This window comes from Hakea prostrata, chromosome 7 (assembly GCF_041222555.1).
Source record: "Hakea prostrata isolate BN-2017 chromosome 7, UWA_Hpros_2, whole genome shotgun sequence".
NCBI lineage: Eukaryota > Viridiplantae > Streptophyta > Magnoliopsida > Proteales > Proteaceae > Hakea > Hakea prostrata.
In genome coordinates, this window is record NC_142606.1 from 64,288,288 (window position 1) to 64,360,376 (window position 72,089).

The 72,089-nt window shown below is 38.4% G+C and overlaps 2 protein-coding genes and 1 pseudogene across 4 annotated transcripts; all 3 read right to left on the reverse strand.

Moving 5' to 3' along the window:
- Nucleotides 1-1,741: 1,741 nt before the first annotated feature.
- LOC149011681 (DEAD-box ATP-dependent RNA helicase 47A-like) lies at nt 1,742-12,581 on the reverse strand. Of its 3 annotated transcripts, XM_089161491.1 has the most exons (5): nt 12,446-12,581; nt 11,467-11,537; nt 11,286-11,331; nt 9,288-9,352; nt 1,742-3,959 (listed from the first exon to the last, which is right to left on the reverse strand). In XM_089161491.1, the coding sequence occupies exon 5, from the start codon at nt 3,906-3,908 to the stop codon at nt 2,247-2,249; it is 1,662 nt and encodes a 553-aa protein (XP_089017617.1). In that variant the 5' UTR covers nt 3,909-3,959; nt 9,288-9,352; nt 11,286-11,331; nt 11,467-11,537; nt 12,446-12,581; the 3' UTR covers nt 1,742-2,246. The 3 variants fall into 3 exon arrangements, with proteins under 3 accessions (XP_089017617.1, XP_089017615.1, XP_089017616.1); XM_089161489.1 differs by lacking the exon at nt 9,288-9,352; XM_089161490.1 differs by lacking the exons at nt 9,288-9,352; nt 12,446-12,581 and adding an exon at nt 11,677-12,419.
- Nucleotides 12,582-13,508: 927 nt separating this feature from the next.
- Nucleotides 13,509-14,567, reverse strand: LOC149011682 (uncharacterized; annotated as a pseudogene).
- A 13,635-nt stretch (nt 14,568-28,202) lies between these two features.
- Nucleotides 28,203-29,193, reverse strand: LOC149011683 (Polyketide cyclase/dehydrase and lipid transport superfamily protein). The gene has a single exon (XM_089163131.1). It carries the CDS (start codon nt 29,083-29,085, stop codon nt 28,537-28,539), a length of 549 nt encoding a protein of 182 aa, XP_089019257.1. The 5' UTR covers nt 29,086-29,193; the 3' UTR covers nt 28,203-28,536.
- Nucleotides 29,194-72,089: the final 42,896 nt, after the last annotated feature.

The window sequence follows — 72,089 nt, forward strand, 5'->3', positions numbered from 1 at the left end:
ACATCTTTCCTTTATTTGGTGGTTTTATTTTAGAAAAGAAAAGTCACATCTTTCTTTTATTCAGTAGTTTATTTTTAAAAAGGAAAAGTGAATTTAAAATTAATTTTTTCTATAGTTAATTAAGGATAATATTATAACTTGACAAAAAGTAAATAAGTAAAAAAGTAATTACATGATTATTTTTTAGATTTTGAAAAAATATATAGATACCACATCATCAGTAAACTAACCGGGAGCTTAACAGTAAGGGGCATTAGTAATTGTAGACAAAGTTAAAGGTTGGATTAGTAATTTTAAAAAATACACAGAATAAAGTAATAATAAAATCAAAATACAACTGACAACAATAATTACCTCTATAACTTTTGATCAATTGGGCTTGTTTGACTTGATAATTCTTTTCTTAGAATAGATTAACTCTTTTTTATGATATATCAAATAAACATTACTCTGTTGTATTCTTCTAAAAGTTAAAGATACTAAATCAGTAGGTATTCGAAATTAACAATGAGATGACATCCTCTACATCCAACCCAACAGCTTATTTGTCACTAGCACTGTCACCTCACTTTTCATAACTTTCTTCATAGCGGTTTACCTGACAAATCCGCCAAAATAACCATAGAACTTCTATGGCCTTCATCACACACACAGAGGAGCCTTTAACTTCAATTTCTTCCATTTCTTCCAGTTTCTCATAATCTTAATATTAAAATATTTCACTCCTTGTCTAGAAGAATGGAACTTAAGGAAGTTAATGAATATTATTCATTTGTTTTTCTCAGTTAAACTACCATGTTAGAATACTTTATTCTGTTAACCAGATAATGATTTGGATTCAACCTGTTAATGACTTCATTCACGTTAAATGAATTATGCAGCCAAGTTGTAATACACAATACGTGACTATTGAACATGAATTAGTTACTAATTGTCAAATGGTGTACCTTGTTCCATTGGACCGGGTTGAACCATTGAAACCTTCAATGCTGCTTCTTTTTTCTTCTTTCTTTTTATTTTTATTTTTTTATTTTTTTATCATTGAAGAATTAAGACATGTATTTTAGGAGATGTAAGTGGTCCAATCAGCCATTTCCTGGCCTCTGATTTACTTAAAAATAGATATGGAATCAAAGTGGTTGATGTGGTAGGAAATGCTATTTGGAGGGCTCGTAGTATGCCTCTCTCTAGATTGCAAGGAATTGAGTCCATAGGATAAATGGAGTGCTTTTACTTCATGATTCTGTGTTTCATTGTGCACTTCATGCTTGTCTGTGCCACATTATTGATATATCCCCAATGGAGTACCTTTAAGTGTAGTACTTGTTCTATGGGTTGATAAATACCCATTGCAGTTTATATATGGAGTTATCTTTCTTGATCCTACACATCAAACACAGCCTAAGTACATGGAAAATGGGCTCAAATGACCCTTTGGTTTTTCAAGAACTAAGCAGACTTGAAAAACATTCACACATGTTAAGTACCATGACCCCTTGAATAAATACCCATGCAAAACAAATACATAGTGAAACTTCCAAGCTCAACTTAATTAATCCTAACCACAGTGGACTAGCATCCTCATATTCATGAAGAAAAGCCCCAACACTCCCCCCCTCCAAACCCCTTTTTTTCCTCCCCCAACAACAGCAACCAAAAAACAAAACCAAGATACTTAGTCTACACATCCAAAATTAAATAATAAATAAATAAATAAAAAACTCTGAAGAAGTATGAAGTAACAATAAAATGTGAACCTACTTGAATTGAACTGGCCCATTCAGTAATATAATGCCATGTACAAGTGAGAAATAAAAATCATAGTGTGTAGATTCCACCTGTGATACCTATGAATATGCATTTATACATAGGGTAAGCAACAGGTTTTTGCAATAGACACCATTCATTCGATGGGGCAACCACCATAAAATGAGTACACTAGTAGTACTGAAAAACTTGTTACAGTTTCTGGTTTCCACTGATGCATTGGAGTACTGAAAACCCTTCTAAATTGATGTATACTCCACAAACACTCAAAAAGTACATTTTTCTTCAAAAAGCAAGCTATAACAACCAAGAGAGGAATACGGACCTTGCTTCATCAGAAATGAGTCAGCCAAATATATTCCTTCAAGACAATGAGCTTGCGCCACAGAGGAGATTTAGACCTTGAGTATGAGCTGAGAGTAGTCTTTGCCAACCTAAATAAATTTTGAGAAGGAATCATGAAACATCTCGTTAAAGAATTACTTCTTCAAAGTATCTTCTTCTCTTTTGGAGATAACAAGCTTGCCCTCTGTAAATTCACAAGCATAAATTGGAGCACCAAGCTGCCTTTCCAGTTTCTTCACAACAAATACCTCCGGCTCCTCGCATAATGTTACAACATTTCCCTTTCGACCAAGTCGACCTGTCCGGCCAGCCCGATGTGCATAATGGACTAAATCAGTGGGCAGATCCAGATTAACCACGAGATCACATTCTGCCACATCCAACCCTCTTGCTGACAGCTCATTTGTCACTAGCACTCTCACCTCACCATTCTTAAATTTCTTCAAAGTGGTTGACCTGGCAAGCTTGCCGAGATCACCATGGAGCTCTTCAGCCTTCATTCCACGAGCCTCTAGCTTGAAAACAGAATCTTTGAGCTGTCTCGTGTGATTCCTGAAAACAATGACAGACTTGGCATCAAGTGCATGCACACATCTCCTCAGGGTATCAACCTTATGCTGTGACTTTGATACACAATAATAGTGCTTCAGGCCTGGTGGTAAGCTCTCCACTGCTCCTTCAGTTACAGTGTTTGTTGTGGAACTGGAAGTAGGTCCAGAGAAAGGAAGAGGTCCAGAAGCAGCAACAGACTCAAGTGGGACAACATTTTTGGCACGGACAAGAAGAGTATCCCTTCCCCAGCTTGTGGCTGCTCGTATCACTGAAAAGGGCACTGTGGCAGATACCATAATGGTCTGACGCCCAGCTTGCTTAGATATCGAGCTCAGGCCACTGGATGGTTCTGGCTTGGATCTCCTACCCACATGTTCCAATATCCTATGCATGTCCTCGCGGAAACTAAAGGAAAGGAGCTCATCAACTTCATCCAAGACAAGAAAACGGCAACCATGGGTATGCAGCTTTCCAGCCGCACTGATCTCTGCAATTCGTCCAGGTGTTCCAACAACTATTGTAGGCTTATTTTTCTTCAGAGCTTCTTCCTGTCTTGATCTGTTTGCACCACCAACCAGCTGCTGAACTGCCCTCTTGTCTTCAGGTCCCAACAGTTTCTCAAATTCTCTCACAATTTGCATGCCTAGTTCCCTGGAAGGTGCCACAACTACTGCTTCAATACCAGATCTCTTAACAGGTTCATCTTCGTAACCAGACTTCCTCTTCAGTGGACCAACTTCTGAGAGTATGGGTAGGAGATATGCTAATGTCTTTCCTGAACCCGTGTATGACTGAATTATGACATCATGATTCTTTGAAATGGTAGGAATTGCCATGGACTGAACATCAGTCGGAACAGTAAGTCCAACCTTCTCTAACCTTTCAATCACCAATGGCGACAAACCTAACATGGAAAATGACTTGGCAGCAAAGGGAGCACCTTCAATTTCAAGTGGATTTCTCACTCTGACATCTTTCTTTACACTGTTTCTAATTGCCTTTACTTGACTCTTATAGGCTTGAAGACTAGTTTCCTCAAGTTTGGTGGTCTCATCTTTCTTTGCTGCCTCCATTTCACACTTAAATCCAAGGCTTGCAAGAGTGAGGGGGCCATTGTCATGATCAAGCCGTCTGCAGAGCCTCAGACTAGTGTGAATCCTGGCTGTCCTTGAGATGCCCAATAATTTGTTCAATGGTAGAGAATCTCCAACAAGGAGTAACCGCCTTGATACCAACATGGACATTTCTCACAGTTTCTCGCAATTAGTAGTTACATAACATGTTTACAAGAGTTCCTACATGTAACAAGAGAAAGTCAGCGGCTAAAAGTATACACTCACATCTAGCAAATCTAGCAAAGTGAAGAGATTCCACCTCAAACTGCCAAACAAGTTCCAAAAGGATAGGAGATGACATGCCTTGGAAGGTAATGAAAATAGAAAGTGCTATAACTTTAAGTCTGATTAAAGAAATCAGTCTGGTTCTGAGAATGTCATTTTCTCACAAAGTACATTTTCACTTTTATTTAGAGTCCCATGGCTATGGAGGAAGTGGGAAATGATCATCTCTAATGAGGTGAATATTTTTCTATAGAAGTTCTAAATTTTTTTTTAAAACAAAATCTTTGCTAATAACCTTTTGATATCTTGAGGGTGACAGATTACTGATAGGTTCATCCTGTGAAAGGAGCTTGAATAAGTAAGACAATTTTAAGCTTATCTTTTCTACCCTTTCCTTTCACTACGGCTATTTGGAGCCCATTGTTACATAGGGATAAGGAATCTTGGACATGTTGAGAGACCCTTCTTGTATGATTAATCTTGCTTATGTTTGGGTATCAATAATTCAAAATCATTACAGAGCAGCTCTTCAGCAATATTGAGGGAAATCCATAAGCAGAGAATTTGTGGGGTTCTAGAGGGTGTCAAGCTCCTATTGATCAACTGGTCATCAGAAATTGGAGACACAAGTTTTTGGGTCAGGTTGGGTTGATCTTTTGGAGTTATCTCCAAGAAGGATTGTTGCTCCTTTCATACGTGTTGCTGCTTCATCTAAGTAGGTTTGGGGTATGTCGCTGTGTTCCGGCCACCTCTTGGCAACATAGGCTGATGGACAAGCCCTGGTCAAATTAATATGGGAGCATAATTTGAGGTATCAGAGGCTGTTGCCCCATGGCAAACAAGGTTTTAGAGTTGGGGTATGAAGTTTGAGACAGAGCTTTTTGGTTGTTTTGCTATAGCAGCATTGAGCATAGCATTTTTGCCCCTGAACCTTTGATGAATTCATCCATTCAGGATAACTTCAGTATCACAAAGAGATTTCCTAACTTTGGTGGAGAGGCAGTGATGTGAACACAAAGACCCCACCTGGCCAAAACCCTAAGTGGGGCCCTTAGGATGGATCCAATAAGCCTCCATACATTGGTCGAACCCTCTAAGAGGGGTATTTTGGAGTTAATTTACTTCTGAATTTTAATTTGGGATATATTTCAGTATTTCATTGAGTCAATTTGAGTCTCGATAAGGTTTGTTTGGAGTATCCTATTTTGGGTTGAGTTGTTTTAAAAAGAGTTCTAAGTCGGTTGCTTTAGTTTCAAGTTACTAATTAGCATGTGCTTAAAAGGATAACTTAAAGGTGTTAATGAGATTCCAATCTAAGGGTTGTAATCTCTTAGTAATTTGATTCCCCTTTGAAGTGTTGATACGAATCTAGTTCTATATATAATGGAACCTTATCAGTAAAGAGTTACCAATTTAAGTCAGAGTCTTTATTTTTAGGCTATAAATAGCCTCTTCATGTAAATTATTTTCAGACTTGATGAATAAGAAATTTGAGTTAACTACTTGAGTGTTAGCAAAGCAAGGCTGTCAAGGCGACCAAAGCGCTTGGGGTTCGGCCTAGGCGATTAGGCAACCAAAGCGGCGCCTAGGCAGCAAAAAGGCGACCAAAGCGGTTGGTAAAAATTTTTCAATACAACTACTTCCTATAATAAACTAAATAAACATTCAATAGTCATATTCATCCAAAAAAGAAAGCATTCAATAATCATAATTAGGAAAAATTATCCAAAAAAAGAACACAAACATAAGTTCATCTCATCAAGCATCTAACAATGACGATTTACTAACATGGCCCAACATGATAAATTAATAGATCTCATTATTCTGATTTCCAAGTCATTCATTGATTCTCGATGTTGAGTATGGCTCATGCTTCACATTTTGCTGGCCACGGGCACGAAGCTCTTATGTCACTTTGGGGCTCCAAGTTCCTTTGCAATTTGGGTCTCAATTCCAAAATGACTAGGCTATTAAATTTATATACGGCTTTGTAGAATAAATTTTGATTTAAAAAAAAAAAAAATTAAGAAAACAATATTATATACAAAATGTCAAAAAAGCGGCTGCTTTAGAGTCTAGACGGCAATAAGGTACACATGGCGACAAAGCAGTAATGCTTAGGCGAAAAAGCAGCAAAAAACAGCGCGTCAATTAAGCAGTTCAAAACAAGGCGGTTGAAAAACCGCCTAGGCGGACGCTTTTACAACACTGCAGCAAGGTTCCTAAGAGGGGGACCCTGCAGTTGTCTTTGAAGCTCTCAATTTCGATTCCAGCAATCGAACATTTTTCTTCAAGTGTAGAAGCATCGGACCAGAAACTCCAGCATCTATACAAGTGATCCAAGAGCCCCACCCCATTCCCAGCTCCCTTCTCTGTCTGCAGCCCTTCCCACCCTTCCCCCTCTGGCAAACTTAGAGGCCCCTGCCCCATCAACTGCAGCATCCCCAGCCCCCTCCCCTCTTGCCTAGCCCTAGAAACACCCCCAACTTCAGCGCAAATACCCCTAATCCCTTCCCCTCCTGGTTCAGCAAACCCCACCCCATCCCCTAGCAGCCATGTGCCTCCCCCCCCCCCCCCCCTTTCTCCCCTATTTCTGTAATTGCAGTAGTGCCCCCCCCCCAGGGTGGTTGGTTAAACCCTCCTCCATAGCCCCTCTTACCCCCTTTCCTCCTCTCCTAGGATCATACCTAACCCTAGAGCACAATCGTCCAAGTTATTTTCTCATTCAACCCACTTTCTAAGACCCAATTCTACCCTGGCCAAACATTTCACAACCCAAAATCCAGAATTCTGCAATTATCCCAAACCTTGATAACACTATATTAAATCTGAATTACCTTCTAAAACCCTAGAAGTTTCATCTCTCTTTGCTGGAATCTCCTGGGCAGCCACAAGTCTAGAGAAATTACAGCTTTACCCTTACCTAGATCCGTGGTTTCATCAGATAGTTTGCCAAAACTATTGTTTGTGAATGCCGATCTGATTGAACTGAGATTTAATGGAATTAGGCTTTTTGCATACATCCAACAAATTTGTTTGTTTGTTTGTTTGTTTTTTTTTTTTCTTTTTTTAATATAACTGCAAGCCTTTGCCTGTTATTGATTTGTTTATACCTGATAAGCATGCATTTACCATTATTTATTTGATTTAATTCCCCATACTTATTTAATTGAAGAGAGCTAATTGAGTATTTTTGTGTATTTTTCAGGAATAAGGTGATTTTGGATATTAGAGATAATATGGAATAAAGTTGGCAAATATATTAGATATTGGTGGATTTTAAATCGTGGCATTCAATCTTGCTGCTCAAGAAATCATGAAAAGTGAGATCTTAGCCAAATTGGAAATAGGTGGAGGTCTAAAGAACAAAATTGGTAATAAATCTGAAAATCGGGTAAACAGACCTACCTTCAGTATTTTGGGCATATCTCTCTCATATGAGCTTGGATTTCGGTGATTCAAGATGCTATGGAACGATATCGAAAATATCTACAACTTTCTAGTTTTGAGTTTTTCCAAAATCCGGACGAATAAAGGTCGAATCTACGGGTAAAGAGAGGGGATTCATTGTGTGCGGGAGACATAAAAGAGAAGCCAACCACAGAAAAGAGGAGAAGACGGCGAATGCGGCTCTCATCTCTCATTGCTGAAGAAGAAGACCACAACTCTCTCTCTCTCTCTCTCTCTCCCTATGTTTCATCTTTATTTTTCTTATGAACTTTGTGATAATGAGTAGCTAGTTCCTTTTTTTTGGGATGTAGATGAACCATGTTTATTTTATTAATTTGATTGTCCTATATCTTCTAGTTGATTGTGTTTGAGTTTGGCCAAAGATGTTTTATAGCTCAGCGAACTAAGCATGCCAAGCTTCGGCGAAGGACTATAGTCTTGCGAAGATAGGGCAATACCTAGGAAGACCATCCTTAATTTTCTTTGAAGTGTAGAGTTATATTGGTTAGGGAAAAGCATTGGGGATTCGAAATCCCAAAGATCTTCACATATTCATAATTAACGTTTTTGCATTAATTAGTAGATTTAGTTTAAATTTAGTTTTATTGACATCAATCTTAGTGACTTAGCCTTTTAGTTACCCATAGTTCAACCCCGTACTTTCTGCTTGCTAGATTAGTATAGGATTTTATTTTTGATTGGTTAGCAACACGATCAATACCTCCAGAAAGGGGTGTATTACAAAAGCAATGTCATGACAAACAAGGATCCAGTTAGTAACTCTATTTGAAGTCAGGCAAGTGTCCTGAAACACAGAGTCTAAAACCGGAGAAAGAATATTTCTATGTCATTCTCTTATGATAGTGACCCAACTAGTCAATGGAAATCACAGGCAACACCCTAGACCTTGGCAGCAGTCACTGATATTTATATTTCACATATTGATCTATCTGTAAAATAATGAAAGTAGTAGCTTATCGTATTTACTACAACTTTTTAGGAAATTAAGGAACTTTATATGGATATATTATGAGGCCCCTGGCCCAAGTCTACGCCAGGGAGAACTGACACGGGGGCAGTGTGCCAACCAACGAAGGAAATTAGTTTTTCTGTCAGTTACATGGTTGAACCAGAAGTCAGCAAGAGAGTTAGTTGTTTGTGATGTATTTGTCTGGGGGAAAGGGAGAGAGTGGGACATCAGAGAATAGTAGTGGGTTTTGGGGCAAGATAACTCACAGGGTAGTGTTACTTTCTGTAACACTAAGGTCTTTAGTTGCTGTTCTGTTCTGTTCTGGACTGAACTATTGCTTTCCGCAATCTAATTTAAATGAAAAACAAAGGGAGATTACATGCTGTAGTCGGGTTCCTACCATATATTATTTAAGGTCTTAACGCACCAAATCTCTAACAAAAATTTGAGAACTCCATAAACAGATACTCAAAACTCATGGGGAAATCAACTACAAATTTTACTTGTGACAACAAATTGCCTTTCAGTTCCAAAACCCAATTCCAAAAATGGATAGCTGTGTTACTGATAATAACAAACAGTAATGAACAAGTATGAACTCCAAATATAAACTAACAAGAGAACATTTCAACAATATCTAAATTAGGGAGGAACCTTTTTATTTCTACGACACAAGAATATAGAATTATTCAGCTTCCAGCGAATAGTGAAATAAATGACCAATAAAGGATTTGAAGACTTTCACAAATGCAATAAATCTCCGGTAGTATAAACAGGCTTCAAATAAAAAACCCTAAGTCAGATAAATGAATAATCAACAGAGAATAATAGTTCAAGATTGTGAAATCCATATAAGCACCAACCTTACGTCGTGACAAGTCTGAAACTTCCTCTAGAATCTGGAAGATATGGAGAGCTCAACAACAAACTGAGACAAAGGTGTTCCCTGAGTGAGTTGAAGGGATACTACACTAGTTTCGTTGAGATTGTATGTTAATATTTCTGTTTTTCCTATTTTTAACTAAGGCACAGTTTTTGTGTTTCAGTGTCTATTCCTGTCTCCGGGTCTTGAAATCATGCATTGTTATATTGGGGTATGAAACATTTCAGTTAAATAAAAAATAAATAAAAAGAGAGAGAGAAAGAGATTGCATGGGTAGCATTGAATAGAAACATTTCTAATATTACTAAAAGTTAAACAAAATGTGATTAACTCTATAAATTAATTTAAGTAGCAGAGGAATTTTCTAACTTATAATATCTGACAAACAGATGTTAGACTTCAACAATGAACGAAACTAAAATTCGAACAAAAAAGGAAGAGACACAAAGATAGAGCTCAGAACAACATGGTTATCCAGGCTTCCACCCAAAGGATGTGAGGAATCCAGCACAGTTCATAACCATAAATTCGCAAGCTCCATGCAGATGAAAAATGTAACCTACCATTTAATTGCAATGATCTGGCAGGTGGTTCAGGAGAATGGAAGTGGCTATGATAAAAATAATATATAGACTACTTACACTCAACAATTATACGCATAACCATTCCGAACATTAATCACATATAGAATAGATTGTCCACCAACTACTAAATATCAAGCCATCAAAAAGACCATTGAACTCAAAATTAACATCCTTCAATAGTTCCTGCAATCATCAAGAATCTCTACCTTTCATAACCACCTATTGAGCATTCTTCATCTACAGTCTATCATCCGTAAAACATAAACTTAAAATGGGTGAGCTTATGCACAGTGAAGTACCATGAACATCACATACTTACATACATATGCATAGATGAAAAAATAAAAATTAAAACAGCCACAAATGACAAGTCAGCATATCATAAATTAGTAGGACATGGCCACTAGTGAACTGCAGAGTGCATGTCAACTTGAGGAGTGTACCCGGCCTCATATTAGCTCTAAAAGAATGATAGGGAGATATTTATAGAGCAACCTACTCCATGTGTCCAAACACCTGCTCCAGAGGACCCAACGTTTATCAAGATACCTCCACTCCACCGTAGAGGACACAAAATTAATCAAAATGCATTGAAACAAACTCTAGATACATGCAGGCCCTCATCCAATAGATACCACCCAACTGAAAAGGGGCAGTAGTAATGGGGAAATTTTTTTTTTTTTTTTTTGGGGGGGGGGGGGGAATCCAGTTAATAAAAACATTATCATACTTATCATTATCTACATTCTTCGTCAGGTACTGCCTCATGTCCATTACATAGCATCACTACAAGTTCATTCTTGCAGAGTACAAAGACATCAAATAATCCATCATAATTTACTGATGCATCACTTCCCCTTCAATCATACATAAGCATTACAATAATCGAAACACAACAACCAGTATTAAGCATTCCTATCATCTAACATCGTTCATTATCATATAATTCATATTATGATTTTTGTGCTACTGAAACTCACTTGTGGATGGGAGAGGAAACTAGAGTGGGCAATACCAAATCAGTTGTCAGGATTATTTTACACCCCTTACCCTAAGGAGGGAAGATCATCTCAGGATTTATTGGCTTCATGTAACTGGGGGCAAAATGCTTTGTTGTTGACCAAGTTCTAGTCGTTCCCTTTAGGATCTGTTTTTATTGTGTTTAATCCTATTTTTAGTTTTCGGGCTTTCTTACGGTGCATTCTCCCATATCGCTCATTGCCTTTGTCCTGTATCTCTCATTGTCTTTTTTTCTGGATTACAAAATTTGTCACTGGTTAAGAAGAAATTTCTTAAAGCCAACTATTTAATTACAACAGAACACAGAGAAAGCATCATGAACTGAAGATAAAAATAAAAAATAAAAACACTGAAAGTACTGGAAACAGGATTACCCAGAAAGAAGGCCATCTGCAGAGAGCAAGCACTTGAGTCCTCTATCTGCAAGGAAAGAAGAAATCAACGGAAATAAATAAATCCACTTCTTTTATTGAAAACAAAATGCTCAAATAAATCAATAGCACATCGAACTCACTAAGGCAAAAACAGAAAAATTGTCTCAGAATAAAACCAAACCTTGATATAGCTAGGTTTTTGGTATAGATGTCATTTCTAAGAACGATGTTCTTTACTCCATAAGAACATATCTGCAGAAAATGCTAAACGGAGTTCAGTGACAATTGAAGAGAATATGAAAACAAAAAAAAATATGTTTTCTTCTCAATAAAATTGGTTAACCAGTGGTGTAAAATTTGAGCACAAAACACAGAAAAAGTGTAAACTCGCCAGCTAAACATTTTTGAGCTACAGAAGAGTAGAATCAATGGCTGTTCAACAGTTTCTTCTCGTTTATTGTTCCAGTGAAGAAACAATGATTTATTAGGGTTCTTATCAAGGTGCAACAGTTCGGCGAAATTCGCCCATATCGGTGGTGGGCGAAACGAAATCCACCACCGAAACCAATTTTCCGAATTTACAATATGTCGCCGGAATATCGCCAGAAAATCATCGATTTTCCAGCGATTCGGCGAAATACGAGCGAATATCGCTGGGACCGAATGTATCTTCTTCTACCACTCTCATTCTCTGTCTCTCTCTCTTGCAGTTGCAGAAGGGTTCGCTGGGACCGAACGTATCTTCTTCTACCGCTCTCATTCTCTGTCTCTCTCTTGCAGTTGCAGAAGGGTTCGATGTTCCTCCGTCTAAAACCCTAATCAACTCTACTAATATGGGCAGGTTTTCAACTCTCCTTGCGGAAACTAGAATGGAAGCCCTGTAAACCCTTAATTCATTGGAGAAAAAATTTCTTTTATAGGAAAATCACTCCCTTCTGCAGCCACTGATCCACTCATTCACTATAAAAGAAATGGCAATAAAAACTGTAGAATCTCCTTCCTCCATCTCTCGCTTCTCAATTCTCCACTGTTAAGGTGAGCGAAACCCAATTTCTGCAGCTCTGAGAAAGAAGAACAATGGAATGGATCGAGACTAACTTGTGCAGGTGGTTTATTGAGCATCCAAAACTGAGAGATTTCGAGTGGAAAGAAGGCCAAACCTGGGGCGCATCTCCTCAGTTTGTCGCCGCCACAGTCGTCACCCCCACTAATTTTGATGAAGGCGTAATCCTTATCCTCCTGACCGGCTGACTGCGAAATTTGAAGAAAGGGAGCACAGTAGATGGATTTTGTGGTTTTTCGTCATAAGGTTGCAGCCATGCAGGTGATATGGGTGGACTTTTATATGGAGTTCTATTTGTTGGATAATCTGAAATAATAGGATATTTTTTTTAAAACAATATTTTGATGCAGTAGTGGCTATCACACACCACTTACTAGGCAACGTTTGAGCTTTTGAGTTTGACCTATAAATGCATTAATTCTATGAACCATCAACATGAGTGCTAGCCCCACCCGAAGTCCAGTATAAGGCACAAAAAGAGATAACAACCCTATGCCTAGGACAAAGAGTACACAATTGTACAATGTAAGAAACAAAAGAGCAGAAAGGATTCAAACTTAAGACATCGGAATTATCAAACTACATGGGAGTGAGCTTGGACCACTAGACCACTACCCCTTTGGTATAGTAGTTTCCTCTTTCACATTTGGCCTCAAGCAAGGTTTAAAGTATCGGTATCGAGTATCGTATCGGTCAAATAATTTTAAGAGACGTATCGTCCTGTATCGAGTATTGTATCGCTTTGACTAATGTATTTTAGTGTAATTCAATGGAGAGATGCATCGAGATATATCATGTTGGTTGGGTCAAATATGGATATGTATTGGCTAGTATCACATGGTATCATGAGATACTTTAAACCTTGGCCTGAAGTATGATGATTTGCAATCTTTGCTGGCTGAACAGCTCATTCACCAAACAGAACACCCTATACTGACTCAATATCAAATCCATTTGTTTCTCACAGCGAAAATAGTCTCATCACCCCTCATGATATCTCTCTACTAATTAAGCTGATGAGGTGTGATTGAATAAAAATATTTTACACGATATTCAGTTAAATTTGTTACTTGATCTAGGGTACTCTCACTATGAGCTCCGGAATCTTGTCTGTTCTATTAAAAACCCATGGATCCACCCAAATGTTAGTGTTATCTGCATCATCCTTTTTGCTGATGCCTGAGCATAAAATTTGGAAGTGAACCCAAACTTCACTACTACTCTTTGTTTTCTGATAGCATGTTTACTACTATGGAGGCTGTGGATGCATCCAGCTCAATATTCCCCTTCTGATCAGCCATTTTATGAAGAAGTTGGATTACTTTCTCTGCCTCATTATTTTGCCAGAAACCACAAACATCAGGAGCGCTACCGTTCCCATCTGTACAAACAACTCATTTGCCTTGTTCAACTTTCCATCCTTGCAGAACCCATTTATTAATGTTACCACGTTAGGTTTCAAGCCATGTTGAAACAGCTCACATAATAACTCCCTTGCAACACCTGGCTTTCCTGCATTACACATTCCATTCAGGAGGGAGTTGTAGATCTTAATACTTGGTTTGAATTTCCTATCTTCCATAGCATGAAGCAGCTCCATTGCCTCAGAAAGGCGTTGGTTTTTACAAAGCCCATCCATTAAAATAGCATAATTGACTAAGTTGGGGCTTAGGTCTTGCTCGAGAATTTCATCAAACAATTTCTATGCATCCCTAACTTTCCACTTTCTTACAGAAACCAGTCAGTAATGTGTTGAACATGATGAATATGGGGTTAACCCTCTGATCATAAGGCATCTCACTAAAAAGACTCATGGCTTTCTCTAGCCTGCCACTCTTGCAGTACGCATTGATCAACACATTGTAGCTCACAACATCAGGCGCATCATCATTTCCTCGACTATTATTCACTGACCTAAACAACTGTTCCGCATCATAAAGTCTCCTTCCAAACAGAACCATCCATCAAGGTGCTGTAAGTTAAAGTACCATGCTTCACACCTCTATTCGCCATCAGCTGTAAATACTTACACGCTTTTGTTGTCTTCCCTTCCTTGAGAGAGCATCCATTAACACATTAAACGTTACTTCCTCTAGAGGTACCCCTTTATCTACCGTTTCATTAAAAAGCCTTGTGGGTTCTTCCTCCCATTTCCCCACATTGCATTAACCATAGATGAGAGAGCTGTAAATAATTACATCAAGCGTTGTTATACACATTGTGGTCCAAACCATTAAACCAGAACGAACCGTGCAAATGATAGCATTTGGTTTCGATCCGGTTTAGAGGGTTCGTCTAGTACTTCATGCCATGACACTTCTTGGAAAAATGCTGGCTTCGAAGAACACTTCTCTGTGAATGCCACGTGGCATATGAGACTTTTTGGATAACCTATCAGGCTCAGGCTCAGGATAACCCTGAGACCGGCGGGTGGGGTGTGACAGATCTGAGGGTGAGGACGATGATGAGGATAATGAGGTTCCAGCTGAGGCTCAGGCTCAGGATAGTGATGGTGAGGATGGTCTTCAGGGAGATGAGGAGGATACTGTTCAACCTCGACACTTTGAGGTTGGAGGTCCTTTGCACTAGACTTCTGAGGCTCCAAGTGTGGCTACTCAATTGTCGTCGACCACTTCCACACTAGAGAGGATAGAGACATACATATACACTATGGGGGATCAGCTCGATTAGAGGAGAAGTCTCAAGCTATGAGGGATCAACTTGATTCACAGAGACGATCACATAGATAGACAGTTCTAGGACCTTTTCCTTTTATGTTATCATAGATGTATTTACTTTTTCAGTCTTGTAAAAAAAAAATTTTAGAAATTAATAAAGTTCAGTTTGTTTCACTTATCTTATTGTACATTATGCATTTCCTTTATTGCATTAATATGTATGTTTGTTTAAAAACCATGGTTATTGTGTATTATTCAGACTTAGTGTATTATGCTTCATTATTTCAATTTTCTATTCTGATGTTCTCTATTATTCACTTTTAGGAAGATTCATTCACTTTTGGATTATGACTCAAGGATGCTCCATTATTGTGTAACGTGGTTATGATTGTCCGAAAACTTGGGGCTTTGATACCACTCTGTCACATTCCCCCAACTAGTACCCTAACTCCAATACCCGGAGGTGTGATCCACAAGTCTCATGGTCAAGTTTAGGGCGATCATATACCCACATTGCACAATAACACAATCACAAGCAATGAATAATTAATGTTCATGTCAAAGTATAATCAGAGTATAATTAGAGTGCGGAATAAAATGATACCAATTAAAGAACAACTATAGAGTATAGCGGAAAATAATTCTATAGGTCAAATGCGAAAGAGTAGATTAAAACTCTAAAGAAATTCTATAGTTAATACAACTGGATAAAATTATAAAGAATAAAGACTAAGGAGTCAAAATCAGTCTTCCATAGGCTCTTCGTCTTCTTCTTCTTCTTTAACTTGGGTTTATGCATCTGCATCTTCGAATCTGCATCTAACTCACGATCCCAACGGCGAATAAGACGATGTCTACTGCTATCAATAGGAGCCGTCAAAGTGGTCCATACTGGTGTACAGGTTGTACCACTGGTCACTAGCTTCTCCCATTGAGTCCGCAACTGTATCAAATAAGGAAGGGTCCTCTGTACTAGTGCACGGGATCTCTTCCAAACCTGCAAAGTTATCTAAAAACATATCCCCGAAGGGTGAGCTAAAAAGAACTCAGCAAAGTAATTCAATCACAATAAACAACTACAAGCAGCTCAAAAGCAAGCATGATGCAATGATATGAAACAATGAATGCAAGTATGCTTCTAACTGTATATATGATGGTCTCTAGTGGAAGACACCCATTAAGATAAAACACTATACTCCTCTGGGTATGTCTCATTCACTCTTTCCTCAAGGCTCTGAAAACACGTCTTTTGGGTTGTCCACGGTAATTGGGTCTTGCATCCATCTCCGACATTCCATGGCTGGGGTTTAGATCAACACTATCGCTCACCACCATTGGTATGAGTACTAGCGCGTGTCAGGGATATAACTAGCCCAATGCAAGTCATCTACTAAGTCACATCTACTCAGAGTCGGATACCTCTCTTCCGTGCCTAGGCAGTCCATTTCAGTATCTCCCTCCCTAGAGTCACCGTCTCCTTCTTGACTGAGTAGACTCTTAACCGTATTGGTCATCCACATATAATAAATGGGAAGCTCTCATGTCCTCTCAGGGGTTGGTTACCAATCTTGAGCGCCCATGAGCCCAGGCTTATTATGTGCAATCCTACCAATGAATTGCCCCTACAATGTAATTTACATCCTCTCACGGGTTGGTTACCGATCTTGAGAAATCCCCATTGCTGCCACTGGTCACTCGACCTCAATACCCCTTCCGATAAGGTTAGATATAATAGGGTTTCCCTAGCCAAACTCATATAGACCAAACCTAGGTATGTCATCCAGTAGTTGAGGAAAGCGCCAAAGGGCACCATAGGAAAGCATCTCATACCACCTCCAAAAGGGCATTCCCCAAGCCACAACCAAAACTTAGGCAATCACATTACATCATGATTCCATAAATATCACAATATAGTCCAACTCACAATCAATTCAGTCACATTCAATACAAGTATGTAAACCATATCATGAATAGCATATTATAATTACAGAAGTATAACAATATAAAAAAAGTATAACTACTGTAGCTAACACATGCATATAATCCTAACGTATTAAAGCATGTATTTGTGCAAATTGTGAGTGAACGTACTCACCTTATATTCAATTTCATAATCTTTGAGAAAGAGATCAAATGGCAAGTCCAAAATCACCAAAACAACCCTAAACAAACATGTAGAGAGTATGAGGAACAAACCCTAAAGATCGGAGACGAAATGGAGACAAAACAGACAAAACTTGTTGTTTGGGCTCCCTTCGGTCGCTCGGCCTTTGGCAGCCTGGGGTAACCAAAGCATAGTGTACGAACATAAAACTCTGAAATTGGTCGGAAACTCTTCGTTTGAAGTCCGAACACTCCGAAATTAATAAGAAAATTCTAAAATAACATACTAAAACTATCTATGATGATCTAAACATCTAAACATCAAATAAGGTCATCGGAACTGTGGATTCGCATAGAAAGACTATAATGAATGGGGATTCATTCTAGAGATAAGATGTGACACCCAGCCCAAATCTAGCCCGGAAACCCGATCTGTTTTGCGTGAAGTCGGGTTTTATTTAATGTTGACTTTGAAGTTTGACCGTGATTTCAGTTTTTCTATCTTTGAAAATCTTAGGAAGATGTCTTTGTGGGCCATCTCAGTAGAAGATATGGTGTTTGACCCAAAACCCATGGATATTGATGATGGTGTTTCCTTATGGAAACCTTATTTGATTTGGTGTTGAACTATTTATTTGTGAAGAAGAACTTTGTTGATGGACCTAAAGCTTAGTTGGACCTAGTTTGAAGACATCCCTCCATACTAGGTAAGTAGTATGATGTGTTGAAAGAAGCCCATCCAAAAATATTGAAGTTAGGCCCATTAAATCCCTATTTTTGAATAAGCTGTTCGGGCAGTGGCATTTTGGTAAATATCTGTTTTGAAGGTTTTCAAAAGCTTTATTTCTTTTAATTTCGTGGTAAACTATTCCCACCATGTTTCTAAACCTCTTGATAGTGTGGGATCGACCTTTGAACTTCCTCTTTGGCAACCAATCAACCAACAGGGTCAGTTTGGTCAGTTTGGTGAAACCCTAGTAACTCTTGAACTCTTTGTGCTATTTAAAAGGGGGAACTCCATGTGTTTCACTCTCAATCTGTTTCTAAGTCCTTGGAGAACGTGGGAAGATCCCTAGAACCTCTCCTTCGAAGCCAAGAAAGATCCTCAAGTATCTGTTCAGGTTTCTTCATCGGTTTCTCTTCTAAAAGGTTTGTATTCAATTCGCTTCTTCTTTAATTCATTCTTTCTTCTCTACTTCTGATCTTCTGATCATGAGAAGGGTATTACACTACTGTAATGACCTCTTCTTTAATTCTTTTAGCTCTAGAGTGAATCCCCCAATTCACTCTATGATCTTGAAGCCATATGGCGATGATCCTTGAATTTGATTCCACCAAAGCTCTTAATGATACTTTCCCTAATTTCCTACCTATCTTTATTATTGTGGGGAAGGTCTCATATTATTACCATGACCTTCCCTTGTGTCCTCATGATTGAGGAGTTGATCCTTGTTTTTCTTTGGAACAATTGGCAACCCTTCTATTTTCTATCAATTCATTGGACCCTCCCCAAAACCTTTCTTGATTGTAAATTCCTTGCCCTAAGGGTGAATCTTTATTCTCCTTAGTCTTTTCGTGGGATACACGGATTCTTGTTAGTAAATCCCTAATTGTATGATTTGAATTTGTTTCCCTTCACTTTAAATGAGAACCTTATTTTCTCTCATTAGTAGACCCTTCCTAATTCCATTCTTTATTTTGAAATACTAATGAGATATTCCTTTATCTATCTTGGGTTGTTTTTGTGAGAATTAATTATGGGTAACTCTCATGAGAGGTAACCAACTCTTATGAGAGGTAACCATATCTGAGACCCTATTGTTCTTTTATTTTTTTGGAAACTCCCCAACACCTTTTTCAGATTGTGCATTCTTTGTTTCTCTTTCCCATGGGTGAATCTTGATTCTTTGTTTCTCTTTCCCATGGGTGAATCTTGATTCTTTGTTTCTCTTTCCTTTGGGTGATATTTGTGTTAACCTAAACTTGATCACTATATTTTATTCATGATCCATGTTTAACCTAATTAGGATTTCTAATTATTCTTTCTTCGCTCTTATTCTTGATTGAGATCAGGAAAAAGATGATGCATCCTTGCAACCATCTATTCCATGATCTCATTCTATTCTTTGAGATCTATGATCATCATCATGATCTTAACCCTAGCCAATAGATTCTTGAAACCTTAACCCTAATCCTTTTATGATCTTTCTGGAAACCTCTTGTAACCTTCCATGTGCGGGAAACCTCATGGGTAATGTTTCTGTTAACATAAACTAGATTTCCTATGATTTCTTGTTATTTTCTTGATAACAATCATTCCCTCTCTTTCCGTGATCATAACCTTTTCATGAGCCTTATGTTATGATGAAACCCTAACCTCTTTGTTACAAACCTATTATGATTGATTTTTCGGACTATGATCTCCCCCATGTCTTCATTTGGGTTAGGTTGTACTTGGTCTTCAACCCCATGAGCAAAGCACCCTTGTATAGCAATATACTTGGGGGCGGTTACTAGTGGCGGTTGATTAAACCAAGCGACCGCCTTAAGCGACCGCCCGGTTCTGCTTGCGGGAAAATGCCCTATTTTGCCCCCTGTTCGTTATAAATAGCATCCCTCGCCCTATTAACGCATTATTATGTTCGGGATTGCTATTTTGGGCGATTAGGCGGCTGTGGAAACGTGCGGGATTCAGGTCTGAAGTGCTGTTAATGATATGAAACCTTTTCTCTTCTATTCTTGGTGATTCCTATTAAGGTAATGAATCTCCATCTTCTATTCTCTTCTTTTTAACCTCTGATTGATATGAACCCATCCCCATTTTGTTGGTGGTTACCCATTTGATTTGTTGTACTCCCTTTCCAATGTTCTTGATGAGATCCTGTCCAGAAACGAATCCCCGCATTTGTTTAATGGATAGATCCCATCAAGGGGAATGATTTGGGTAATAAATCTTTGTTAATTCTAGGGTTTCTTGTTACCCCCTTGTTCTAGACTTATTAAGCTTGAATTTCGGACTAAGATCATCCCAAAACGGATTGAAATCGGATGATAAAAAGTCTGATTTTCGGAGTTGGAAGCTATGCGAAACGGGCGGTCGCTTGTGGAGGTCGCTTAACTTAAGCAACCGCCACAAGCAACCGGCTGGTTTCCGAAGAATCGTGTAGGTTTGATTTTTGAATTGTTTTGACTCTTGACTCTTATACATTCTTGTAACCCTATGCCTAGGTGTTCTCTGTTTCAAATAAAAGTCTTATAATAGTTTTTGGATTGCAAGTTAGAGGACTTCTACTAAATTACAGGTAAGGACATGCATTCTTATTTATATGCAATTACATATACATGATGATTCTATTGTTCTATTTACTATTCTTTGATCATGTAACTTGCTGTAATTGTATAAAGCATGTGAATCTTATTGTACACTTGCTGTTTGTGGTATTCCTTGATGTACTTCATCTTTTATGATATTGCACAACTGTTCATGGTATGATAAAGAGTGTTGTAGTGTGATTGTGATGGAAGGGGTATTCCATTGGGATATCTTGGCTTGGGATATCGAAAGGGTGTGGAATGGGACACATGCCTGCTGATGTCTCCAAAGCACTATCATGATTACTTGATGACATACTTAGGGAGTCTAGAATTGCATGGCTAGGTACCCCACATGCTATTACCCTTTCGGCAGGGGAATTGAAGCCGGGTGACCCGTGACAATGGTGACGTGACTATGTTTCATCCAACAGCGGTAACCAGTCCGTGCGGAGACTCAGTGGTCTACTGTTGGTCATGTAATGGTAGGGTTGCATATGTTAGGGTTGGGCTCATGGACGTCCAAGGAGCGGACCGGGTGTCGCGAGGAGTCATGAGAGCATCCGCCCCAATAATATGTGGATGACCATAGGGTTAAGGAGTGGAGTCCAACAGAGGTAGCCAGTCCGTGAGGATTCACACTCCTAGGTTGCGAAGGATATTGAACCGAGTTGGTTGGTGCCATAGGGGAAGTATCTGGACTTCATATAGTATGTTACCATTATGACCTTGCATTGGATTAGAAACCCCGACATGCGCGCGGTACTCATTGCCAATGGTCGTGGTGAGAGAGTGTTGACTTAACCCCCGACCACGGTTTTGAGAGCCGGTGTGGACTTACCCCTTTGCCCAGGATCCCTACAGAGGTAACCAGTCCTTGCCGGATCAGAGTGATGAGACTTACCCAAAGGAGGGCTGGTGTATATCTTAAAGCATGTCAGCCATTAGAGACTTGCATAGTTAGATCTTAGTAGCATTCATATTTCTGCATACCATCCATATCATTTCATCTGTGCATTCGTGGATTGTATTGACATATATATGAGAATTGCTTGTTCCTTACTGAGTTCGTTGGAACTCATTCCTTTCATTGTATGTATTATATAAACTGTACAGGTGGTTGCACAATGTCGGAAGTTGGAGATGATTCATATGAAAGAGCTTTCTCGTATAAAGCTGATGTGAGACAGACAGTGGTACATGGACTTGCAGAGCATGAAGCCTCCTGAAGATAAAGATTATTTAGTTATTCTTTTTGCTTCCGCTGAACTCGATATTACATTTGATTCTTGATTCTTTCCTTTGATTATTTCTTGGATATTTATTGGAGTATTTGGACTCCTATAACCTGTTTATTAATTATTGCACTTTTCTTGCTCTTGATTATCTGTATTTGTATTTATTATTATTGATAGACTAAAACCATGGATCCTGTGACGGTTCACATCCGCGGGTTGTCGGGCGGTTAACCGGGCCTGGCGGGCGGGGTGTGACATAAGAAACCAGTAGATTATGCATAGAAAACAACTTAGGAATAGATCTAACATAGATTAGAATCAAATAACTCCAGTAAGAATTGATCATGGTCTTTATGCTAGGTAAAACATTGAAATCGCATCGTATTGTCTACGGAAAGAATAGAGTGGATGGGAATTCACTCTAAGACTATGAGAATCAGAGATTAGGTCATTATAGTATTGTAAGACCTTCCTCACAATCAAAACAAAGAGTAGAAAACAGAGAGAGAATAGAATCAAATACTAACCTTATAGAAGAATGGAAAAACTCGCTTGGATGCTTGGAATCAACTTTGGGCTTGAGGAGGAAGCTTTAGGGTTCGTCTCACGTTCTCCAATAGCTAAGAGGCAAAGTGGTACGAATTAGATCAAAGTTTGAATATATAGGGCACCAAAAACCTAATTTCCTCAAAATAGACAATTCTGTCCCTGGACTTGCTTTGATCGCTTGCCTTGGTTTCTTGGGGCGACCAAAGCAATCGACCAAGGCAGTGTCTTAGGTCAAATTGCTAAATTTTGGTTCCTGGAAGCCAAATCCACCAATTGGGTCTTCTTCCAACTTAAGAAAGGGTCTAACTTGATTGTGTAGGACCTTCCAAAAGTGTCAACACCGTGCTTAAAGTCCATTTCCCAAGTCCATCATCATTCAAGCTACATCTTCTCTCAAAGTCAATCAAGGTTTCTATAATGGGATCTTCACTATCAATCTCCATTGATTCTGGGTCAGAGCCAATGGGTTCAACAGAGAGGGTCCACAGCTGTCTTCTACCTTGACTTCGAGTCTTTGGACCTACAACATAGATTTTTGGATTAGGGTTTGTGAGGGATTTCACAGATGACAAGTAGTACTTCAGAGGAGGGGTTTTGTGGCCCTTAATGGGTTTGTCACTCTCATCGCTGGTTTGTGATTAGAAGGTGTGAATCATTGTGAGAGGAGTTGCATAGCAAAGCTTGAAGACAACAATAAAACTGGTGAAAATTGGAAGTAAAGTCATATACTTTGAAAAGATGAAGTGATGGGAAGGTATTTATTACCTTGGAGCACAAAACTATTCGTGTGGACGTGGCAAACCCCCACAGGTTCCTATTCAAATTTTAAATATGGACGATTGTGAAGATGAAGAGTTTTTGGTAGTTAACACATGAACTTTTGATTTCGAGACAACTAACATTCTTAGTGTTTGGTCATGAGGGGCAATGTTTGTTCCCAAAAAACCCCAACCGTTGTGAACTGAGTTTAAGGACAAATTAGATCAAATCAAAACATGGATTAAGGAGATTGGTTGAATGCTAGTCCAGGATGAGATCAATTTTGTCCATGCTGGTCAAAATCAAAGAAGGACAAGGTAGTAGCAAAAGTTAATGGCGGCTGCTCACTTCTTATGTTCGAATTTCTTTTCCAAATTATTTTGAATTAATCTAGAGTTAATTTAGGGTAATTATGGATACGTAGTTATATTTGTTCTTATAAATACTTGGTGTAATTCATTTCTAGACAACACTCAACAATGACAAAATGTTACACTTATCTTTTATCTTTCTAGAATAGATTTTTTTTCTTCTTTCCTAACCATAGTGGTAGTGTAGATGGTACAATGTTAGGTTTTTTATTAAAATCTATATTATCTATATTAAGTTTCAAAATTAGCTTTTGCATTTCTTTTATTTAATTGTTTTGTTAGTGTGTGGGACCCATGAGGTAAGGGTGGTAATGAGGCACCATAAGTAAAGGAGGCCCTTCATGACCTTGGTTATGAGGCTCTTCATGACATTGGTCATGGGTCTTAATGGTCTTGATCATGGTGGTGTGGTGGGGTTACTTGAAGGGTGGAATTTACTTCAATTCTAACTCTTGACCATCAATTCTCATTTTAACTTCATGACCATTCATGGCCATTACCATGAGTGGGGTTGAGGTTATTGAATGGATTAAATCCAATTCATTGCATTAAGAATTCTAAGGGGTGTAAGGTGAGGTTTGGGCCTATATAAACCCAACATTTCCTTGCATGTGGTGTGTAATTAAGACACTCCTCACTCTCACATTATTTGTGTTACAAAGTTAATTTCTTTCTTTGAGTTGTCTAAGTGTTGTGTTCTAGCTTTTGGCTCCTTGAAGGGACTAGAAGAACTACCTTATCTTCTAGTTGGAGGTTGCTTTGTCTTGGAGGTGGTGGTGCGAAGAATCCTTGGTAATAGGGTGCATCAATTACCTTAAAGACAACACTCAAGGTGTGACTTAACCACATTGATCGGTGGTTTGTTCGGTTGCAACATCAAGCTCTCCAGATTGGCTAAAGATCTTCATCTCTCAATTGTATTGCAATTTCATTTTTGTGTGTTTAAAGAATTTGTAATACAATTACCCCAACAAGTTTAAGGTAATTTATTCTGAAAGATCCAATGGCAAGTCTTGGAGATAGCGATTTCAACAAAGACGAAAACAACAACATTGAGGTTCTTGATGGAGTTAACACCGGAGGAGATCCTTCAAACAATACCGTTGAAGGCAAAATCAACAAACAAGGAGACAACACATTTGTTGGCATGGTAAGTTAGGTCATAGTAGTGTGAAATATATCACCAAACTATGCAAATTAGGGATGATCACCGAATAAGATGAAATCTCCCAAGGACAAGTGTAAACTTGTGTGGAGGCTAAGTTAACCAAAATGCCTCACAAGACTATGGATAGAAAGAGTGATCTCTTGGAATTGATCCATAGTGATTTAAGTGACTATAAGTCATATGAGTCAAGGAGATGAAACAATTATGTTATCATCTTCATAGATGATCATTCTAAATATAAATCAAAGGATGAGGCCAAAAAGGCATTTATATTGGCAAGAAGATTAAAAGACTTAGAACCGATAGAAGGACTGAGTATTTTATTCTTGATAAGTTTTGTGAGGAAAATGGAATTATCCATGAAAAGACCGCTTTTTACCAACCGGAATTAAATGAGGTAGCGGAAAGGAAAAATAGATCTCTTAAAGAGATGATGAACTCCATGTTGTTGAGTTCTAATGTACCACTTGATATGTGGGGGAAGCCATGTTGACATCTTGTTATCTTTAAAAAAAGAATAAGGTGTACAATGGTAGGAGGCATATATGCCTTAGACACAATCTTGTGCGACAGTACATAGATGAAGGAATGATAGCTATCGACTATGTGAAGTCAAAAAAGAATCAAGCTGACATGTTCACAAAGGCTATGTCTGTCAAATACTTGTGTATTGCATCTACAGGAATGGGGCTAATGCCTAATCCTCGGGTCACATGATGGATACCCTACCTATGTGAAGAGGCTAAATACCTGAATTAGGTTCAAGGGGTACAAATGAAGTCATGCGAAGACCGGTTCAGTACTACTATTTATAATTATTCCATTATAGGGTGTAGATGAAGGTAATAGTACTACCACAAGAGTAAGGTTGAGTGAAGCTCTTAATTAGTCTAATCCCAAGGAATGTAGGGGTGTGTTAGTTGTGGTGCACAACAGAGACTAACCTAAGTGGATGTAGGTGGTTTGGCCGCCGCCAATGAGAACTTATAGGCGAGTTCTTTAAACATTCATGAATCCAGGATATGGGACATGGCCGGTTCAAAAGTCCAATGTGTAGTGTAAAAGGTAGCTCCAAAAGTCAACATTTATGACATGGATGATGGGGCGGTCAGCTACACTAATGAGGAAAGGTTCAAGGAGTCTGACTCTACCCGTACTCTGTAGCGCGATTCATTAGACCTAGTGTAGGTTCAAGTCCGAAAGACACCTATAACGATGTGTCCTTTAGTGTCTAATAAAGTCACAACACGAGTCCTTTTTTGCAATTTTGAAACTTGTGGGGGATTGTTAGGTTTTTTATTAAAATCTATATTATCTATATTAAGTTTCAAAATTAGCTTTTGCATTTCTTTTATTTAATTGTTTTGTTAGTGTGTGGGACCCATGAGGTAAGGGTGGTAATGAGGCACCATGAGTAAAGGAGGCCCTTCATGACCTTGGTTATGAGGCTCTTCATGACATTGGTCATAGGTCTTAATGGTCTTGATCATGGTGGTGTGGTGGGGTTACTTGAAGGGTGGAATTTACTTCAATTCTAACTCTTGACCATCAATTCTCATTTTAACTTCATGACCATTCATGGCCATTACCATGAGTGGGTTGAGGTTATTGAATGGATTAAATCCAATTCATTGCATTAAGAATTCTAAGGGGTGTAAGGTGAGGTTTGGGCCTATATAAACCCAACCTTTCCTTGCATGTGGTGTGTAATTGAGACACTCCTCACTCTCACATTATTTGTGTTACAAAGTTAATTTCTTTCTTTGAGTTGTCTAAGTGTTGTGCTCTAGCTTTTGGCTCCTTGAAGGGACTAGAAGAACTACCTTATCTTCTAGTTGGAGGTTACTTTATCTTGGAGGTGGTGGTGCGAAGAACCCTTGGTAGTAGGGTGCATCAATTACCTTAAAGACAGCACTCAAGGTGTGACTCAACCTCATTGATCGGTGGTTTGTTCGGTTGTAACATCAAGCTCTTCAGATTGGCTAATGATCTTCATCTCTCAATTGTATTGCAATTTCATTTTTGTGCATTTGAAGAATTTGTAATACAATTACCCCAACATACAAGTTTGCCATCAAAGGAACCCCACAAGGTTTGGACGCTTTCTCCCAAAAAGCATCAAAGTCGTTGATACAATGAGGCGGAGAGAACCCACTTAACCTGATCAAATCCCTGGTTCAGTTGAAAACCCTATCACACTAGCACATTCCATAACCAAAGTTTGGGCAAACATTGTCTTTGGTAAATCAAAAGAGCTGGAGGTCTACTCATGCCATTTTTATTGTATACATGCTTTGCTTGTCTTTCACTTATCCTTCAACTCTTAAAGTTCTGCAACTTCCATTGAGGGCCCGCGTGATGGGGTAGATAGACAAAAGGGTATAATGGTAATATTATCCTTTTTAAGGGTAATATATTAGTGCCAGAACTAATGACTACTAGTAAGTCTCTTCGCAAATAAGACTTGACTTTTTCCAGGCAAGTGCATGTAAGTTCTTTTTGAAGTTTTTTATTTTTTTTTTTTCAGGTCAAAAAGAAGTTGGATGAAGATTCCTGTTTTTGAAAGAAAAAGAAAAAAAGATTCTTATGCTGCTCGGAGTGGTGGGATTGGAATCAAATTGTAATCATTTCATACCCAAAAAAAAAAAATAGTATTAAATAAATAAATGGCATCGGAATGATGAGATGAAATTCAAAGTAGATTAAAAAATAAATCAATAATAAGAAAATAAATTGCTGTTGTAAAGAAAATTTTATTGTTCCAATTTCCATGAGAGTGTGTTCCATGAGAGTGTTTTTCTCGTAGTTTCAGTCCATTGATATGTGACCCTCAGAAAAATTTTACATTGTAAACCAATGCCGGCATAAAGAAGTATATATTGGGATCCTCTATCCCTCGTGCCCCCTCACATTATTCATTACATATTTAGAAAATAAACTATCTATTGATAAAATAGAGCATACATTATTAGGAGGTACACCATTATTTTAAATATGTGATAGAAGAATAAGAAAGGAGTAGATTCCTTTGCTCGTGAGGATAGATGATCCAAACTTGCACATGGACAGATGTGCTTATCCCAAAACACACTAGAAAAAATAGAAAATAAAAATATAAAGAATTAGTCTCCAAGAAATCTACGTTCTTAAATTCAATGGCTTTTATATGAAAGTTAGATCATTACAATATAGAAAAGAAATTAGCCTCCACATCATAGTGACATATCAATTTTTACATATAAGTATGTATTTGGTAACGTTCTATTATGCAAGGAGACCATTCTTTTTATATGTCTCTATCATGAAAAACCGTGAGAAACCGTTTTTCTTTGAAAGTTAGAATATGATAAACATGTCTCGTATATATTTTCTTATTGAGCCCATAATCTAGAAAATTTTAGTTTAAAAAAAAAAGTATGGGATAAGCAATTTGCCAATAAGATTGATTTGCTGTATGGACTATTGTACCAAGATTTTGTATCCAAGTAAAACATGTTTTGCTTCAAACTAGTTTTTCCACTTAACCGTTCTTTAACAAGAGAAGAACATAAAATTTTGCTTTAGTACTACACAATTAATGTGCAACACTGAGCTACCTGCGGTCTAGATCTAAAGTAGTGGTCCATCGATCTTGACCACCCGTATTGTTTTTCTTGGATTTTATTAGGGTAGTTCAAAAAGTTAAAATAAAGTAAAATAAAATAAAATAAGAAAATAAAAATACTGAAGCAAAATGCGAAGAACATACCATAAATAAACTCCTAGCTAGTATCTGTTCTTTTGTTCTTTGAGAATAATAGAATGCCAAAACTATTCTCCTAGACCGTGTTCTCAAAGGCCTCCTAAGATTTTAGCAGTCGACAATCCCAAAGTTCAATTTCTCCATCTTCATGCGATAAACAATAGCAGCATCGATCCGTAGATGAACCCAGTTTTCTGAATCGCCATTTTATTCACTGCAAATTGTATCAAAACACAGCACAAACTAAAGCTTTAGTTGATGGGAATCATCAACACTGATAAACTAGAGTAGGACAGAGAGCTTCTTCCATTCTCTGTGCCATGCCTTGAAGGTAAGACTGCATATACGACAGAAACCCCTCGAAAGTCCAGCCATCAAACGGATCAGCAACGAATGACCATTCGATCTGGGACCCTTCATCGTCCCCCTTGGAGAATTGCAGAACTTTCATGGTGGCCATGTAAGATTTCATACCAACATTGTTTTCAGTGACTTCATAGCTCAGGCAACGTTCTACAGGGTCGATGGCCACGAGCTTTTCCTTGGCCCACAAGGTGGTGTCGATCTTCTTCTCTTCCGACTCCGATGACGGAGCTGCGGCGTCTGTTATTGTTTTGGCGCAGTAACGAATGCAGCCGGGCTGTCCAGAGATGCCCTCCAAGGCGATGCAGGTGTCGATGCTGGGGAGCCACTTGTGGATGTTGAAGAAGTCCTCCAGCAGAGGCCACACCTGCTCTGCCGCTGCACCTTTCAGGTCAGCAGAAACCTTGCCTTCCCATTTCAACTGTTGGGTCTGCGATGGTTCCTCTGTTTCCATCGCCGCGTTTGATTGTGATCTGCTGCTGCACAGAGGGAGAAGAACCTCGAATGTCCTCTAATGGGGCGGATTAGGAGAAAAGAAAATTTGCAACCACTGAAAACTGCTTGGTCCTTTAAAGATGATAAAGTGTAATTATTGCAATTACTGCTTATTAATTGAAATTCAATTTATCAGATTCCATTTTGGCTTTTAAAAAAGAGAACAGAGGAACAAAAACAGGGTAAGGGTGTCAATTGTATATCGAAACCGTTTAACCGTACTGTTCAAAATTTGGTAAGGTACGTACCGAAAACCGAATTTCTTTGGTACAATTCCGGTTTTAGGTACTCATACAGTCGGTATGTACCGAAACCATACCAAATTAAAGGATATAAATTGTAATTTTACAATTAAAAAACTTTACCTTTACCCTATCCCTAATTCTCTATTTCAGTTTTTCGTTTCATCATTTACTCCTCTTCTTAGATTTACTTGTTTTGTCTCTATTAATTAGATTTACTTGCTTTTATCTATGTTAATTTCAAATTATATCAATTGGTTGATCACAATTTCATTAGGATCTTAATAAACTAATAACAAAAGTGGCATAAGTTCATTCGTACAAAAATTATACCGTGCTTAAACCGTTTTCCAGTACCGATTTAATACCGAAGCCGTACCCAACCGTTTTTGTAAATACCGAAACCATACCATACCGTTTAAATTTAGTACAGTACAGTTCTAGTTTTCGGTATTCAAAGTTGGTACCCTACCGATTGACACCCTTAAAACAGGGGACTCTGTTGGAAAATGTGCCTGCTCGATTACTTGATTGAATGCACATCATGTGAATTTCATTAAATTTCAAACGTTCAAAATACCGTGAACACATTAATCAACTTAATTAACACAAAAACTATTTTCTTTAAGATGAATCAAACTATTTTTTAAATGGATGAAATTAAATAAAATTTATGTGGTGATGCGTCAAAAAATTAATCACTCTTCGGATTTTTGCAAAACAATGTCAGATGTAGCACTTAGTAGTCCGGAAGCCACCTCCGAAAGTTAAGTCAATAAGTGAATCACTACGCAAAGTCAATAAATCAGATGTAAGCCCAAGTAAATCACTACAGACTCTGGTTAGCTGTAGAGCTTAATTGAAAAAGGATAATGGAAGGAAATGATTCAAATATCTCTACTTTGTGTGATACTTTAATTTATATAGGGTTTACATTATTCTCGATCGTTAGATTCACTCATGACTCTCCTTTGTTGTTGTACGATCGTAGAGTTTTTTTCCTACTTGAAATTAGCGACCCTATTGACTATTAATATATACTTATCATGTGATCTGCATTTGAAGGGGCGCCAGATACACCACCACTTCTGACGCACTATTGATGCAAAAATATCCAATAACTTTCTATTAAATGAGAATCAATATTAAAAAATGTGGAGAGTCAACTTTCTTCTTTTTATAAATTAATGAAAAGAAGGCATAAAGAAAGAAAGGAATCAATTCCTTGGCAGGAAAATAGTAAACACGATAGTGGAGTTAAATATAATCATTATGCTTTTTTTTTTTTTTTATCATGAAGAAAGAATGTAATCATTATGTACCCCTCAATTCTAGTACCCCATTTTGAATATTGATCCACATTAATTGTCTTGGTGGACTTGGCATGCCTCTGTTATAATCAGAAGACTAGAGGCATAGTATAGACAGACCAATATCAGACAAAGAGAAACAAATATATAAAGTATACCTTATGTCATAATCACTTACTCGAATGTAGTAGAAGAAGCGAAGAAAAACCAGTACGAACTCGAACAAGGTGAGTTGAGATGTACGTATAGTACTTTTCCTTAAGGTATTTGAATGCCCCCTTTAATGCAGACTGTGTTTGACTTTGACGTTCTCACCTCCAAGATACAACAATTCTTTAGATCTGAAGGCTAGCACTCCAACAAATACTACTTGCTAAGGAGATACAAAGGTAGTATACAGCACAGGAATGAAGGAAAAACAAAATGGAATTTTTTCAACTTTAGAATACGAAATTTTTGTTTTTCACCAAAATCTGAGTGAGGCCTTTATTCAGAGCTTCTCCTCTATTTATAAGCTCGCATGGACAACTTCAGAGAGTTATATCTATACGTAAGGTCATCTTTGATTGTATGATCAGTTACGTCCCTACAACGAAACCCAAAACCGGGTTTTCTGGATCCACGACACACGTCCCAAGTCTCATTATAGACACTTAATATTATTTATATAATATTATAGTGCCCCATGGCCTGGTTAGACTAGGGTCTACGGACCACAACCGCAACCACGCCCGACTCGGTCCAGCTCGGTGCATGCGCGTGATCCACACTTAACTCTCTACCGGCATACACCCCACTTAGGAGCTATATATATATATATATATATATATATATATATAAACCATATAATCATTAGCTCCATCCGATGTGGGACTAAACATGTATGGTAAATTAAATTACCTAATATATATGCTGAATTGCCAAAAACCTTTGATTGGAATCTATACATCCAGAAGAGTCCTATAGAGTAAGAATTAAACAACAGTCCTAAAACAAAACCAGTACGAACTCGAACAAGGTGAGTTGAGATGTACGTATAGTACTTTTCCTTAAGGTATTTGAATGCCCCCTTTAATGCAGACTGTGTTTGACTTTGACGTTCTCACCTCCAAGATACAACAATTCTTTAGATCTGAAGGCTAGCACTCCAACAAATACTACTTGCTAAGGAGATACAAAGGTAGTATACAGCACAGGAATGAAGGAAAAACAAAATGGAATTTTTTCAACTTTAGAATACGAAATTTTTGTTTTTCACCAAAATCTGAGTGAGGCCTTTACTCAGAGCTTCTCCTCTATTTATAAGCTCGCATGGACAACTTCAGAGAGTTATATCTATACGTAAGGTCATCTTTGATTGTATGATCAGTTACGTCCCTACAACGAAACCCAAAACCGGGTTTTCTGGATCCACGACACACGTCCCAAGTCTCATCATAGACACTTAATATTATTTATATAATATTATAGTGCCCCATGGCCTGGTTAGACTAGGGTCTACGGACCACAACCGCAACCACGCCCGACTCGGTCCAGCTCGGTGCATGCGCGTGATCCACACTTAACTCTCTACCGGCATACACCCCACTTAGGAGCTTATATATATATATATATATATATATATATATATATATATATATATATATATATATATATATATATATATATATAAACCATATAATCATTAGCTCCATCCGATGTGGGACTAAACATGTATGGTAAATTAAATTACCTAATATATATGCTGAATTGCCAAAAACCTTTGATTGGAATCTATACATCCAGAAGAGTCCTATAGAGTAAGAATTAAACAACGGTCCTAAAACAAAACCAAGACGAACTCGAACAAGGTGAGTTGAGATGTACGTATAGTACTTTTCCTTAAGGTATTTGAATGCCCCCTTTAATGCAGACTGTGTTTGACTTTGACGTTCTCACCTCCAAGATACAACAATTCTTTAGATCTGAAGGCTAGCACTCCAACAAATACTACTTGCTAAGGAGATACAAAGGTAGTATACAGCACAGGAATGAAGGAAAAACAAAATGGAATTTTTTCAACTTTAGAATACGAAATTTTTGTTTTTCACCAAAATCTGAGTGAGGCCTTTATTCAGAGCTTCTCCTCTATTTATAAGCTCGCATGGACACCTTCAGAGAGTTATATCTATACGTAAGGTCATCTTTGATTGTATGATCAGTTACGTCCCTACAACGAAACCCAAAACCGGGTTTTCTGGATCCACGACACACGTCCCAAGTCTCATCATAGACACTTAATATTATTTATATAATATTATAGTGCCCCATGGCCTGGTTAGACTAGGGTCTACGGACCACAACCGCAACCACGCCCGACTCGGTCCAGCTCGGTGCATGCGCGTGATCCACACTTAACTCTCTACCGGCATACACCCCACTTAGGAGCTATATATATATATATATATATATATATAAACCATATAATCATTAGCTCCATCCGATGTGGGACTAAACATGTATGGTAAATTAAATTACCTAATATATATGCTGAATTGCCAAAAACCTTTGATTGGAATCTATACATCCAGAAGAGTCCTATAGAGTAAGAATTAAACAACAGTCCTAAAACAAAACTAGGGAGATAGAGTTTTAATGTTTTGAAACTTATCTAAATAGTATATTATATTATTATTTTATTTTAAAACAAAAATCCAACATGCTCAGAGCCTCAGCATTGAATTCCTTTTTAGTGGGAATGCATGGAGAGCCATGCACTATGGTATGACTTGGTTGACTCCTCGTGTCACACCCACCCAACTAGTACCTTAATCACGATATTCGGATGTTTGATACATAGTTTCAAAGATAAGTTTCGGACGATCATATATCCACATAACACAATATTATAATCAAGAGCAAAGAACAATCACTGTTTACTATTATTTAAGGAAAGAATTAAAGTTGTAACTCAAAAAGATTACAAAGAATCATCAGAGTACAGAAATAAAAGATACCAATCAAAGATTTAAAGTATGGAGTAAAGCATAAATAAACTCTATAATCAAAGTGGAAAAGTAGATCAAAACTTAATGTGTTACAACCAAATAAACTAAAGAAATGGAGAGGTCTAAGAATCAATCTAAGTCTAATCATACATCTCCGTAACTCAAATAAGGTGTGTCTAACTCGAAGACTTCCGTATCCAAATAGAAGCGCTCTAGCTCTAAAATGGGGCTAATCCTAGTACGCCCCATCGTCACATTGGAAGTCTTCACTTTTATGTTACGTAACAACCATCTTGCATGAAATATGAGTCACTCACTATGGCTTCGTAGCTCTGGCTCTTGCCGTCATCAGTATATACAACAAGGTCTAAGAAATATTATCCCCGAGGGGTTATCTCAAAAGAACTCAACAAGTAGTTCAATCACAAATAACAACTTCAAATAGTTTAGAACAAGCATGATGCAAATGATATGAGATAATGATGCAAATATGCTTTTAATTCTATACATGCAAGTCTCCAGTGGCAGACACACATTAAGATATAACACCATACTCCTCTAGGCAGTCTCAGTTACTCTCCCTCACGGCTCTTAAGTACGTCTTTTGGGTTCTCCGCAATAATTGGGTCAGAGCATCTCTCCGACATTCCATGGCTGGGGTTTAGGTCACCACTCTCTTATTCCACCATTGATCTAAGTACTGGCACGTGTCAGGGTTAAACCTAGCCCAATGCAAGTCATCTACTGAGTCATATCAATCTCGGAGTCGAACACTTCCCCTCCGTGCACTAGACAGTCCGTTCCAGTCTCATTACCTCCCTTCCATGTCTAGGCAATTCATTCTAGTATCTCCCTCTTTAGAGTCATCCTATCCTATGGCACCCAACCAATCAAACTACATACTCTTAACCCTATTGGTTATCCGCATATAATGAACGGGAAGCTCTCATGTCCTCTCACAGGTTACCTACTTGTCTTGAGTGCCCATGAGCCCAGGTTTATTATGTGCAACCCTACCAATAAATGACCCCCAATGATGTGATTATGTCATCTCATGGATCAGACACCAGTCTTGAGCTCCCATAATCTCCATTGTTGCCTTGGGTCACTCAGCATCAATACCCTCGCCGATGGGGTGAGATATGACGGAGTTTCCTAGCCAAACACATCTAGACAATACCTAAGTATGTCATCCAATAATCATGAAAGCGTCAAGGAGCAACATAGGAAAGTGTCCCATACAACCTCCACTGATGTCCCAAGACAAAAACACCAAGAGGGCATTCCCCATTCCATAATTATAACTTAGCCAAACACATCACAATATGATTGCATAAGATATCATATCAAGGTCCAATCACAATAGAATCATTTACAGTCATACAAGTATGCAAGTTAACATTATGAAACACATTATGAAATTACAAAAGTATGACAAATATGAATAAGTCTTATAACAATAGCTAACACATGCATACAAGCTCTACCAATATGGTGAATGTAAGCATGCCAATTGTGAGCGAACGTACTCACCTTATACTCAATTCGTAATCTCCAAAGAAAGGGGTCAAGGGTAAGTCCAAAGTCACCAAAGAAAGCCTAAACAAACAAGTATTGATCATAAGGAACAAACCCTAAAAGATCAGAGACAAAATGGAGTCAAAACAGAAGACGTTTTTGTCCTAGACACTCTTGGTTGCTTGGCTTGGTTGCTTAGGGCAACCAAGGTAGTCGACCAAGTAGACTGTGTATGGACATAATACCTATGTTTTGATCGAAAACTCCTTGTTTGGGTTCCAATCACTCCGAAATTAATAGAAAAATTCTAAAATAGTATATGGAGACTATCATAGAAAAAAATTCAAGGGAAACTCAAGTTTCGACCATGTGAAAATGGGAAACCTAGGTGGGAAACTGGAAAATTTCGAGGAAACTTAGGACTTTTTTGTGTAAGTTTCGACAAGTTTTAGGGAGTATTTTAGAGTGGGACTACATTCAAGCTAATTAGAGTATAAAGAACAAATTGACTGTATTTTGCTAAAAAAGTCTATGTAGATATGTCATTCAATGTACATAACATCAATGTAGAGTTGTCCAAGAAGTACATTAAACTTAACTACTCAAGTACATAACATTTAGTATATAATTTCTAACTTCAAAACATCAAATACAAAGTAACTAACAATAAAAGGAAAGTACAACTTAGTGCCAAGAGAAGTGCCTCGGTGGATCCATCCTGTGAATTGACTAGTACTACGCTTGTAACATCCTCTCCTCCAACCAACAAACATAAACATCCCATGACATTTTATGCCTATGGTTGTCAAGGTAATCAACAACTGCAACTTTATAAGTCTGGTCATCAACATGCCTAAGATAACCAGTTTGAGGAAATATGCAATTTGCATAGGGAAGTTCTGATGGGGGTATTTGTCGTGGTATTTGGGGAAACATGAAAGAAACAAAAAAATTGAAAATTTGGGAAAGCTATGAAACTTGCAAGAAAAGTCCCAGGTTTCTACGAAATTTCCTAGGTTTCCATGAAATTTCCCATGTTTCCCACGAAATTGGGGAATTTTTTCTCTCATGAACCAGCTGATCCAGCTGGGTTGAACTAGGTTTCAACAAAATTTTGATAGTTTCAATCGAAACTCGGGATATTTTTTTTTCGGTCCCTTAGTTTTTCGTTTCAAGGTTCCCAAAATGGGAAATTTCGGTCAAAATTTTGCAAGTTTCGATCTAATTTTGTCTATAGAGACTATCTATCATGATCTAACCATTAAACATGGTCATCGGAAAGAAGATCTAACAATTCACATAATAAGCCTAATTCACAGATTCTCACGGATAGACTAGAGTGAGTGGGGATTCACTCTAGAGATAAGAAATCAGTAGATCATGATTAGAAAACAACCTAGAAATATATCTAGCATAGATTAGAAGTTAAACAACTCATATAAGAATAAGATCATGAAGATTATGCTAGGTTAAACACCGAAATCACACCGTATTGCTCACAGAAGAAATAGAGTGAATGGGGGTTCACTCTAAGACTTTGAGGATGAAGAAGTAGGTCATTATAGTAGCATAAGAGCTTTCTCACAATCGAAACAATGAGTTGAAATATTAGAGAGAATAGATCTGGAGAGAATGAGATCGATTACTAACCTTGTAGAAAAGGATTCGATGGAGGAATCTCATGAATGCTTGGTGATCTTCCTTGGCCTTGAAGAGAGAGCTCTAGGGTTCTTCTCACGTTCTCCAATAGCTTAGAGGCAAAGTGGTATGAATTATATTGAAGTTTGTATATATAGAGCTCCGAAAAACCTAAATTTCCAAAAATACCCAATTCTGTCCTGAGGGAAGCCTTGGTCGCTTGGGGCGACCAAGGCAATCGACCAAGCAATGCCAGATGGTCAGAAACATACTTTTGGTCTCCAAAAGCCTCAGGCTTCACTTAGGTCCTTCATCAACTTAAGAAAGGGTCTTACCTGACTTTATAGGACCTCCCACGGGTGTCAACACTGCACTCAAAGTCCATCTCCCAAGTCCATCATCATTCAATTTACATCTCCTTCCAAATTCAATCAGGGTTTCCATACTAGGATCTTCATCATCAACCTCCATTGGTTATAGGTCAAATCCAATGGGTTCCAAAGGGATGGCCCATAGCTGTCTCCTACATTGACTTTGGGTCTTCAGACCTACAACATATATTTTCAAGTTAGGGTTTGTGAGGGATTTCACATCCTGCCACCCTTAAAAGATTTTTCTTCCTCAAAATTGAAAGCGTATATGGGTTTCCAAAGAGATGGGGATACTTCTCTTTCATCTTTTCATCCATGTCCCAAGAAGCTTCTTTAGGGGTATGATTCTTCCACGGATTTTCACCAAAGGTATGGTCCGATTCCACAACTGCTTGTCGTTCATGTCTAGGATCTCGGTTGGCTCTTCGTCATAGGAAAGATTAGCTCCAGGACCTTCAGGTTCTCGCTAAAGAAGATGTTCCGGATTCTCTACACACTGTCGTACCATTGATATGTGGAACACATCATGAAACTCCAGCTAAGGACGGAGGTAATGGTAATCAACTTGTCCAACTTTCTCAATAATCTCATAAGGGCCAATATACCAAGGAATAAGCTTTCCCTTGATATTAAATCTCATCACCCCCTTCATAGGTGATACCTTTAGATGAGCTTTCTCCCCCACTTGAAATTCTAGATCAGTACTTCTTTTGTCTCCATAAGATTTCTGTCTCGATGGCGCTGACTTGATCCTTTCTTTAATCATGTCCACCATCGCTTTTGTAGCTTCAATCATTTATGGACCCAAAATTCTTCTTTCACCGGTCTCAGTCCAATACAGTGGTGTTCTATAAGTTTTTCCATACAAAACCTTGAATGGAGCCATGCCTATTGTTGACTAGTAACTGTTATTGTAGCAAACTCAACCAAAGCTAGGTGTTCGTCCCAATTTCCTCCCATATCCACTATACAAGATCTAAGAATATCTTCCAAAATCTGAATTGTCCGCTCAAACTATCCATCTATCTGTGGATGATGAGCTATACTCAAGTTCAATTGAGTTCCCAAAGTTTTCTGCAAACTACTCCAAAATCTTGAAGTGAACCTAGGATCTCTGTCAGACACAATACTCACTGGAACTCCATGTAGACGTACTATATTATCCACATATAGCCTTTCTAGCTTATCCATAGTGTAAGTAATCTTCATAGGAATGAAATGGGCTGATTTAGTCAGTCTCTCAATGATTACCCATACAGTATCATTCCCTTTTCTAGTCTGGGGTAAGCTAGTAAAAAAAATCCATAGTGATGTATTCCCACTTCCAACTAGGAACAATAAGAGTCTGCAGAAGTCTAGATGGTGGTTCTCGAACTGCTTTCACACGCTGGCAAGTGTCACACTTGGCCACATAATCTTCTACGTCGTTCTTCAAACCAACCCACCAAAAATATTCTCTTGAGTCTCTATAAATCTTTGTACTTCCTGGATGCACAGTAAAAACTGACTGATGTGCTTCTTTCAATATTTCTTTCTTAATTTCTTCAATTCCTGGCACACACAATCTTCCTCTATAGGTTAATGCACTGTCAGTAGACATATAGAAATCAAGCTTTGCTTTAGGATTAGAAGAAATCTTCCCATTTTCTCCTTCGAATCCGGATCTAAATCTTGTAAGGCAATAATCCTATCCCTTAAGGTAGATCTCGTTGTCAAAGGGGCAAGTATTACTTCATATCCTTCTGGAATGATTTCCAGTCCCAACTCCAAAATAGAGAACAATAATGGTTTACTCAAAGCATTTAGATCCAATTCTTCTCGCTTACTTTTCTTGCTAAGAGTGTCAGCATCCACATTTTCTTTTCTAGGGTGATATTGGATATCACAATCATAGTCCTTTACCAGCTCCAACCATCTTTGTTGTCGCATATCTAACTCCTTCTGAGTGAAAAAGTACTTCAAACTCTTGTGGTCAGTGTAGATGGCAATTCTTTCTCCAAACAAGTAATGACACCAAACTTTTAGAGCAAACACTACTGCTGCTAACTCCAAATCATGAGTAGGGTAGTTTTGCTCATAGTCCTTCAATTGCCTTGAGGCATATGCCACTAATTTCCTATGTTGCATCAGAACGTAACCCAAAATCTTCGATGTGTCAGTGTAAACTATTAAACCACTAGAGTCATCTGGTATAGTCAACACTGAGGCACTTGTCAGTCTATCCTTCAGTTCTTGAAAGTTTTTCTCACACGCATCAGACCAAACAAACTTCTCCTCTTTTCTAGTAAGCTTAGTCATAGGAGCATCCAACTTGGAAAAGTTCTCAATAAATCTTTTGTAGAAACCTGCCATTCTGAGAAAACTTCTTATTTTAGTCACAATCCTTGGTCTATCTTAATCTGCAACTGCTTTAATTTTATCAGGATCGACACGTATTCCTTCAGCTGAAACCATAGGGCCTAGGAATACTACCTTCGATAACCAAAAGTCACAATTGCTAAACTTAGCAAAAAGTTGCTCTTCTCTCAATCTTTGCAAGGTGAAATGAAGATGCTTCACATGCTCCTCTTCGAATCATTCTTCGAATAGATCAAGATGTCGTCAATGAATACGATCACAAATTTATCTAGCACATCATGAAATACTCAGGTCATCAAGTCCATAAACAATGCAGGAGCATTTGTCAAACCAAAAGGCATGACCTTAAACTCATAGTGACCATACTGTGTTCTAAAAGTTGTCTTGCAGATATCACTAGGCTTCACCCTGAGATGATGATATAGATCTCAAATCTATCTTTGAGAACACTGCTGCACTTTTCAATTGATCAAAGAGATCATCAATTCTGGGCAGTGGGTATCTATTCTTGATGGTCAACTTGACAACTCCTGGTAATCAATGCATAGATGCATGCTACCATCTTTATTCTTCACAAACAAAACCGGAGCTTGCCAAGGTGACACACTTGGTTGAATAAATCCTTTTTCTAACAGCTCATTCAGCTGGTTCTGTAGTTCCTTCAATTTGGTAGGTGCCATTATATATGGAGCTTTTGATACCGGACCAGCTCCTGGAATCAACTCTCTGGTAAATTCTAGCTCTCTTTTCGGTAGCAAACCTAACAAGTCTTCGGGCAAAACATCCACGAAGTCATTCACCACCTTGACTTCGTCAAGCTTCTTCTCTTTCTTACTTTCACTTTCAAATGAAGCATCAAGTGATACACTTCCCATCAATGCATCTACTTGCATCATCATAGTCAAAGTCTTCTTGATAAATCTTCCTTGATCACCTTGAAATTCAAAAACTGAATTTCCTTCCACTTGAAATTGTACTCTTCTCGAAGAATAGAGGATAACCGCTTTATGTGCAGTTAGCCAATTTATTCCCAAAATTACGTCAAAGTCCTTCATGTTTAAGAGTACCAAATGGGCTTCTAAGTTTCTTCCACAAACCATAATTGGGCAAGCTTAAACTATTTGATCTAGCTGAACTATTGATCTAGTAGGTGTACTAATCATCAAGCATCTAGGTAACTTCTTTGATGTAGCAGTAGTTTTTCTTACAAATGCAGATGATATGAAAGAATGTGATGCACCAATATCAAATATAACAAAAGCAAGAACCAAAGCAACAAGTAGCGTACCTATCACAACATCAAAACTCATATTTTGCTCATTCCCACTAATGTTAAACACTTTCCTAGCAAGAGGGGCTTGCACTAGCATAGCTACACTTGCAGTAGTTGGTTGAGAATTTCTTCAAGGGCAAGTGCAGGCAATATATCCAATCTGTCTGCAAAGGAAACACATAGGATCCTTTAGTGTTGTAGTAGTAGTCATTTTCGTCAGAGGTATCTAATTCATAGGCCTAGGGTTTGCATAAACTAGCCTAGAGACTTGAGCATTCCCAACTGGTTTGTTCCCACTAATCTGATTTTGCTATCCAGTCTGGGTATTCCCAAAACTTTGTCCCACATTCCTAGGCTGAAATGTTGGGGGTAGGATAAGGTGTAGGTCTAGTAAACTTCTTGTTAGTCCTATCAACATAACTAGAATTCCTACTCTGTAGGGATCTCTGGAGATGATGATTGTCTCTTTTAGACTCTTCAACTTTCTTCGAACTCTGCATTATCTGAGCATAACTCTCAATAGGAAGGATAGTGAGATATGTCTTAATAGAGGATCTCAACCCTTTGGAGAACTTCTTTGCTTTCTCTCAATCTGCTTTTACCGACTTAGGAGCAAAGAAAAATAGCTCTTCAAACTTTTGATAATACTACTCCATGGAAAGGGGTCCTTGCACAAGGGCTATAAACTCAAACTCCTTTGCATCTCTCACAGACTCAAGGAAATAATTCTTACAAAATGCATCCTTAAAGATTTCCCAACTGATACCATCCATATGCAAAGCTTCCAGGATGGGCCGAGTTGTATCTCACCATGCATTTGCCTCATGCTAAAGTTTCTACTCGGTAAACAAAATCTTCTGTGCTTCAGTGCACTGCAAGTTCCTGAAGGCTTCTCTAATTCTCTCAGCCATTTATTAGGAAAAAGAGTATCCTTTGTCACTCTAGTAAAGTTCGGCAACTGAAGTTTCAAAAAACTCTCCATCAACTTGGAATGAGGTAAACTTGCATTCCTTCCAGTAAAAGGCACACTTGCAGCATTAGGGTTTGCTTGGGCAACAACACGAGTCTCATTGTACAAAGTCATGAACCTAGTCATTATTTGGTTGTATTGGCTGCTTTGCTATTGCATGATGTTTCCCATGATATTTGCAACATCCTGCAAATTGACAAATGGAGGAGCATCGGGCAGATTGCCAACAATTTGACCATTCAATGGTACCTAGTCACCAACACCACCTGGAGGTATTGCACCATTAGGTACACTCAAACATATGCATCCAAATCCAAACATGTAAAACACACTTATCTCAGCAGTATAGGCCATTAAAAATCCAAACATATGCATCCAAATCAAATTTCACTCAAAACTGGCCAAAATTCACAATTCTGTCATGCTTGGTCACTTGGGGTGACCAAAGCAAGTGACCAAAGGTCCCTGTGTGCGAAAAACTCTATTTAAAGGGCCCACAATGCTCATTTCAAAAACATTTCCAACTCTTCCAACTTCGAGTTAGGGCTTTGGAGAAACATTTTCCTTGTCTTCCCAAAGGTTTCTAAGGCTTCAAAGGGCTTCAACAACTCCATCTTACACTACTTTGATCATCACCCCAAGGTGAGTGATGATCAACCTCTCATATGGTTTAACCTCTTTGTGATTTTTTGTTTAAATCCATGAGATAGATGGTTATCTAGGTTAGAAACATGTCTAGGAACATTTTCTAACACATTCCATGCATTTTCCACTCAATGCCATGCTCCAATACTAAAATGTAACACGCTTTGCTCTCATTTTCACAAATTATCACATAATATGCCTAAATTTGAAATTTTCATTCAAATCACATAGGCAATAATTTTTTTTACTTCAACCACACCACACATATCTCATTTACTATGATTGAGGTGTACAAACCTTCCGTTCAACCAAAATCCAAATTTTTGAAAATTCCAAAACTTCACCCAAAAGAGGGTTTTTCCCAATTTTCCCTCTTGCTGAATTTTCTTGTAAAAACTAGGTTTTTTTTATTTTTATTTTTAATTATTTTTTTATGGATTTTCTCCAAATAAATCATCTTAACATCTTAATCCAATTAGTATACATATGCCAACATGTCCAAATCGCAATTTTCACCGAAATCAAAAGTTTCCGAAAAATTACCAAAATACCCTTCACTAAAAATAAGCCTATTGTACTTCCTTTACTAACTTCATGCATACTTTTCTTGTCTTCATATAATTTCACCATGCCTCGACGAGGAAGACGTGCAGACAAGAGTCAAGGACACATTCCTTGCCAGGTGGTCATTCGAGAGGATCTTTTCGACAGTCCAGAGGCCAAGTTCCTTTACGAGTACTACATCGGGGATCTACCTATCGAGTATGGTCGTCTAATAGCGATGGATGATTTCACAGTCTTCTGCATCCAGCAGCGGTTGGATGTCATGGAGTGGACACACCTCTTCATTGCAGACCTCCCAGTATATCTAGAGCTTGTCAGGTACTTCTATAGTAACCTGACTCACCGAATGGAGAGTGATAGCTGTGGAGGCACCAGATTGGTTATAGAGTCGCGGGTTTGAGAGACTGAGATCCAGTTCTCTACATGGGTGCTAGCTCACATCCTTAGCATACCCCATGATCTGAGTACTTGTTGGTGGATCCCGGTGGGCATCGACAACACGAAGGTTCTACTTTCGTCCGAGCTTCACGAAATTTGCTGGAGGCTCTGGGATGACATTCGTTGCCATAGACCTATGAGTGGCACGGACATGCTTCCTTCCTCTAGAGTCATAGCATGTAACATCAGACGAAACATTATACCAAAGGGCGGGCATCACGACATGGTCACAGTGATGGAGCAACTCGTGATCTACAACATCATTCAACACGTCATGATTGATCGAGCTGAGTATCTTAGGGTAAGGAACTTAGCTTTCGGTCAAATTCTCACCATCATCTTCTGACACTTCGACGTCAGCCCAGATGATATAGAGGAGCTTTGTCAGAATTTAGGAGAGGTCATTGGGTCTCGACTGATCGAGATGATGCATCTACAGGAGTTTGAGGGATCCGAGGATGAGAATGATGAGGCACAGGCAGTAGTCCTGGCTCTAGATGGGGATCAGGTACAAGATGAAGATCATTAGGTGCATGAGGAGGCACATGCAGATGAGAAGGGTACTATTCTGCCTCGACAATTTGAGGTTGGAGGTCCTCCATGTCCGACTTCCGAGGTACATATGTCTTTGATGACATCTATGATGACGAGGATGGAGGCACATATGTTTTCTATGGATGAGCGGTTGTCACGGTTAGAGGAGGAGTCTTGAGCTATTAGAGATCAGCGCAGATCACAGAGACGATCTCCAAGATAGGTAGTTCTAGGATGTCCTTTTATGTTATCACATATGTATTTATTTCCTTTTTAACTTGTAAAAGTTTTCTAAGAATTAATGAAGTTCAGTTTGTCTCACTTGTCTTATTGTACGTTATGCATTTCTTTTATTGCATTAAGATGTATATTTGTTTAACCATGGTTATTGTGTCTTATTCTGACTTGATGTATTATGCTTCATTAATACAAATTTCTATTTTGTTCTATTATTCACTTCTAAGAAGATTGAGTCACTTTTGGATTTATGACTCAAGGATGCTCCACTACTATGTTCTGTGGTTATGATTATCCAAGAACTTTGGGCTTTGATACCACTCTATCACATCCACCCAACCAGTACCCTAACCGTGATACCCGGATGTGTGATCCACAGCCCCAAAGATAAGTTCAGGGCGATCATATACCCACATAACACAATAAGATAATCAAGAGCAAAGAACAACCACTATTTACTATTATTTAAGGAATTAATTAAAGTTGTAACTCAAAAAGATTACAAAGAATTATCAGAGTGTGGAAATAAAAGATACCAATCAAAGATTTAAAGTATAGAGAAAAGCATAAATAAACTCTATAATCAAAGCGGAAAAGTAGATCAAAACTCTAAAGTATTACAACCAAATAAACTAAAGAAATGGAGGGGTCTAACACTCAATCTAAGTCTAATCATACACCTCCGTAAACTCAAATAAGGTATGTCTAAACTTGTACACTTCCATATCCAAATACAGGCACTCTAGCTCCAAAATGGGACTAATCCTAGCACACACTATCGTCACACTGGAAGTCTTCACCATTATGTTTGGAACAACCAATATCTTGCATGAAATACGAGTCACTCATCGTGGCCTCGTAGACCTAGCTCTCGCCGTCATCAGTACCTGCAACAAGGTATAAGAAACATTGTCCTCGAAGGGTGAGCTCAAAAGAGCTCTGCTAGTAGTTCAATCACAAGTAACAACTACAAACAGTTCAGAACAAGCATGATGTAAATGATATGAGACAATGATGCAAATATGCTTCCAACTCTATACATGCTAGTCTCTAGTGGCAGACACACATTCAAATATAACACCATACTCCTCTGGGCAGTCTTAGTCACTCTTCCTCAAGGCTCTTAAGCACGTCTTTTGGGTTCTCCCTAGTAATTGGGTTAGGGCATCCCTTCAACATTCCATGGTTGGGGTTTAGATCACCACTCTCTCACTACACCTTTGGACTGAGTACTGGCCCATGTCAGAGTTAAACTTAGCCCAATGCAAGTCATCTATTGAATCATATACATCTCGGAGTTGGATACTTTCCTTCTGTGCACTAGACAATCTGTTCTAGTCTCATACCTCCCTTCCGTGTCTAGGTAGTCCGTTCTAGTGTCTCCCTCTCTAGAGTCATTGTATCCTATGGCACCCAACCAATTAGATTATGGACTCTTAACCCTATTGGTCATCCACATATAATAAATCTCTCATGTCCTCTCATGGGTTACCTACCGGTCTTGAGCACCCATGAGCCTAAGTTTATTATGTGCAACCCTACCAATGAATGGCCCCCAACAATGTGATTATGTCCTATTAAAGATCGAATACCAATCTTGAGCGCCTATAATCCCTATTATTGCCATGGGTCACTCGGTATCAATACCCTCGCTGAGGGGCTGAGGTAATTATGGAATGGGGAATGGGGTGAGATAATAGGCCTAATTCACAGATTCTCACGAATAGACTAGAGTGAGTGGGGATTCACTCTAGAGATAAGAAATCAATAGATCATGATTAGAAAATGACCTAGGAATAGATCTAGCATAAATTAGAAGTTAAACAACTCACATATGAATAAAGTCATGAAGATTATGCTAGTTTAAACACCGAAATCACACCGTGTTGCTCACAGAAGGAATATAGTGAATGGGGGTTCACTCTAATACTATGAGGATGAAGAAGTAGGTCATTACAGTAGCATAAGACCTTCCTCATAATCACAACAATGAGTTGAAATAGTAGAGATAATAGATCTAGAGAGAATGAGATCGATTACTAACCTTCTAGAAAATGATTCAACGGAAGAGTCTCTCATGGATACTTGGGGATCTTCCTTAGCCTTGAAGAGATAGCTACAGGGTTCTTCTCACATTCTCTAGTAGCTTAGAGGCAAAGTGGTACGAATTAGATCGAAGTTTGTATGTATAGAGCTACGAAAACCTAAATTTCCAAAAATACCAAATTATGTCCCGAGGGAAGCCTTGGTCGCTTGGCTTGGTCGCTTGGGGCGACCAAGGCAATCGAACAAGCAATGCCAGATGGTCATAAACAAAATTTTGGTCTCCAAAAGCCTCAGGCTTCACTTGGATCCTTCACCAACTTAAGAAAGGGTTTTACCTGACTTTATAGGACCTTCCATGGGTGTCAACATTTCACTCAAAGTCCATCTCCCAAGTCCATCATCATTCAATTTACATCTCCTTCCAAAGTCAGTCAGAGTTTCCATACTAGGATCTTCATCGTCAACCTCCATTGGTTTTAGGTTAGATCCAATGGGTTCCAAAGGGATGGCCCACAGCTGTCTCCTCCCTTGACTTCAGGTCTTCGGACCTACAACATAGATTTATACGTTAGGGATTGTGAGGGATTTCACACCTCGATTGGAATACTATTCTATCTATATGTGATACGGCTTGGGATCATATAGGACCCACCCAACAACCTAAAGATGGTCGGTCCATGTTGTTAATGAATGGGTTAGCCACCAGGCAAGTTCGAATGGTAATGGTTCGACCCTAGAGAGAGTAAGAACCAATCGCCCAAATTGATAGTGTTTCATTCACAATCAACTTCTAAAAGTCTTCGGGATAACGTTCCTAGTTGAGTGAAAGAATCCTACCTTTTAGAATCCATATCGAACTCTACAACAAAAACTCTAGTCGGACTCTACAGTCATCATACATGTAACACAACCTAAAATCTATATAAAGGGGATAGAGGGTCAAGATAAGGTAAGTGAGTTATGAGATTATCTTCCCTAGCATTGACGTCTCTCTTTTCTTCTCCAACTCAACTTCTTGTTAACTTGACTGTCGGAGGCGTTACTCAACCAACACGGTTGAACATGTTTATGCAGGTTCACTTGTTCATGTGATCAAGCAAGATTTTTGTATCAACAATTTGCGTCGTCTGTGGGAAACTGATCAAAAAGCTATTATGCATACCAGATCAAGGATAGTTGGAGATGATTCGAGTGAAGGCGAACGAGAGATTAAAAAAGAGGCAAGTTAATCCTATTAATCTTGATGACAATGGAGATGGTCGACCACCATGGCGAAAGGAGGTAAGAACATCCCAACCCGACCATTCATCACGATCATCTTAGAGAAATCGTAAGAAAGGAAATGAAAATGTCGATGAGAAATCCCAACCATCACGAGAGCTAGGTAGTGTCTAAGGACCCTCCCCCAGGTGACAATTTTGAATATCGAGGAAGTAGCTCTCATCCAACCAATGATCCACAAGAAGGGGACAACGGAGTTCCGGCCAAGCACGCTGATTATGTAAACAAGTGGTTTGAAGAACTTGATGAGAAGTTGAAAAAGCTAAAAGATTTGGGCATGGATGCTTAATATTCCGTCATGAAAGAAGATCCTTTTGTCTAAGCAATTTCAAAAGCAGAGATGCCAAAGAATTTCAAGTGCTTGACCTTCACAATGTTCGACAGCACAAGATGCGCAAGACATCACATCATGCACTATAAGTTTGTCATGTCCTCATACAGACATAGTGAAGCAGCCATGTGCAAAATCATTCTTGCTTCATTGATTGGAGCCGCAATTGATTGGTTTTTGGGACTCCAAAATGGTACAATTGAAAATTTTTACCGTTTTGGTCGGGTATTCTTGTTGCACTTCCAAAGTGGAGTAAGTACAAAGAAAAGACAGGACGCTTTGTTCTCCGTCAATCAAAGTTATCTTCGAATATTTAACAATCTGACTATCCAGATAGAGATTTAGATGAGAAGATAGCCTTTCATGCACTTTATCGAGGGCTCAATCATGAAGGACTCCTAGAATATCTCTTGTTACATATGCCAAAGACATATGCAGGTTTACTTAAATGATGACATAAGTAGGATGAGATATCAGAAACCACAGAGTTCCAAAAGAAGGAGCCGACCACATAAATAAAAGCAAATAAGGAGAGATTTCAGCAAAGTAGGAATCCGACCACAATTAGGAGGAAAGGTGGTCGAGCGGAATTGGCAAAGTAGCCTGAGGGAGCATGGACCTCCCTAAACACTAGAAGATCAGAAATTCTGATGCAAGTCAAAGACCAAAGACTAGTTAAATGACTGAACAAGCTCAATCCTTACCAAAAGATCATGATAGAAGCAAGTACTCTGAATTCCACAAATATCATGGTCATTGGACTAATGATTGTAGGTAGTTGAAAATAGAGATTGAAAGTTAATCTCACAAGGGAAATTGAAAAAGTATGTTCGAGCAAAGCAAAGAGCTCTTCAACCATCTAATGGAGACAGGAAGAGAGCAAGGTCAACCAGTAGAGAATGGCATCAAAGCCCTAGAAGAAGTTGACCTAGGAATGGAGACAACAATAGAAAGTGATCTCTGATTTTTACAGTGTTCGGTGGCCCAACAGAAGAGTCAACCTGATAGATAAGAGGAAGGCTTGATATGTAGGGAGTGTTGAACTCGAAAGATCAGACATGAAGGTAGTATTAGAACCAATTACCTTTTCTTCTATAGATATGCAAGGTGTAAAGACACCCCATGATGATGCTCTTGTGATAAAAGTCACTTTAGTCAGAACCGAAGTCCACAAAGTCTTAGTAGATACTTGTTCTTCGGTGGACATATTATCTCTCGAAGCTTTCAAGAAACTAAAATTAAGTGAAAACATTCTCATCCCATGCGGAGCTCAGTTATACGGATTCACAAGATCTTCCACCTGAGCAGAAGGAACCATCAGGTTAGACCTTCAAATCGGTAAACATCCATGGGACAAGGTCGTCCAGTCAAACTTTATGGTTTGTTCAGGATTTGTCGGCATATAACATCATTCTAGGTTAACCAACTCTCTATGCTCTAGAGGCAGTAGTGTCAACATTACATATGAAGTTGAAGTTCCCAACCAAGAATGGTATTGTAGATTGCAGTGCCGACCAAAAGTCTAGTCAACAGAGTTATATTAATTGCGATAATCTAATAACTAGGATTTGAACTTTGCAAGATGTATCGGTTAGTTTCTTTATCTGTCTCAAAATTTCCAAGGCTTATAATGTATAGCTTCTAATATCCTTGTTTACTGCTTCTAATGTACAACTTTTGTAAAATTCTGAAGGACCTGAAATTTGACCATGTCATTGAATCAATTTATTATTTCAGTTTCTCATCATTTTAGGTTACCTTACTAGTTTAGGATTCAGTTAGTCCTTTCCTTCTCAGTGATTTTTTTTTTCTTGTTTGTAACTTAAAGGGGGGAAATCATTGAACATGAGTGTAGAAAAGAAATTGCATCTTTTCCTTCCATCTATGTTTGAAGCTCTCTCTCTCTCTCTCTCTCTCTCTGATCAAGATTCCTTGTTTTTTTTATCAATGATCCCCTTGTGTCAATGTGGATTGGTGTTTGATCAAATCAAACCACATTGTTGTTTGCAACCTGAGTGTTGTATTATGTTGTTCTTATTGTTCCATGTATTCATTCATTAACCTATAAATCTTCTATTTTCTTGCAACTACAAAACTACTCTCTAGGTCATATATAACACATTCCTTTTGAGATTAACCAAACCAGATGCCGAAATATATGGATGAAATTTGAGTAAATCAGAAAAAACCTCATTTACTTCCCAATTAGTTCTGACCCATACTTAATTTCCTTTATCTCTTAACCATAAGAGGTTTAACTTGGTCATTTACTATCAATGGTTGTCTTTCCCAGGTGGCCATCTTTGAACAGCCAAGTAATCCTATTTTGTGAAATTCAAACTAACTTTGTGTTTTTATTTATTTGTTTTTTTTTTGGTGGGAAAAGAAAACCTTTATTTGTTTAACTGAAATCCTCGAGGGATCTTACACATTAGAGAGTCAAAGAGTAAAACCCAAGTAAAAAAAAGGGGGTGGGGAGAAATGGTACATGAACCAATCCTGTGAGTGGGCCGCTGATTTAGCAAGTTCATCTACTGCATAATTGGCTTCACGAGGGATGTAAGAGAAGGAACATTCTGTAAAGGACTTTGCCAGCCTACAGATATCAGAAATTAGGTGTGAGATTTTCCAACTTCCACAAGAGTCTGGATGCTGAAGGGTAAGAACAAGCGATTGGTTATCACCCTCCACTTGTATATGTGTGATCTGGAAGTCGAGAGCGAGGCTAAGACCTCGTTGAACTGCTTGTGCCTCGGTGGTAAGAGAGTCCTCACAACCCTTTCCTTGTCCAAAAGAAAAAACCACCTAATGATAAGAGTGACGAACTAGACCACCAATCCCTGAGCGTGGTGGATTAATAAAGGAGGAGCCATCCACATTTAGTTTGATCCTGCGCGGAGGTGGAGGTTCCCACCTGATGAGTGGTATATGTTTGCTAGGGGGTAAAGAGGGGGGATAGGGGTGAACTCATGAATCGCATGTTGTAAACGCAACATGACATCGTGAAGCTTTGGGGGGGGGGGAGGTGGAAGAGGGTTAATCGTATTATAATATCCCCAAAGAGCCCAAAAGGCGATAAGGGTGTGAAAGTGTTGCTGTCTATGAGGGGAAGAGCCAGCGGATTGGGTGGCAAGGGCTTGAAGTTGGAGGTCAAAAGGGCATGTGGGATCCCATCAGTGAAGGTTAAGAGAATGTTAGAGGTGGTTGCTGAATGGACACATTATAAAGAGGTGATGTGCCGAAAAGGTGTGATGGCCACAAAATCAACAATGGAGCTGTACATGATAGCCTCTTTGATGGAGCAGATCTGCCGTAGGTAGTTTCCCCAAAACAATTTTCCATAGGAAAAAAAAAATTCTAGGAGGTAGGGGGAGATGCCAAAGTTGAAGCCAGTTAAGGTTAGGTATAGGGGAGGGGGCAGGGCGAGGAAGTTGCCAACCGGTAAGCCGAACTAACAGTGAACTTACCTGAGGAAGTGGGCTGCCAAATGAATCGATCATCCTATGGGAAGTGGGGGATTAGGATGTTGAGAATGTTGATTGCTATGTCAGTAGGCCACCAATCAAATGCCTTATCCCAATACCAAGAAGCTATTGCAGAATTGATGAATGCTGAGACCTTCATGGGGAGAGAGGCTACTGGAAAGCAACCCATATCTAGGGGTTGATTCGCTACCCAATTGAGATTCCAAGGACTAGCTTGTGAACCATCCCCAATTTGTAGAAAGAGACTGTGGCGTAAAAGATCCCTAGCTTTGAGCAGCGATTTCCATCCCCATGAAGCATAAGGGGGGGGGGGGGGAGGGAGCATCTAGGAAGGTGCCATTCTTGAAATACTTGTATTTCATCAATCTACCCCATAGCGATGTAGAGGGGTTAAGTAATTCCCATGCCTTCCAAGTCAGAAGAGTGAGGTTAAAAGCAGTACTTTTTTGAGGTTGAGGCCACCTTCTCTAGTCGAGCGACAAATGTGATCCCATGATATGGTGTGTACATGCCCTTGTGTACCATTGGACCAGAAAAAATCCCGAGAAAGCTTGTCAAGTGTATATGTGGTCAAGGCAGGGAGTTGGAAGCGTGACATAAAATGGGTGGGCATGGTATCTAAAGTGGATTGGATAAGGACCTTTTTCCCCGCATAGGATAGGTAATTAGCTCGCCAGTGTTGAAGTCGGTTATTGACCCTAGAAAGCAATGAAATGTAGTGCTTCTTCTTAAGCTTACCTGAAATGAGAGGAATGCCAAGATATATGTCCAGCTTCGTAGTGGAGGTGATGTGGAAGTGTGAGGAAAGCATACACTTCATGGTCGAGGAGGTACTTGGGCTATAATGTGCACGTGTTTTTATTTTATTTTTATGTTGAGCTGCTGTCCTGAGTAAAGACAATATTCTTCTAGAAGCCGATGGAAAGTCCGAGCCTCTGCTTTGGTGGCTTGACCAAACATAATTAAATCATCAGCAAAGGCAAGGTGTGATAGACGCTCACCTCCTCGAGATAGCTGTATGCCACGGAGCTTTTTGCTTTGAAGGGCAATCTCTTAGATCTTCACTCTCAAGATGCTTCTATTATTCACCTATATCCAACTTTTTCAAATTTGTAGTAGGATTTGTATTGAAATTGATAACCTTTGCTGCCCAATGTGATATGGAACAAACAATCAGAATCCCTTTTTTGAGAATAAGCAAAATATTTAGTAGGTTTTTAATTTGAACTCATCCTAAAAAGGTTTATTCATTACGAAGAAACATATATCTCCTTCTATTGTGATCATTACCAAGAAACATATATCTCATTCCTTAAATTGAACCAAGTACATCATTTAAGTCATTGTTTACAATGAACCAACTACAACAATACATCCATTACAAATACATCCCATGATTCAAAAACTCAAGATAAAAAAACACATACTATCTATTGGTACCATATATGGCCACATTATATTACAACAAACATCATAGCCAAACCTATACCTAGATTCTTCAGTAAGGATTGATCATTCTTCAGTAAGGCTTGGTTATTCTTGATTGAGGCTTGCTCATTCTTCATTAACATTACATCATTCTCTAGCTGATTGACTCTTCTCTTCAATAGCTTAAATTTATCTTCTTCTTCTCCTCCAATAGTGGCTTGGTCATTCTTGATTGAGGCTTGCTCATTCTTCATTAATAGTACATCCTTCTCTACCTATTTGACTCTTCTCTTGAATAGCTTAAATTTATCTTCTTCTTCTCCTCCAGTAGTTGGAAGCACATCACTCGGTGTGCAACCTTGCCCAGTTGGATAACAGTACCTAAAAAACACGCAACAATGTGGAAAATTTTCACATGATTGATATAGCCTATCGGGAGGCTTAGCTGACTCTGAAATTCTCACAGTTGCTTTCCTCCCACATTTGCAATTGGTGTTGTTAAAATTTAGATAGTCATCCCATACGATCATCGATGCTGGAAATTGACATCCTATACAATACATATACAAATTAAAAAATTAGTCAGGGATTGGGTGGTGGTAGTTTTGGGGGTGTGAGTGTTTGTTGTTGAATGCAGGGAGCTGGGGTGGGGGTATTGGGTGCTGGGTGTAGGTGCTAGGGTAGAGTTGTTGGGTGTTGGGGTGTGGGTGCTAGGATAGTGGTGTTGGGTGCTGAGTGAAGGTGCTAAATGTTGGGGTGTGGGGTGGAGTGTGTGTGGGTGCTAAGGTAGAGGTGCTAGGTGGGTGTCGGGGTGGGAGGGCGTGTTTGATGGGCTTACGTTGGGAGAGAGCCTTGCGTGGGGCCATGTACGCGTAGTGTGCTTATGCGCACACAAGGTGCTCACAAAAGCAAATCGTTGAGTACAATGTGTGGACCATGAATTGCAAGCTTCACCAAGGCAAACAACCAACGGGTGTGTGTGTGTGATAGGGTGTGCCAAATAACCATTACCATATCTAATATTGCCGATGGAAGACCCTGTAGCTCACCGTGAGCACTGATTGAAGGCCCCAAGTTGTAGGTGGAGGGTTAGGTTGCAGAGGTTGCACATTGAAGTTAGGTTGAAGAGGAAATGGCATTAGGGTTCGCATGGGTAGTAGTTACGAGGGAGAATGTGGGTTCGTCGGAGTCGTAGTCGGCGTTGGAGGAGGATGCTGTGGAGCTTTTGCTTTGATGAAGCTTTTTGGAGAAGACAAAGGTAAATGGAGGGAAATTGACTGAGAGGTAATTTCATCTTTTCGTAATGGGGAGGGTATATAAGACATTTTACAACCCACGATTAACGGTCAAACCCTTTGACCGTTAAGGTGGGTAACTTGCAATTTTTGAATATGACCAGGGTGGGCGTCGTGCAATTTAGCCCACTTAGTCAAGAAGTTGAGGCCCACTTAAGTGGGCACCTTGCAAATAAAAGAAAATAAAAAATCTGGCATAAGTCGAGTCAGATGATAGTGAGATTTCCAATTCGTATTGACCCACAATAAATTATTCTCCACCAAAAGATGCCATTTGTCCATCCACCCAAGCCTCTAGATGGATGACATGTGACTGCTTGGTATCCACACATGTTGTCCATCCATCAACCTAGGCAGATGGACAGACGACACCCTTGGATAGAAAGAATTTGAACTCATCAAACCAAGCCTCGTATCACAACCCCTCCCATTTTGGAGAAAATCACTTTCTTTAGTAAGGAAATTTTGGGGGGGGGGGGGGGGGGGGAACTAGAGGGAACTTTTTTTTGAAATAAGAAAAGAGAAGAAAGCGGACAGGATGGTTGATGCAAGTTGTGGGCATGTTTTCTACGGTTTTGGAGTTTTTTTCGGCTCTCTTTCTGCTGGTGGTGGTATGCTAGCTTGCGATTTTACGCTGGGAGTTCGGAGACTAGTTCGGGTGCTTTTTGCCTCAACAACTGAGTTGGCGCCTTTGTGGCGTGTTCTGTCTTCGCCTATGTGGTGTGCGCTATTGTGGCCCTTGTGGCGTGTGGTATGTATGCCCTTGGGGCGTGTAGTTTGTCTGCCTTTGTGGCATGTTCTGTCTTTGCCTATGAGGCGTGTGGAATGTAAGCCCTTGGGGCATGTGTTTTGTTATCCCTTGTGGCGTGCTCAGTTTTCGCCTTTGAGGCGTGTGGTATGTAAGCCCTTGGGGCGTGGTTATTTCTGCGTCGGTGTCCGCCTATGTGGTGTGTCTCCGCAGGTGGTGGTGGTGGTTATGTTTATCATATTCATTATGTTTTTCTGGCTCTGTAGTTGTCACAACCAGGTTTCCGAGGGTTTATTGGGTTCGGCCCATCCCTTAGTTCTTGTTTTTTTCCTTTTGTTCGGTGTTTGTGTTTGTGTTTTATTTCAATTATGAATGAAATATTTGAACTTTTGACCAAAAAAACTAGAGGGAACTTTATATACAAGGAAGAATCCCAAACGCTAGAAGATCTGAACAATAATAGTATAAACAACATAACCGATACATTAGTTAACAAAGATGTATGAATAACTCTACAACAGGTCAACTACCATTATTTCACCTCTTGCATTATCGATATCAATGAGACAAAAAAAATCAGCCCATTTCTAAACCCAGATCTAGCAATGGTCATAACTAGTCTGTTAAGCAGACCCATTTTACTACCGAGTCTGATGCAACCAATAGAGACTCAACTTCAAGCTCAACTTTGCCAACCGAACAGGTTCTTTCTCAGCATTTTACTTCTGTTTCTTTAACTACTTCCCAATCCCTTGGTTATTAGCTTGAATATCAAGTGGACGTAGAAAGGGAATCACACACAAATCAAAACATTTTTTCAACTGCTCTTACAAGGCCGAGACCCATTATTTTTAGAACCATAGCTAATCCATCGCAGGTGTCTGGCTCTCAGGTAAGAATTGAAGAAATTCTAACTATCCCTCTACCTAGAGAGAGTAACTTGCAATAGCAGCTCAAGAGGCGGGCTAATTCTCTTGAAAGATTAGCTTGGCAGCTTAAAAAACTTTAAGACTAAAGGAACCTATAATGATCTTCCTTCCCATGAGGGAGGTATCATGCACCTTAATGTAGGATCAATGGTATGGCTCGTAGAGCAATGGGGAGATTTGTGGGGAGGCTTAGGCATACTACGAGGTATGCTTCTTCCTTCTACTGAGGGGGAGGCCGGCATCTCTTGATCAGCCCCCACCGTTGCCATGAAACTAATATTTTTGAACCGTCAAGGGCTTGGCCGTTCCCTGACACAACAATACCTACAAAAAAAATTGTAGGAAAGGCAGGCCTAGCATTGTATTTTTAATGGAAACTAATCAACCAGATGTTTTGATTAGTGGAGTAGCAAGAGAGTCGAGATTCACAGATCATTTTAGTGTTAATGTTAATCCCATGGGCAACTCAGGAGGAATTGATTTCTTATGGAATGGTGATATCTCCATTACTATTCTCTCATCTTCTTCTAATATTGTTGGTATACTAATTGTTGTACTTAAGGTGCAGAATTCAGGACAACCTTGGTTTATAGGCATCCTCGGTGGAGTATAGACACTTGGTATTGAATGAGCTCACCCTTTTGGGTAATTCTGTAAGTTCTTCCAGTCTTGTTATTGGCGATTTAATGAAATTTTCAGTAATGATGACAAAATAGGTGGTAGATCTAGATCTCAAGTACAAATGGATAAATTTAGATCCACTATTGAATCATGTGACTTGCTAGAGGTTAAATGCCGTAGCCTGAAATTCTCGTGGCCTAATAAAAGACAGGGGGTAGACTTAGTTAATGAGTGTCAATTTAGATAGGGGATTTTTGAATATGGAATTCCTTAACCTATATTGCAGTGTCCAAAGTCACAAACTGGCTGGGGTTGGCTTCGATTATATTCCAGTTGAGATTTCCCTATACCCAACCAGAAAAAGACCCATGAGATTTTATTATAAAACTAAATGTGTAATAACCCTCATAATCCTAACCCGAAACCCGAATTGCAGGTCCGAGTACCCCAGCCTATAGACGAAAGAAGTTGTGGACCATTCAAATTGAAGCCCATGTTTCAACCCCAGAGCCCATGGATCTAGATGAAGAAGATGAAGAACCTGCCTTATTTGGAACCGAAAGACGATCTAGTCAGAACCCGGATGGATTGGGCAGGTGGATATCTAGTGCAAGACAGCCAAGGTTGAAAGATGTCAATGAGCAAGGTAAAGGCCTCCTACATGATGTTTAAGCTTGTAGTAGTGTTAGGGATCAACCAAGAGTGCAAAATGCCCAAGTATTGAAAAGTACTAGGGGTGGTTGCTTAAGGCGGTTGATTGGAATTGTATGGGTAGAATGCTTATTTTCCCTCCAATACTCTATTTAAACACCCCCCACCCCTAAACCCTATTTTTTCATTATTTTAATATTGCAGACTACTGAGGATGGCTACAACATCATAGAACACATGTTGGAGAAGGAAGACCTTGATCCGCGGAGATTCTCGTGGAGACTTCATTGACTTTTGGATCCTAGAGGAAGGTTAGTTAACTACACTCTTATTATATTAATTCTCTCCTCTCTAGAGAGTAATTTTCTTTTGAACCTTGTTGGAAGATGATTAGAGATGAAAATATTTATTTTTTCATTTATGATGAGGTCGTTGAGAGAATAGATCTCATATATATTTTAATGGCAGTTACTTCTAAAGAGAGTTATTAATTCTCATATCCAAGTCTAGATTTTTTCTTCTTGTTTCTTCAGATTGGAGAGGTTTTTGTGGTGCTTTAGGAACATTATTTAGGCTTGAGATCATCCAAAAATCTGTTGAAGATGGATGATTAAAAGTCTAAATTTTGAACTTGGAAAATTGTCAAAAAAGTTGGTGGTTGCTTAAAGAGGTCTCCTAGGCGGTTGATTGGACCAACCGCCCAAGCAACCGCCTCAAACAACCGGACTAAGCAACCAGTTGATTTCTTGAACCTATTTTGAGGTTATTTCTGCTTAGTTTGATTCCCAAATCAAAAAAGAAACTTATAGAACATAACTTTAGGGTTTACTGGGATCTATTGGAGTGTTTGATTGTGAGCTTCTTGACCATCAATCAGTATTTTTTCTCGCTAAATCAGGTGAGGACACAATTACATATATAGTTGGATTGACTATTGTGTTAACTTGTTTATCATTCTAAGCATGTCTATAACTCTTTAACTTGTTGTAGTTATTGTTATGCTTGATCAATTACTGATTATGAATTATGAATGATGAATGATGATTAGTATGTTTTACTTGAATATATGATGAGAGATGTTGAATGGTGTGGCTTTGACTTGGAGAATACTAGGATTGGTATCCTTATCCTTGAACATCAGGAGTTGTGGTCTGGGCCATTGTCCTTGGTGCTTCCTACAATTCTCTATTTGCTATCCTTCATGACTCGGATGTCTAGATGCATGGTTAAGTTACCCATAATGCTACTATCCTTTTGGCAGGGGGATTGAAGTTGAGTGACTCATGATTATAGTGACATGGTCCTATGGGCATCCAACAGAGGTAATCAGTTCGTGAGTAGACACAATGACCCACTATTTATCATGCAATGGTAGGGTTGTATATGTTGAGAGTTGGGCTCATAGGCGTCCAAAAGACAACTTGGGTGTCGTGAGGAGACATGAGAGGCATCCACCCTAGCATTTATGGATGATCATAGGGTTAAGAAATGTTGTCTAACAGAGGTAATCAGTCCGTGAGGATTTTCATTCTAGGTGGAGAAGGATACCAAAAGGGCACTAGGCATGAGGAAAGGTATCTGGACCACATGTAGAGTGTTTATCACATGACCTTGCATTGGGTTAGAATCACAAAGATGCACCAGTACTTAAACCAATGGTTGTGGTGAGAGAGTGTGGACCTATATCCCATCCATGGTTGATGATGTGGACTGTACCTCTTACCCGGTATCCCAACAGAGGAAGCCAGGCCTGTGAGGGATCGAGTGACAAGACCTACCCAGAGGAGGGCTGGTGTATATCTTAATGCACGTTTGCCTAGATAGAGACTTGCATAGTTAGACTTCTTAGATACATACATAACATATCATTCCATTATCCCTTTCTTTAATGTCGTATGATCAAGGTATATGTATGTGATTGTTGCCTTACTAAGTTCTTTAGAAATCATTCCTTGTGATTTATTGTTTCCTTTCTCAGATTGTTATGTAGGAATAGAAGAAGCCCCGTATTCATGGGACAATCACATTGAAGAGATACTAGAGACGCTAGTGAAAAATAGTTATGATGAGCATGAAGCTTCTTGTGGATGCATGGAGTGCTCTTACAGTACCCATTAAAAAGAATAGAACTCTGGTTGTTCATCGTTGTCACGACTAGAGGAGAAAACTGATAGAATGCTTAAGGAGAATTGTAAACAATAATGAGACATTTTGATTTTGCTTCTGCTTATACATTCTTATATCTAGATTATCTTGGTATTCCTTTTGGAATATTCTTTTATTAATTAATGAATTGTCTATTCTTGCTCTTGATTATGGGATTATGTGTCTTATTTATTACTGATAGTGTAATTGAGATCTTGTGGCTATGGATCACACCCACAGGTTGTTGTGGTAGATCAGATATCGTCTGGTGGGGTGTGACAAAATGGGATAATCATAATGATCTTAAAAGCCAAATCTTTATAGGATGGATTGCTCCTTGATTAGGTTCTCCTTCTTATCAACTCCACCAAAGAATTATGAATTGCACCAAGACCCTTCAAATTTGAAGTAAGGCCATATTTCAAGATGCTTTTCTTGAAATACAAAGACTCTCCCACTAGCTTAAGCTATGTCAACAGAAACCCCCTTCAGCTGCCATTACTCAAGAAGAGCTAGAGTTAAAAAGCCAATTAGAGCAACAATATCTAGATGAGGAAAAGTTTTGGCATTAGAGTTTCCAGGTCCTATGGCTCAAGGAGGGTGATGAGAACACCAAATTCTTTCATGCCTCCATGGCCAGAAGTGCTAGGAAAATACAGTGTATAAATTGAAAGACCGGAATGGATCTTGGCTTAATGAAGACCCTCTCATTCAATCCGAATTTTGTAATCATTTCTCATCTTTATTTACCTCTTCCTCCCCTTGTATCACAACTTTTACTAATAATTAAAGCCGCTAGCATTGATGGTTTTCCTACGAGATTCTTCCAAAAGCATTGGGAGATAATTAAAATTTTATCTAGGGAATCCAACATTTCTTCAATGGGGATTCATGCTCAAAATCCTTAATAAAACAATGATCACTTTGATTCCACAAAGATATAACCCTCAAGATGTTTCACATTGTAGATCATTAGTCTTTGTACCACTCCTTATAAAGTTATAGCAAAATGTTTGGCTAATATACTAAAACCATTCTTAGATCCATAATTAGTCAAACTCAAAGTGTTTTTTTTTTTCCAGATCATACCATCTCACATAATATCTATTTTGCCCATGAATATCTTTACTTTTTGGAAAAATCGAAGTCCAAATCTGGGTCTATGGCTTTAAAACTTGACCTGTGCAAGACCTAAGACAAATTAGAGCCTTTCTTGGGTTTGCTGATCAATGGGTTCATTGGATCATGCAATGCATTACAACTATGGAATTTCAGATAAAAGTCAATGGGGGCATTAGCTAGAAAGATCAGTCCTTCTAGGGAATTCGGCAGGGATGTCCACTTAGTCCGTATATTTTTATCATTTGCCAAGAAACCTTTACCCAAAGGCTTCTTTCAAATAAAGGGATATCTAGATTATCAGGAACTAAGTTGGCTCCTCAGGTTCTTGAAGTAAATTATTTATTTTTGGCTGATGATACCATGTTGTTTTCCCTAGCTTCAATTCGAGCTACTTCTCAAATCAATATTCTTCTCTAGGAATATGAAGTGGTATCAGAACTTCACATAAATCCTTATAAATTTGGTTTTATTCAACCCTATATACCCTTACAACCTTAGGGCTGACATTGTCTCCACCATGGGCATAAGAGAAGTGACCTCAAATGGTATTTACATTAGACTCCCTTCCTCTATTGGAAAAATCTAAGGTTCCAACTTTCTTTTTCAGATAGACTAAATTCCAAATTGTTAAGATGGAAAAGAAGACTCTTGTCCCTTCTTGGAAAGTAACTCTAAGTAAAGTAGTGGCTTTGGCTCTACTTATTTATGCCATGTCCAATTTTCTTATTTCACATGAAATATGCAATTTGATTACATAGAAAATTTACCATTTCTACTGGAAAAATGACCAGGGGAAAGAAATTCACTGGGAAAACTAGGATACGTTGTGTAGATGTAAGAAGGTAAGTGGATTAGGCTTTAGAAATTTTCATTGTTTCAATAAAGCTCTTCTTGCAAAACAAAGTTAGAGACTTCTCACCAATCCTGATTCATTTCGGGCACAGGTGATCTCTGCGAAGTACTTAAAAGGTAGAGATTTTCTTCTAGTGATACCCCCACAAATTGTTCTTAGGGTTGGCGAAGTATTTTGACAGGTAGGAAAGTTCTTATACAATGCTTAATTAGATAAGTTAGAAATGGGCTTAGCACGGATATTTATAAAAAATTAATGGTTACCTTATATTCCTTTTAGAGGAATTAGTAGTCAACCACATCCATAGGGTTTATGAGTCAACTGTATAGGAGTCTTTGCAATGGAACAGGCCTACGCTAAATCTTTTATTTAACCCTATGAAAATTGAGGCAATCTTAGACATCCCCATTTTATCACTTCAAACAAATTATTCGTGGACTTGGAGCAAATTAAAAAATGGTAACTTCACTGTTCATTCAACATATTATCAATGCTTGGCTATGGCAAACACATATGGTAATTCGTCTGCTTCCATGCCTTCCTTTTGTTGAAGCAAATTTTGGAAGATTCCCACCTTACAAAAAATTAACACTTCTTATGGAAAATTCATATGAAGCTTTGGCAATTGACAATTCACTCTTTAATAGGGGAGCTACTTTAGCCCCTATATGTTTAGTTTGTGGTAATGGTATTGAAGATGACAATCATGTGATCTTTTTTTGTGAACATGCTAAATAATGTTGGAGATTGTCCCCTCTTAGGCTAGATCCATCTAAGTTTCATTGGAATTCTTTGCATAATTGGATGAGTTTTCTTGGACATAGATTCGAAGGTTATCAAAATGCTAACCATTTGGATCAAATGTGGAGTGCACTTTCTTGGTGCATTTGGCAAACAAGAAACTCAGCCACTTATAGGGAACTTTCTCCCTCGATATCTTATACTTTTAACACTTTCCATTCTCTTTGCGCAGAAATCCAGCATCATATTTAGGAGAAGCGATTGTTGGACGGCTTTTAAAGGACAAATACCAAGTTTGAAGAGAGCGGAGGGGAGCTCTTTCATTTATATGTGGATGGAGCTTGGGATAGGCAAACTCATGTGGGTGGCCATGGTTGGATTTTATGGGATGCACATACAAATTTTGTGGCAACAAAAAGTAATTGGAATTCCAGTTCTTCAAAAACTATCATAGAACTCGAAGCAATTAGGAAGAGTCTCATTTTGGCTCAGTCTCTAGAGATTGATAACCTCCTAGTTTTCTTAGATTGCTTGGCGGTTATAAACTCTTTAAATGGTGTTAATTTATCCTTAGATTGGATGAGTATGAGCTTAACTCTTGAGATTGTTGAAATTATGTTTGATTTTGTTTGGGTTAGGTTTGTTGTTTCTTAGATCTGCTAATACATTTGCTGATTTTTTGGCAAAAGGAGCTAAAAAGTTTGAATTCTTTAGGTGTTTTGAGGGGTTCCACCATTCTTAGTTAACCTCTCCTTGATATCTTCTTGTCCTACATGTGTGAATGTTTTCTCTTAACTTCAGTTAATGAAAGTTTCAATATTTTGAACCCCCCCCCCCCCCCCCCCAAAAAAAAAAAAAAAACCTAATGAAATCAAGGATATTGTTTTCAAAAATATTATGGGTTTGAAAAATCATTAGGCGGGTTTTACTGGTCCTATTGGATCTAATGTCTTTCTTTTTTGGAAAAATTACATGATTAGCCACTTTTAGGTTCTCTCTTACAAATTTTTCCACCCAATGTTTCAGAACAAAAATGAATAAAATCAAGATTAGGTTTACAAATATAGCCAAAACAGTATCCTTTCCTCCTTTGGGACAATGTTGCCCCTAAGACTAACCCTCTGCTCCCATCAGGAAACGATCTGACCTAGTAATCCTCTTGCATCACCACTGATCGGAGATCACCACTGGTCGGAGACCGTCCTCGTTGTTGTCCCTTATCCTTGTCTTTTCAACTAAAGATCATTTCATTTTCTTTCTGCCACCCAACCAAATAAACCCCAACTGCTCCTTCCTCTTTTTCATTGTTTTTCTTGCCATGATCAAAGGCTCCATTACTCTGTCATTTTCTCATTAGTTTCACAATGAAAACACTAACATAGCATAAATTATGTATGAATCAATTTGGAAAATTGGTTAGATCACCCATTCAATTGAGTTTCTTTGTTTTCCATTCCACTGACTTCAGTTACGAAGGTTATTTCACCTCCCCTTTCAACATCATCCAGCCACTGTACTGGTGGCATCAAACATAAGGTTGTTGCCTCAGTCCAACTTTCAAAGAGGTTAATGATAAAATTTGGGACCTCCTCCATGGTTCCCATCTCTTTTATTCTCCATTTCTTGATATTTTTAGCTGAGCAATTACGTTGATCCAATATTTGATTTTACTTTGTATCAGTTAAGGTACTTGGAGACGCTAGGGTTCAAGACTTGGCTGTTCTTAAGATAATCGATTCTAGGTGGAAATTGCAGGTCAAAACTAAGGAAGGATAGACATTGCAAATTGTTGTCTTTACAAACCAAAACTTAATATTATTTGAAATATGATACTCCCCAGAGAAGAAGACCGCCTAAAAGAGGTTGTATACATGGAAAGAAAGAAGAAGTAGAAGGTGGATTGGAAATAAAGACGAAGGTGTTGCAGTTGAAAGAATACATGCAAATTAAGGAGGAAGAGTAGGGGAGGGCTCGGTTTTCAGGTCTGGTTCAATTTACAGAGAAGGCCAGATGATGATTGGGTAAGTGGTAGAACCGAAAAAATGCAGAAAACTTAAAATAATTAAAAAAAGGAAGTCGGACACTGTTTTGGTTACTTTTGTAATCCCAACCTTGATTTTTGTCAATTATGTTAACTGAAGCATTGGATGGTTAATTTTGTAAAGAAAAACCTAAAAGTAGCTAATCCTATGATTTTCCCTCTTTTTTTTGTCTTTTCACCATACAAATAATTTGTGAAATGCCTTATTAATGATACATATGCATATTAGAGTACATGATTAATTTATATTATTTTCTTCACATTATTTATGAACTCTATTTTGTAGTTATTTTTGCATGACAAGTCACACCATAGTTATTTTGAATAAAAGTTAATTGTGGAACTAGGGTGATTGATTTCTAATTCTTGGTGAACTTTAAAATTTTGATACATTTTCTTGGGCATTGTCAACTGCGATATTGGAGGAAATCAAATTATTTTGTAAGTCCTTTCTATATAGTTATAAAATTACATGCAAAAATGCATGTCAAATTTGGATCCAATTCTAGAACGAACTTGACTCGAGTTGAATTTAGATTGTATTATCATTGAATAAGAGCTAACCATCCAATTTAGATTGCATTATCATACCATAAGACCTAACCGATTGACATCCATAAATTTAATATTAGTTCTATTGTTTTTAAATTATGAAAAAGAAAATTTGAGCACAGAGAGTTTTTGATGCTATGGTGGATTTACTATTTGACTTCTCTTTCACGTTTTTCTTGACTAAATCACTTGTTCTTTCCTATGGAGGTTTAGATTGAGGGATCATACACCAATGTACCCATTTTTTTGGACTATTCCTGGTTTGCTATAGTGATAATGGAGTTTTTCATATGGACCAACTACACGAAGTTTTTCTTCAACCATCATTTTTGGCCTTCTGCAGCAGCACCGCCTACATCAGTAAATACTCATCTCTCAATGTCAAGCGCACCCGAGAATCGAATATTAATTTATAGTCAGATGATATTCCCAAGATGCTAACGCGTTGCTTTCCCACTCTGCTAGTGATGAATGTGATCCAAATCCTCCAGATTGGATTTATAATTTTGGCTGGGATGTTTTTCCCTTCCTTTTCTACTTTTTTCTTTTCCTTCGATCTTGCATGGGGTTTTGGCCGAGAATAGGGTCTGATACGTGCTCCATATTTAGAGGCTCCTCCATACTTTATTACCATTTTTCTATTCCCTATTAAAATTACAAATGTCACCACCTTTTGTGACATTGAATTTAGTTATTTTACAACTTTAATTGATGCATGACATTTCTGCTCCAATGAAAAAGCTGGATCATGGTGGTTAAACCGTATTATTTTCACACACAAAAAAGGAACCTGTAGGGAGATATGGAGATAAAGTGATGATATTTTTGTTCATAAAAAATTGTGTCAAAATCTTAGTTTGTACGTTATGTAATAGTATATGATTTGAATATAGAGGTACTTATATTTTTATTTTTTTTGGTTGTCAACCCCGGTTTTCAAGGCTTTGTTCTGACTAATCTAGTGTTCGACCCGGGTCACATACCTGGCTGTGGTGGGTGAGTCTCCTAGTGGGGATTTTTTGCATCCACAAGGTTTCGATACCAGAACCTTGCTTAAGGAGACCAAGCTGCTTACCACTTGGACCAACCCCTGTTGGTTACTCGTATTTTTTTTAAGAAAACAAAATTGATTTGAAAAAATTATTTGCAATTTATTTGAATGATAAAATAATTAAGTGTGTCATTACAACTTATGTCTTACTATAAATTTGGGCATGGACGTCGAACTCATACATATTGTTTTTATTTTTTTTATTTGCAAGAATAAAGGATTGTGTTTCCTTGCACCTCACTACTATACATTTGGGTGGGGAAATTTATTTTTGAGTATTGACAAAGTAGATTAGAGTTGAACTCACCTCATAAATACATGATGAAAAGATATAAGGCAAACACATTCAATCTACCTTTATAAGTGAATGTTTCCAACTTAACTACAATTCTCTACTAACATGATTTACGCATCAAAATCATAATTTGTCAACTAAAACCAGTTCTTAAACGAAAAGAAAAAAAAGAAAGAACGAAGAATAAATAAATTCAATTTAATATAGATTTAGGTATCCATGGTGATAGCTAGATACTGTAGTTGTACTAGGAGACATCACTCTCAACGGTTGTAGGTGAAGACCAGCAACTTCACGATCAACTTCATTCAACATCCATGTAAATAAGCAAAAAAGTTGTCCAGAAATGGAACTTACATGCTTACACTTGAGCATAATAAGCTTACGTGTAATTAATAGACTGGAGAGGTATTAGATATGAAAATTAAAATATCCAAAATGGGCAATATACCTAGAGATGCAGGATAGGGGAGGGGTGGAAGGAAACGTGTAGAAAGGAGATTCAGATCATATGTTCCCAACCTGCCAGTCTGCCCAGGCTTCACACTTTTTTTTTTTTTTTTTTGGCAGAACCCATATATGCTTCACACTCACATGCCGGACGGGCCACAAGTGCCACATATCATCCACTCATCCGACCTGAGTGAATAGACATATGACATCCTCGGACAGAAAGGACCTGAACTCATTGATCCAAACCTCAGATCACGATTCCTTTCATTTTGGAGAAAATCATTTTCTTTAGTAAGGAAATTGGAGTGGGAACTGAGGTGTCTAATCTTCAAGCAATCCCGAAGAGATCTGAACAATAATGTTATAGTTGCTAATCACAATTAAACAAGGAAGATTTTATTACATTGCTAGAGAGATGTACGTAGTAACTCATACATTAGTTAAGAGAGATGTATGAATAATTCTATAACATGTCAAGTATCAGCATTCTCACCTCTTGTATTAAAAAAAAAAAAAAAAAAAAAAAAAAAAAAAAAAAAAAAAAAAAGAAAAGAAAGAGAAGAAACTTAAGGCTAACGAAATCATTGATGCTGTATTCTAAAATGTGTTTTCCGTTTCAAAAATCATCACATGGGTTTTAGCTATTTTGTTAACATGTGCTATTAGACATAATGTGTTGATTTTTTTTTGGTCTTTTCACCATGCAATAATATTGTGAAAATGCCAGTGCATCGTTAATTTATGGTTTTTTCTTCACATTATTTATGAACTTTATTACATAATTAGTTTTGCAAGACAAGTCCCACATAGTTGGATTTTTTTTCTTCTTTTCTTTTCTTTTTGGATGAGGTTTATCCAGACCAACTTACGCGCACCACGATTACATTCTCAAGGGAGATTTTACATATATATATATAATTAATGCTGCCGAACGGGTGCGAATCCAAGACCTCTCTTAGGGAAGTTGGGCCTTTAATCGCTTTAGTAACCCATCATTGGCACATATAGTTGGATTTTGTTTGCCAAGTTGTGACACATGTCATTATCATATCCGATGGCCCAAATGTAAGGGCATTTGAGTAATTAAACATGTGAAATGGATAAGTTTTTATAAATTGCAGAAATCCACCCTTGATTGAATCCTATTTGCAGACAGAGGGCCTCTTTTTGCAGCCCTTTCCACGCGGTCTCACGAGAAGTTCTAGAATTGTCTAACCAATCGAGGAACCTACTTGGAAAAGGGTTTTCGTTTCATACTTGGAGCAGGTTTAGCTTGAATAATGCATCGGTTGCTGGAGTTGCATTTTTGACATCGGGAACTCTAAGGCTATGTTGTGTTCGAGAAAAGGAGTTGCGAAGAATTCTTCGTCTTTGTTGGTTGATACGGGTTCCCATATGCGTTTCAATTTCCTTCATTTAATGGAACCAAAGTAGAAGAAATGTGGAAGTAAGACTAGCCACCTGCTAAAGCAACATATTGGGTAAAATAACCCCAATCATTTAGAACGGAAATTTTCAATTGATTCTTTAAACACACCACATACTGCTTTTTTCCATTAAAATGATCTTTGCAATCCTTTAGAATTGTTTCTCCGTTCTTCTCAATCTCAAAGATGATTGGAGGAAAATGAAATCGCACAAACCCTAAACTTGGAACCCAAACCTTAAAATGCAATCGAGAAAGAATCAAGGAACCCTAGTTTGAACCCACAAAACGCAGTTTCGACCAAAACAGAATAAGAGAGAGAGAAAGAAAGAGAAAGAGAAAGAAAAACGGAAGTAAAATTAGAGTAAGATTGTGAAATGCAGGATAGGGATTCGATCGATTTCATTTTCTCAACCATGAAAGAAGACTTCTTTTTGTAAATATGATTAACTGAGAGTGGATTTCCGCAGTTTAGAAAAACTTGTCCATTTAACATATTTAATTACTCAAATGGGCTTATTTTTGGGCTGTTGGAAATCCTAATGACACATGTCAAGATTTCAGGATACCCAAGCAGCCGCAAACAAAAATCCCGCATAGTTATTTTGAATAAAATTTAATTGTAGAATCAAAGTGATTAATTTATCTTTTTTGAGAACTTTAAATATTGGTACTTTATTTTGGGCATTGTCAACTGAAGTAAATCAAACTAATTTGTAAGTTCTCTCTATAGTTGTAAAGTTCTAGGTGAAAATGCATGTGATAGCATGTCCATTGTTCCCACCTAGATTTGGATCCAATTCTAGAATTAACTTGATTCTTGAATCAGATAAGATTGTATTATCATTGCATTGCGTTGAATTTAGGTTGTAACAACCGTTGGATTTAGATTGTATTATCATTGCATGAGACCAAACTAACTGACACCCATAAATTCAATATTCATTCTATCTTTTAAATTACGAAAATAAAATTTGAGCAAAAGAGATTTTCTTGTTTTAGGATGAAATGGTAGATTTACTATTCGACTTCTACTTTTTTTACACTTTTCTTGACTGTTATCACTTGTTCCTGCTGATGGATCCTTAGGTTGGGGCATCTATACTGGTGCCCGCACTGTTTTTGGAGCATTCTTCGTATGCTACCGTGATAATAGAGTATTTTCTCATATGGACCAACAACATGAAGTTTTGTTCTGCCATTCTTTTTAGGATTTTCTCATATGGGTACTACTACCATGCCTATTCTAGTCATATTTATGGAGTGTCATTGGACAACAATGGCATTACAATTACACTTAGTTTTACATAAGCCATTCATCTATCGATGCTTTTATTTTTTTTTTTTTTTTTTTTTTGAAGCTGAGGTTCATTCGGGCCAACTTGCATGTACCTTGATTACATCCTCAGGGGGGAGACGTTGTCTGCAAGGATTAAACCCATGACCTCTCCACTTAGATGTCGTCTGCTTTCAATTATTCTTTAGGAATGCCTTAAGAATAAGTCACTTTAATCAATTAAAAGAAGAAAATAAAATATAATTTAACCATTTTGAAATATTAGAAGAGAATGAGAAGTGACGCTTTTTTTTTTTTGAGGGGGGTGGGGGAAATTATTTAAATATATAATGACATACTATGAAGTGTTGGTATTTACCAATTAAGCCACTCTTGAGGTTGCAATTTTAAATTCCAATTGGCCCTTTGCTAATTTAAGCACTATTTATATATTTTGTTCATAATTAAACCTTTTACACGGAAAAACCCAATCAAAGCATATTGGATATAAATGTGAGTAAATTTGAAGTCAGACAAAGTGTTCTTATTGGGAATTACATGTTTCTTACTGATTGCGGATCATCTCTCCTGACGGCATTATAACCACAAATTGTGGGGCCTAAAACAAAAAAAATATAAAACATTTAAGAAACTAAACTCATCACCCTAACTTTGTAGGTCCCCTATAATTTGTGGTCAACATCCGTCTGTGCTCACAATCAGGAGAGACGATCCGGACTCATTTCTTACAAGGGGTACAAATCAGTTGGTTCTTTCTAGTTTCAACAAGGATGAATATTCGACCCTATATTAGGTCAAATTTGAATCAAATTTGTAATACAAAGTATGGCTTAGAGTAATTTGATATGGTTGAAAGGTTGTTGGGTTGGCTTTGGGGGATAAAGTTTGTGGGAACACTCTTTGCTGTGTGTTGCCTTTGTACAGATATACCTCTTGTTGAGATATCCTTGTAGAGAAGGAGCAGTGTTTAAAGATGTCCTTTGGCAGGGAATGGTGTAAATAGATGTAGTTGTTGGATTGTGCTTTCTTCCTTCTACCACATATTCAGAGAGAGGCCTATTTAATACTCAAGATGAATCAGAGATACTAACTCTTCACTTTAATGTGTTGAAAATATGTTTGGAGAAAAAATTTCTGCCTTTACAAGTAAAAGACCCAACTTAATATCAACTATATTTTATACTGATACGATTCAGAAATCAGAAAAACAAACAAAATCAATTCTTAGAAAATAAATGAGTAAACAAACAAACAAACAAAATCAATTTAGTGTAGATTAGGCATCGATGGTGATAGCTAAATCCTGTACTAATACTAGGAGACTTCAACATCTCACAATGCAGAATGATGATCTAAGGAAAGAGCTTCAATCAGTTTGAATCTGCCTAGAAGGAGCTCCAGGATAAGAGTGATGCAGAGAGGTGGCCCAACCTAAAAATCAATTCCCGTGCATCCTCAATACCTTGGAAAACAACCATCTGAAGATGAAGTTAATCGGCTCTAGTCCACTGTCGGAGGTTTTGCAGACCACCCTCGGCAATCTTAAAATTGAAAAACTGATGTCTGATGATTCGGCTTCATCAGCTACCAACCCAATCAAAGATATTGTCCTGATGAGGCTTGCGGAATTGGAAGGAGAGAAGAGTAAGGCCCTGGACATGAACGAATTAAAGGTCTTCATCTTGGGCCAGGAGTGTTGAAGTTGAGAAAGCCCAAATCCTAAAAGATTTCCATGCCCTCAATAGAGAAAAAGAAAAAGTTGACGAAGCTCTTCTTGTCGTGAGAGAGAAATGCTGCTGAGCTAGCAAAGTTGGCTGTTGAGGCTATCTATTGGGAGAGAACCAAAGAGCTTGAAAGAAAATTCAATGAAGATTATGACACTGCCAAGAGAATTGTCAAGGAAGTCTCCAGTTGTGATGTAGAGAATCTAAGAAATTCCTGAACTTCTATGATGAGTTAGTTTGGAGCATCAATACAAAAGTTTGAGAAGTTGTTCTAGCGAATTGACTACCCTCAGTTTCCTTTTGCTGACGTTGAAACCCATCTTTTCCCGAAGATGTCTCTCTTTGACAAATTGAATATTCCAAGGCCTGAAATTCCCTCCGGCACACCTCCCGTTATACCCATTCTCCCAGCTGCCATCAGTGTAGCGGCCAATGAGAATGCTGGGGATGAGGAGGAAGAGGATAAAACGCAAGGAACTGGTGAAGACGGCTCTTATATAGGAGAGTGATGATGAAGAAACTACCAGCAATGACAAGGCTGATGATTCTGGAGACTCGCCCGCAAGGTAACCCCCAAAATGATCAGATATTGGTGCTCTTCTGAGGACCAAGTACCCCATCCTGAAAGATCTTGGGCTGACCCTAGAATTGAAATGAACTGCAGTCTTCCACTGATACTCTATATTCCTGTATACCCCAAGCCACCCCCCCCCCCCCCCAACCCCAAACCCTAAAATCATTGATACTGTATTCTAAAATGTTATGCGTTTGAAAAATCATCACATGGGTTTTAGCCTGCGCTGGACCTTATGAATTTCTTCTTTTGGTTGTTCACCATACAAATAATATTGTGAAAATGTCATACTAATGGCAAAGGGTTTTCATCAACAAGCTGGTTGTCAAACCAACCACCACTAGGCGTGCCTTGAATCAATCAATGGTGCCATCAGATTTTTGTTTGACACAATATACCCATTTGCACCCTACCACATTATATGTTGGCTTTCGTGGGACAAGAGACCACGTCCCATTACGAGGAAGAGCAGTAAATTTTGTGGACATTGCAAGACGCCAATCTGGGGATTTATTTGCCTCTGAAAAACAACTTGGTGCTGCCGGTACAGATGCATTCAAGGCCATTATAAGAGGATAATTTGAAGCACATAGCACCTTGGCTTTCCTTGTTCCATCCTTTGACCGAGTAATCATGGAATGGGTGTTGGTGGTGGTTGTGGTTGGTTCAGAAGCAATGGTGGATGAGGGAATGGTGTTAGAAGATGGAATGTGGGTAGAACTAAGTGCATTTGTAGAGTTGGGAGGTACTGCATGATTGGTTGTATTTGTGGGTGGGGTAGGAGGTAGG

Excerpts from the sequence above, each read along its gene's own strand:
- LOC149011681 (XM_089161489.1), bottom strand. The coding sequence starts at position 3,908 with ATGTCCATGTTGGTATCAAGGCGGTTACTCCTTGTTGGAGATTCTCTA.
- LOC149011683 (XM_089163131.1), bottom strand. The coding sequence starts at position 29,085 with ATGGAAACAGAGGAACCATCGCAGACCCAACAGTTGAAATGGGAAGGC.